The sequence below is a fragment of the Colletotrichum spaethianum genome, assembly GCF_022836535.1.
Source record: "Colletotrichum spaethianum MAFF 239500 DNA, contig44, whole genome shotgun sequence".
NCBI lineage: Eukaryota > Fungi > Ascomycota > Sordariomycetes > Glomerellales > Glomerellaceae > Colletotrichum > Colletotrichum spaethianum.
In genome coordinates, this window is record NW_026054814.1 from 214,576 (window position 1) to 286,664 (window position 72,089).

At 37.8% G+C, this 72,089-nt stretch overlaps 8 protein-coding genes and 1 non-coding gene across 9 annotated transcripts; 3 read left to right on the plus strand and 6 right to left on the minus strand.

The window, feature by feature from the left end:
* Positions 1–5,353: 5,353 nt before the first annotated feature.
* On the minus strand, positions 5,354–5,739 carry ColSpa_11262 (uncharacterized protein; the record flags this gene model as incomplete). The annotated part of the gene is made up of 2 exons (XM_049277474.1): positions 5,354–5,684; positions 5,729–5,739. The coding sequence occupies 2 exons, from the start codon at positions 5,737–5,739 to the stop codon at positions 5,354–5,356; spliced, it is 342 nt and encodes a 113-aa protein (XP_049133431.1).
* Positions 5,740–9,731: 3,992 nt separating this feature from the next.
* Positions 9,732–10,988, plus strand: ColSpa_11263 (uncharacterized protein; the record flags this gene model as incomplete). Its single annotated transcript, XM_049277475.1, has 1 exon — positions 9,732–10,988. The coding sequence occupies one exon, from the start codon at positions 9,732–9,734 to the stop codon at positions 10,986–10,988; it is 1,257 nt and encodes a 418-aa protein (XP_049133432.1).
* A 4,551-nt stretch (positions 10,989–15,539) lies between these two features.
* ColSpa_11264 (uncharacterized protein) lies at positions 15,540–16,012 on the minus strand (the record flags this gene model as incomplete). Its single annotated transcript, XM_049277476.1, has 2 exons — positions 15,540–15,737; positions 15,842–16,012. 2 exons carry the CDS (start codon positions 16,010–16,012, stop codon positions 15,540–15,542), a joined length of 369 nt encoding a protein of 122 aa, XP_049133433.1.
* A 133-nt stretch (positions 16,013–16,145) lies between these two features.
* ColSpa_11265 (carnitine monooxygenase oxygenase subunit) lies at positions 16,146–16,970 on the minus strand (the record flags this gene model as incomplete). Its single annotated transcript, XM_049277477.1, has 1 exon — positions 16,146–16,970. One exon carries the CDS (start codon positions 16,968–16,970, stop codon positions 16,146–16,148), a length of 825 nt encoding a protein of 274 aa, XP_049133434.1.
* A 1,749-nt stretch (positions 16,971–18,719) lies between these two features.
* On the plus strand, positions 18,720–19,883 carry ColSpa_11266 (L-pipecolate oxidase; the record flags this gene model as incomplete). Its single annotated transcript, XM_049277478.1, has 1 exon — positions 18,720–19,883. The coding sequence occupies one exon, from the start codon at positions 18,720–18,722 to the stop codon at positions 19,881–19,883; it is 1,164 nt and encodes a 387-aa protein (XP_049133435.1).
* Positions 19,884–22,658: 2,775 nt separating this feature from the next.
* ColSpa_rRNA_049 lies at positions 22,659–22,774 on the plus strand. The gene has a single exon (XR_007414280.1). It is a non-coding gene; the product is annotated as a 5S ribosomal RNA (ribosomal RNA).
* A 17,998-nt stretch (positions 22,775–40,772) lies between these two features.
* ColSpa_11267 (dehydrogenase azaJ) lies at positions 40,773–41,804 on the minus strand (the record flags this gene model as incomplete). The annotated part of the gene is made up of 1 exon (XM_049277479.1): positions 40,773–41,804. One exon carries the CDS (start codon positions 41,802–41,804, stop codon positions 40,773–40,775), a length of 1,032 nt encoding a protein of 343 aa, XP_049133436.1.
* A 3,320-nt stretch (positions 41,805–45,124) lies between these two features.
* Positions 45,125–46,384, minus strand: ColSpa_11268 (efflux pump fus6; the record flags this gene model as incomplete). Its single annotated transcript, XM_049277480.1, has 1 exon — positions 45,125–46,384. One exon carries the CDS (start codon positions 46,382–46,384, stop codon positions 45,125–45,127), a length of 1,260 nt encoding a protein of 419 aa, XP_049133437.1.
* A 23,988-nt stretch (positions 46,385–70,372) lies between these two features.
* On the minus strand, positions 70,373–71,427 carry ColSpa_11269 (cytochrome P450 monooygenase 1; the record flags this gene model as incomplete). Its single annotated transcript, XM_049277481.1, has 3 exons — positions 70,373–70,647; positions 70,713–71,386; positions 71,408–71,427. The coding sequence occupies 3 exons, from the start codon at positions 71,425–71,427 to the stop codon at positions 70,373–70,375; spliced, it is 969 nt and encodes a 322-aa protein (XP_049133438.1).
* Positions 71,428–72,089: the final 662 nt, after the last annotated feature.

Genomic DNA, 72,089 nt, shown 5'->3' on the forward strand with positions numbered 1-72,089 from the left:
ATACCCTTAACCTTATGGCTAAGTAGCTAAGGCTCTTAGAACATAAAACACTAACTATAGTACTAAAAGGTATATAAAATACTTCTTCCCTTAAAAAAAGGATCTAAATATATTAAGGTAATTTATTAATACTAATATATAAAGAAATTAATTTTTAGGCTAAAATTATTAGTAATTAGCTTATAGGCTTATTGTTATTAAAGCTAAGAACTATAAGCTTTATATAAAGATAAAGGTATTAAGTAAACGCTAAAAAACAAAAAAGACTAGACTATGTTTTAGAGGGTTACTTAATATTACTAAAATAAAAGCATTATAAGTGAAAAAGGTGATGTTAATGCTAAAAGTAAAAATAACATTTAAATAGAGGGTTATACAGAAAGTACTAAACTACGCGTATAATAATATAGTAATTACAGAAAGCCTAGACATAACGTATAAACCTATAAAGTAGTTTAGGATAATAATAATAAAAAGGATGAAGACTAGTTTTAATTAATTTTATATATTATAATTTAATTAACTTATATAAATGGTAAAAAGGTAAAGGAAGGTAGCCTACTCGCTATGTTAGCCTAGTAATTATACAAGTACATTATATAAAAATATTTTATATATAATTATTTTTTTTTATTAATTTTAGTTAAAAGTAATAGGTTAATAGCTATATAATTAATAGTGGCTTATAATATAGATCCCTTATTAGAGTTGTTTTTTTAACTGTCTTTTTAGTTTAAATCCTTCTTCTTTTTTCAGAAATCTCCTCCTCTAATTCAAAGTCTTTATTTAACTTTTGTTAATTAGGACGTATGAGGTGTTGTGCTATTTTCTTTCCTTTAGACGTTCTTGTATCTTGGCCGATTCTTCTGGGCTCATAACTGTGATGAACCGTGGGTTCTGCTTGTGAGAGTATAAAGTAGTTGTTCCTTTTAGAATCTAGCTATGAAGCGGAAAACATGTAGAAATACTCGTTCAGAGAGGTCTGTGCATTGGGAAGCCACACCTGTGGGTCTTCCCGCTTAGTACCAGCCACACGAAGCTGTCCTAGCTTCACGACATCAAATTATGTTCCCTAGTTGCTGGTATAGATGTACTGGCTGTGTAAACAGTGTGAGTCAGAGTGTTCTACGATTCTACGGGCATGGCTGCTGCCGATAATATGACCAGAGCTACCTTCTTCCGCCAAGGTGCCGTCAGCAGCTAAGGCGATGATATGATCAGTGGTTGAGGACCACGCCAAGCTAAGAATGGCAGTAATAGTTACAGAATTCTTAATCATGTGAAGGTAAGAATTAAATTCTTTTGAAATTCATAAAGATTAAATGGTTTCAATTAGCATAAACAATGATCTGAGTATGTATTAGCTGTATATCATTGTAGAGGCAGAACACGCTAATAAAGTCTACCTTGCCTAATGAGATCAAGAACGGTTACTACGATAATTAGACTAGACACCTTATTATTCTACACACTTTACTGGTTTCTAGTATTATGTTTAGCTTAATGTGTGAAACTACAGATGTCTTGCTCAGGATGCTCTAGTGACTCTCAAGTTTGTAGCTACCGTATCTACGGGATGTTTCATAGTTAAGTGATCAAGCGGTTTTCGAGTAAGACGCATCTCTGCGCTTGCCGCTGAAGTCTGTCGATCATACATACGTTGTTGCATACGGGTTAACCTGCTGGCAGGAAGAAGTGGACGGAGTGTTGGTATGCAAGCGCAAATGACGGCGCAGCATAGTTCTACTTCAGACCATACGAGTGCTGGGATGACATCCCACGTCACGTCTGCTGTGAAGACACGCGTAATTGTTGAAATCCTGACAACGGAGATGCCGGTTGTTCTGCTTAGTGTTAGTCTTCCAATCCAATATTTCATGGTGGCAGAGACTCACAGAAATCCCACTCCGAAAGTAGCTATCAGTGCACACTTTTGCACCTTCTCCATCTTCAACTTGCTCAGCATTGGCATTGGCATCAAGAAGATGATGATATCCGTCGCCAAATGCACGGTGGCCGTTGCGAGCCACCATGCTTCCTGATTGTACCGCTCAAACTCAAACGTGTCGCCCCTCCAGGTTGGAGCACTGATTACAATAGAAGAAACCACGACTGCAATACCGAACATGCCAATGAAGCCGAGCATCACGTCACAGAACACGCAAAAGTGGGGAAGCGCAAAGACTCGGCGGTACTGTAAAAGGATCGCGATCTTAATCACGATGAAGGTTATGTGATATCCCAACGTAGCCGCGATCGTCATCTGTCGGTATAAGTCAGAAATCTCGAGGAGACATCTCCGGTCATTTAGCTTACTTACCCTACGACCGGATTGTTGCAGCCCAACCGGAACCGTCCAAATATGCATCCCAAGTCCAGTTGTAGTACCTGGATCCATGTAAGTCTTCTATCTCTTTGCAGTAAAAGAAAATTGAAGATGATTAAACACTTACAAACGCAAAAGATAACGCCGGTAACCATTGACAGGATCTGTTGTATGTTGGACTCAATCCGGATTACTCACTGGGGAACCGATAGATGTTGCTAACTTACGTACGAGACAACAATAAGGGCATCATCCAAACCCCACTTCTTTAAGACAATGACTCGTACGTAGATGCGAAGCACAACGAAAACGAGCGTGAGTCCTAAAAACCCTGCAGTTATCCCGATGAGAAGTGGCGCTCTAGTCACGTCTGTGTATGCCTTGGTTGTATCCCCTGACCATGTAAAGCTCTGGTTCTGCATCGCAACTGTCGATTTATCGACCTGCAGTTCGAGTATAAAGGTTTCCTCGGCGTTGGTGTTTTTATAGGATAGTCCAGGGTTCTGGCGAATTGTTACGCCGGTTACGAGGCTTAGATTTCGTGCGGGAGCATGAATATGGAGGGTGGAATACAAACCAGCATGTCCAACTAACCTGTAGAAATGACTTGCCGTAGGCAAAGGCATGGAATTCGACTTATATAACACACGCTCAGGAATGTTAAAGAAGCCCAGTGTTGGCGCTAGCATCGAACCACTACTACGTCCGGCCGCCAAGATTCACATTAGCGGAAAACATTGTTGTGCTAACCCGCATGCGGCAGCGCCATGAGGTCCGCCAGCCTCCACAATGCAGTTGACTTCAATGAAAAGCCTTAGTCCACAGCGTCATTCCAGACCATCGGGCAGACCTTCCGCTGGGGCTGAGAACGATTCAAAGATAAGACACTGCCCGAAAACTTGTACCGGGAACTAGCCGAACTTGAGGGGCAAAATGCTTTAGGATTTGGATTTTGGTACTCCGGATAGACTCGAAGGATAGCGCGTCTGCCTACTTACTCGAATTGAAGTCGGACGAGTCGAACGGTAGCTGACTAAAAACATCGGTGTTTTGTCTCGATTCGCACTTTAACGTTTTTCTCATCAAATGCCAAATGGTATCAGTACTTTTTCCTCCTCTTTTTACCACTCAAAACTAATAAACGTTTACCTCCCTGTCCAAAGAAAAGTCGCTTTTGCTTCAGAAAGAATGAATAATACTTCGGCCACAGTCTAAGTGACTACCATTCCCCACAGGGCTACACTATAGGAATGTGGCACTCTGTAGGATACCTATTTAAATGAATGTAAAAACTATGGTCTAGTCAAAGGCGGAAATTGATAGATCCCTATGTCACTAACGTATCTCATCATCCCTCCCCCCTAGCTACGAGAGCTTGCCATCCGTGTCGTCTTTTTGGGCCTAGTGAGTTTGCAGCGCCGCCAGTTGATTTGCTGGCGTATATTTTTCAAGCAGCTCGGGGTCCTTATAAAGCGACTCCTCCCTGAACATGCTCTCATATAAGAAACTAGCCGATTTCCTCCGCCGCCCGGCTCCAGCATTCCCCGCGGCGGTGGGACGCTCCGTATCTTTGAGATGAGCTCAAGCACCGGCGGGATGACTAAATGGATGTTGCCCCTCCTGGGTACCCTGATTGTTCCCGTCGGGGAAACGTTCACTGACCATTCTCCTGTCTTTCTAGCAACCGCGAGGAGCAATTTCAGGGACTATCACTTCGTCAAATAACGTGTTCACGACATCGAGAAGCCACCGGCAGACGACCTCATCGGAATCCAGCATATATTCATTGCCAGTAACGCCCTATGCCTAATGTCAGCCTCAAGAGGTCGCTCGAGTAGACGGTCTTCCTCGCCATAACCCGTGGTGCGTACCAGAGCCGGCTGCCCGTCAATCCGAAGTCCTTGGCTCTGAACTTGAGTCCTTGACGACGGACCTGTCCACGCGCGGGGTCGACGTCACGGCAATGGTCAAAAGAATCCTCGGCCAAATTTGCCATTCCCACTGCCTTGCCGCCCCGTGCTTACCTGCACACGGTGGTGCTTGTGATGGGAGCCAGCGGTAGCCTGGATCCCCATCTTGCCGCGTACTTGTCCAGACAGCCGGCTCATACTGCAGTGGTGTATCTAAACCGACAGAGCAGCAGCAGGTTGACAAGAGAAAGGCATTTCAAAGCCTTCACTACCTGTGCCTGGAGCATTCCTTTAAGAGACGCCGAGCTTGCCAAAACCCAAGTCGTTGAGGCGGATACATCCAAACCGACCATGGGATAGCTTGCAGACTGGTACGAGAACCTTGTCTAGTCTGTCACGCACATTTTCCATAGTGTTTGGCCCCTGAGCGCAACACGTCCCCTCCGGAGCTTTGGGAATCGATTTCGGGGATTCCACAAACTCGTGGACTTAGAGGCGGAGGCATATGCTTCCTGGGGCGCCGGGTATAAGATCAGCCGACTGTTAATCTCCATTGCCGTCATCGGCCACTATCCGCTCTCGACGGGGCAAGCACACGCACCAGAGAAAAGCGCCGACATCAAGTCAGTGCATCTTCAGTAAATGCTAACGAAATTTTGTTCTAAAGCTATCGCAACATTACGTCAACAGTACTGTCTGAGCAAGAGCCAGCTAACAAGTATAAGGCTTATCTAACTAACCGGGTCACATGCAAATGTTGAATAATCCTTATCTTGTTCTAATGGTTACGTGATACCCCTTGTCCTACTTTTCTTGCCGTAGTCCTTTTTACAATACCCTCCTTTTCCTACACACAATTGTTCTATTACCCTTCAGAGGCATTGCTTAGAGCCTAGATGAGAAAGGTAAACACCTCAATATCCTTATTGAAGGCTAGACTTGCACACGACCTTCATAATATTACAGAATCATCCGGGGCTCTTATACCAGAGCTCGGAGCGTACTCTCTTAAGATTGCAAACGCTCGTTCGGCATCCTTTTGCTGATGCTGAGTTACTATACAGAGGGCAGTCCATGTCAATAAAGGGTCAACCTGGATATTTCACGTAACGTTGGGTTAGTCAAACTCACGATTGTCACTGCGTCCTGTCTCGACCAACCCGGGGCAGATCCCCATGAATAAAACCCCGTCCCTGGCGTATTGGCCGTGGAACTTACTGATAGCAACGTTCATTGCCCCTTTGCTGATAGAGTAGGGCGCACAGAAGTCGACGTGGTATTGGTTGATGAGGTCGATGTCGGCCAACATGGAGGTCATGGCGATGACCTTTTTGATGTTTACCTTAAGGACCAGCGGCATGTAGAGGTTGAACCAGTGGACGTTTGCGATGACGTTAACCTTGAAGCACCCCAAGAGGTCCTCTTCAAGGTCCTTATGAGAGTTTCCGCTGGAGGAAAAGATGTGTCAGTGTACGCCAAGCGGTGCACGTACGTCAAATTCATTCGTAGTGTGTGTGAATCTTGGAAGCAAACCTACATCTTCCCAACGGGCAAGAATGACGACGAAGTGGGGATGTACCCCGCGTTGGCAATAATATAGTCGAGCTTACCACCGGAGATGCTGGTACGACATCGACCGAATTCTACATATATATGGTGTCGGGTTAGCCTTCTGTATGTTGACGGTATCCAGGGTATTGAATTGCAAACCTTGATACTGTCATAGCTGCTCAACTCCACCTCCACGATGTGTATGTTCTGTCGGTCTCCAAGCTCTTTGGCAATCTTCTCCTCCACGAAAACTTTGTCGCGGACAGTACCAATGACGGTGTTTTTCGCGTCAGCGGAGGTATTCCTGAGAAACGCCCACTGTGTGAGTTACTGTCAGTGCCATCAATAACCGTCGGGAGCTTCGGGAGTAAATCATACGCCGATGCCTCGGTTGGCTCCAGTAATGAGGTAAGAAGGCATGAAGTAGGGCGGTGATTCTCCTAGTTGTCCTGATTGAGATATTTGGGCAAGAGTGAATAAATCTGATTGGTATCTAATGGTTAGTAGATCTAATAAAGACTAACATGATGGAACGAGATTCAAGTTTACAAGAGAAAACAGAATCGTCCATATATACATATTTTGACTATGATTAACACGCTTCTGATCGGTTGAATTTTCGGAACCGGCCAGTAATAACTAAGAAAAACTCTGTGATAATCTTGGACAGTGGGTAGTGGGTTAGAATTCTCGCAGATAGTTGCCATTTGGTTTGTTACTGGGTTTCATTCATCGTGTCGATCAAGCATGTTCTGGCGGTGTAACAGTGACTTCTAGGAATACCTACTCTGCCTCGCAGAAAAATGCTTGCAAATGGAGTGCAAGGACGCCAGCCCTTGCCTAGTGCCACGTGGTTGTGAATACTTGCATTAGCTCGTCTAATGTCTGCTTGGAATTCAAATCTGCTTAGAAATCAAATGCTGTCTATTTAGCAACTTTTGCGACGTCTAAGGTTGATCACATTCTCTTTCGCTACTTATGGATCTAACCCACTAGGAACATGAGCGATGGAGTTTTCTCAGCCCAGGCAGGATGTTGGTCTATCACTGAAGAGAAAATGCGGAACTTGGATAGGTGTGTTCCCAGCAGTGTGAGCTATTAGCCTACTCCTATTCCCTCAACATCCTCACTATTGGCCGCCATTTCCCTCGTGAGGAGTACTATGCTCAAGAAAACATTGCAGACCGCAAAGTGAGCTGTGACCGCCGATTACCGCGATGCTCGAGATGCATTCGATCAAAGCGAGTTTGCCAGGGTTACGGACTTCATTTCTCCTGGCCCAAGAAAACCGACAGAAAACGATTCATGATCAGTCAGGGCAAACCACTGGAAGATAATCAACGCGGAATCATACCCCCAAAGCACCTTCACATGATCAGCGTGACAAGCTGGGATATTGAGGTCTACCGGTACCTTGCATATGCACGATACAATGCTGTACCGACTTTGAGACGATCGCTGCCACGGTCGCTGTCTGAATTCACGGAAACAGAACAAGGCCCTTTTCAATTCTGTAGGTTTTATTTAACGATAATAAATCGCTTTTATTGCATGGGTACTTACAGATATACCAACCAGTCCAGAAACAGGTAGCGTTCAGGCAGTGGTTCTCTCACCTGCAAGCTGCGGGAAAGATAATTGAAGCGTAACACTGGAAAGTTCTAGTAACGTCAACGAGGGCCCAATCATGTTGGAGTGGCTTTATTATCACGAAGTCCTGGCACGGTCCAGCCTGCGTCACTGGCGACGGTCGAGCCCTGAAGTATAGAACCCCAATTATAGTTTCAGGGTGCCATACCGCCCAGGGGACAGAGTGAGATGGCATGCCGCGACCGGCATAATCCAGTACCAAAAACCTCCCGAGTATCAGCATTTCTTCGAACCAGTACGTCTCCTATCGGAGGTGGCTGCAGAGATCCTTCCGTCCAGACATCCTGCAACTCGGACGCAAGAATATAAGACAAAGATGGCACATCTTAAGAGGAAAGTTGTAGGTGTGGAAGTGCCATCAGCTTTGACGTCGGACGCTGCAGCAAAAGCCGATTTCTTTCGAACCTCAATTCTTGTGTATTTCATCCGCACAACAGGCCAACAACTGATTAGTCCTTCTGAATTGCGGATCTTGATTGAGAGAGGGTTACACCTTCTGGAACACATAAGTAACTGTGAGCGATCGCTACATCTACTTATCTTCGGCTGCGAAGCGCGGACGGACACCGAGAGGATCCGCATTTTAAACCTGGTCTCCGGCACCCAAATAACCTATCCCAGCCAAGAGGTTCAGTGCATCGAGGTGTTGCTACATGGGCTTTGAACGCAAGACGACCTTCATGTTGGAAATGGTATCGAGCCTGATTACATGGAAAAGTTGTCGACTATCTTTAGCGCCAGCGAGCTACTCCCACATTTTTCCTAAATACTAGTTGAAATTGCAACAATGTTCTGTCATCTCCTAGGCAAGGATCACTGCCTGATTTGTCATTGATATTAGATGTTAAAAATTTCGTTCAGACTGCGTATTAGAAAAACAGAATTTGTTAAGTAGATCAGCCTAGTTGCTGGATTTGAAACAGATCCTAAGTTATTATGTGGTCAATGTTAGGTTAGTTCTGCGGTTATATACTCTACATCGGTTGGGTTTAGCTGACAGATATCCAAGGTTAATACTTAATGATATCGGTAGGCTTATTGTTAGTAATTTGTTAAGTGTATCTCAGTAGATAGCAACTAGTTGTACATTTGGTTGCGTAGCTAGCTTGCACAGCTTTGTAGCAGGGGATAATCTATGAACCACTCATAAGAGAGTTAATCATAGACTTAATAATTAGTAAAGAATATAAAAGTATGTCAAGCCCAAGACCGAATTTTACCAGCCACCGGTGCAATCCAACATGCAGGCCATGCAAAATTATCAATTCTTTCCTGCGCACTCAGTTGAAGCCTTCAATCAGATAAGCCCACGTGATTTATATCCTTGCAACATATATACCCCGCATCCCTTATCAGCCCCTGATGAATTCACATCCATCTTTCTCCAATACAATATTTCTGCAATAGCTTCATTGCGTCTTCCCTGGTGAACTCATGGATACGACCCCAGGCTTTAGAGACGTTCAAGAATGGGACGATCTCATCATCGTTGTTGGGGGCTTCTCCAGCAGCTCAAGGCCGTTAAGCTCAAGCTGGAGAGTGACCGAGGCCGCCATCAGAGTCTCGGTCCGACTGTTTCCCGATCAACGGATAATCTTCCTGGAGGTCTTCACAAAGAGGATGTCCAGCTGGGACTTATCTTTGGATCCTTACACATTGTCTTTGAAAAAACAGCCAAGCTGAGAGCCTCATACCGGTTGTCACGGGAGACTGCAGGTGCCCCAGCGATAGGAGGATGGGAAACAAGCCGATCAAACCGTCAGCGCTCATCTGCGGGGGAAGCCTTGGATATGGAAGAATTTGTCCAAGTGATACCTACGCCTGTTAGCCCTGGCCAGTATGCGTCGCTCCCAACAAGCTCGCAACAGCCTACGCCTCCAAGTTCCAAGGACACGCACGACGAGACACCGGGGCCCAGGTCCAATCACTCCACTTCAGCTTCCTCAATATCTTGTGCGACCCATTTTCAAACTTCCTCGGCCTGTGCCAAGCAACCTTCCGAAGCTATCGGCGTCGGGAATGAAGCACAGAATGGTGCTGTTGTCCTAAGAACGGCGTTACCGTCGTCGACGAGATGTATTCAGAGCAGCCCGGGAGGAGGAGCAGGCACGAAAAGACATTGGCTTCCTGCTAGAGTTTCAAAATCGGCCAAAAAGGTCAAAAGCATGGGCGTAATCCCCACCGCCATGAACAACGTACCTCCAGAAGTAGGAAAGCTGATGGCCAAATTGATGAACTACGACAAACTTTGCAGATTCCCCCCGTGTACAACTACTGATCCACCGGTTCCCAAGATGTTCTTGCAGGTGGCTGCTATTCAAGGGGGTCCCGCTATCCGTCAATTTTGCTCCCTTATCTTCAGCAGGCGATCCCTGGACACGGAGACTGGCCTTCTGCACGGCAAGGACGTTGGCATTGAACGTGCCCTCAAACTTTTCAAGAGTCTTGGATCTCTCACGGGAAGGTCGAATTACAACACCTTCATCATCCGGCTTGTCCAGTATCACATTGCCGAAACCGTCGACGACAGCAAGATGGGTCGGATCCGTGCCGACCCAATTCAACTGAATGAGGTTATGGACAAGTTGGGATGGTCTCAAGCGGAACGACCAAGATTCCTCTACCAGCTTAAGCAAGGTCGGCTATGGCGATCTATCTGCGGTCGTTTTACCGGGCTCTTATCAGTCATACCGTTGAGGGCAGAGGAACCGTACTGCTTATCAGCAAAGGACTACCTCAGCATGAAAACCAATGAGATGGATAAATTCAGACAACTGATAGACACACCATTTGTAGAGCGCATCTGTCACGCCTGCAACGTATTCCAAGACATGGTCATGGGGATTAGGTGCGATGGGGACTTCAAGTGGGAGAAGGAGCAGCCCGAACTCCGTAACTGGAGCAGCACTCTGGATGAGAATAGCCTGATGTCCCTCCTACAGCCAGTCTCCAATTGTGAGGAGAACATCTACGAGCCAATCCACCACTCGGACTGGCCAAAGCCTGCAGGATGGCTGGCTGATTGGCCATGGCCTGCGCATCCTCTCGCCGTGCCGCCGGCAGACCGGCAGTGCGACCTCTGCACCGAGATACACTGCGCATGCATCCACGAAAGATTGCAAGCCAAGAGACTCCGCATCAAGCTTTACGCAAGGCAAGGCCTCGGTTTACAGGCAACAGAAGCGCAAGAAGGCAACGTATCCTACCGGAAGGGCGACGTCATCGGGCAGCTTTGCGGCGAACTTGTCCCTGCCGGGACATATCCGACCAACAGCAGCTTCGTGATAGAAGTAGCTCGTCCCGATATCAGCGATGAAACTGTCGTCTGCCAGATATACATGGGAAATGTTGGTAACTGCTTCCGGCTATTAAACCATTCCTGTCGCGCGTCTGCGCGGCTCCGGGTCATCCGGGTTTCGGGCCATTGGGTGTCAGCTGTTGAGGCTTTGAGGAGCATTCGCCATGGAGAGCAGATCACGGTCAACTTTGGAAAACGGTTTTTGAGGAATCAGGGGTTGCGGTGCGTATGCGATGCTTGCGAATCTGTGTAGGGGGAGCAAGGAGGAACATGGTGTAACTTTGAGTTGGGGGCAAGGCACGGGCCACACTGGTTGAGCTGCTATTGTGGTCCGTGCATCTTTTTTTTTTTTGGATGTGTTAGATTTCCCAGCAACAGGTCGGTGCAGTATGTGTACTTGAAGGCTTGTTCGGCCCATAGGAAAGCAGCAATGCTCTCAGGCAACTCGAGCGATAGATATAGGGGTTTAATTGTATTTACACCCTCTCTTTTGCCTCGTGTTATGGAATGCGCCAGTGTTCAACGCGGGTCTTGATTGTTCTGCTAGCCGCACTACATACACATGTCCTCCTCTGGCTGTTGCGGCTTTCAGTGTTTTAGCCTGGAGAGGCGGCAGATACCACGCCAAACCCACCTCCAGAAGGTCATTGGTGCGGGTGCTTCGCTGTCTGCGTTGGCGGGCAGCGGTACCGCCTCAGTAAGGTAGAAGCTAAGATCAGCTCCCACGTAAGGTATGGTGTTCATGCTCCTCCGTGCATCTGTCATGGCGACCCCCAGCGGGTCGAGGTCCGGCCGTTCGATCCACGAAAAACCCTTTTTCCAATACGCAAACCGGTTGCCGTTGAAAGACCATGCGTAGTCGTGGAAGCGGTCCTCCGCCAATACCTGGATATACTGGAGGGAGCTACCTGGCCACAGCGCCGAGACGCGGCCAGTGGTATTTGATTTGACTTGATAAGCCCCGTGGCGTTAGATGTGTGGTTCTAATAGGATGGAGGGGTGGGTTGTGCGTACACCAGCTGCGACAGGTGCCAGACCACACCATGTCCTTCATGTATTCTAAGGTGTGCTGGGAGAAGTCATCCTGTGCAGCCTGCGTTACGTCGAATGATTTGACGTTCTGGCGACAAAACTCGCCGAGAAGGCGGACGAAGTAATCGCTCGTTGCCTCGAGAACACCTACAGGCCGTCCCTTGTGTCAGCTCCACGTTACTCTGTGCACAGTGTCGGGACCAGTATGGAAGCTGCAGCCGAGATAAATCAACTTACCCATCAAACCACCGTTCGAGATGGGTGTATTAGGCCCTAGAAACGTCAGGTAGTTTGGGAACCCCGCTACGCCAATTCCCATATAGGAGACAGGGTCAGTCTTCCACAGGTCCCTCAAGTCTACCCCCGCTCGGCCGATGATGGGGAATCTTGGTCGAAAGCTTGTGTCAAAGCCGGTCGCAGAGATGAGAATATCAGCAGGATGTATCTCGTCTTGGGGCTTTTCCGACGATGCCAGGACAACCCCGCCTTTGCTGATGCGAGTGATGGGATCAAAGACGGGGCGAACGTTGGACTTCTGAAGCGCGACAAGGTACGGCGCCGACGGATTAATACGACGACATCCCGCTTCAAACGGCGGGATAAGCTGCGCCTGAAGACTTGGATCAGGGACGAGGCTCGTCATATGACGGTGATACTGTGCACGCATGTCCTTCTGCTCCAGGCTGTCCTTGAAGAACGCTGCAAACATGTTGTTGAACTCAGTCTCCATATCTTTGCGCGTCGCCAGCGAGTATTTGGCATCCTCCCGGAACCTGCGCCTCTCCGCGTCTGTATAAGACGGGTTGTCAATGCTCCCCGGCGGCAGCCCAACTGGTGGGCAGATCCACGACGGCGTCCGGATGTATATGTCGATGGAGCTGCATAGGGGCTGAATGGCTGGAAGCAGCTGAACGGCGCTTGCACCAGCACCAATAATGGCGACCCGTTTGCCGACCAGGTCGATCCTGTCATCCCACGCAGCGGTGTGAATGACCGGTCCGCCAAAATCCGACAGACCTGGAATATCGGGCATTTTGAAGTTGTTCAAAATGCCGCTTGCATTCACGAGAATCTCGCTCTCATATTCTGCCGTGGCATCAATACCTTCGATTTTGACAGACCAGGCGCCTTTCTCTTCTTGCCAGTGTGCCTCTGCTACCTTGGAGTTGTAGCTGATGTATTGTTCCAGGCCAAACTGGCGACAGACAGTCTTGAGGTAGCGCTGGATTTCCGATGACGAAGCAAAGCTGGGCGTATTAGTTTTTTCTCACCCCGCGGCAACAAGAAGCACGGGTTGGGGGGGTGAAGGGATTTCTCTTACAACTGGGACCAGTCAGGGTTAGGCGCAAAGGAGAACTGATAAACATGGCTAGAAACGTCGCAGGCGCAGCCTGGGACCAGATCAATTCGTACCGATTCTTAATGACGCTGCTGTAGATTGCTAGGCAGGAGAACCCACCAGGATATCTATTTTCAAACCAAGTCCCTCCCAGATCTGGTGACTTTTCGTATATATGGAAATCTATGTCGTCCTTCAGGTAGGTCTGAAGCTTGTACGCTGCATCGATTCAGCATGTCTCGACTGCATGTGAGCACCGTGCTCACCCATAAGTATACCAGACACGCTTTGACACATATAATGGTTAGCTGGCAAGGACAGATGGGATGCTATGAAAGGTTTTGGGTGAAGGAGGGTGTGGGTGTCCACCTACCCGGCTCCAATGATGATGCATCGCACGCGACGTCCAGAGGGGGTTTTGCTCTTTTGAGCTTGAAATGAATCAGACATTGATTGTCCTTTTTTTAGCCAGTGCTTTATCTCAATAATAGGGAGTTGGTAAACTTTCTGGGCCGGCAATCAACCTAGCTCCAGCAACGCAATTACTTATGTGCCGACCTGAATCGAGCGTCTGGCCCTACCCCGTCAGCGCAGCTTACCAGTCTTCAACGATGAAGCATGTTTTCTGAATTTGTGAAAACGGGGGCTAGCCCGATAGCCAGACAAACGAGGCGTAACCTAAAGTTTGGCTCCAGTCCCTTATCTCCCATGTCCAGTGTGCGGGGAGATAACGATATCATGCTTCGCATGGATGTCGCCAACAGGGGGCTGTCTATCAACCGTCGCCGATTGGCTGTGTGGATAGGAGACGTGGTGAAGGAAATCCGAAGCATGTTCATCAGGAAGAAGCCGACATAAATCCGCTATCAATTCTAGCCGCTCATGATTTTGTAACTGTTACAAGTTCCCCAGGTACTCCCTCAAGGTTGTAGTAAGAACACGGTTGCATGTGAATGTCAGAGATGAGATCATCAGATAAGAGACGGCGCCAAGCGGGCAATAGTCGTATGCAAGCTCAGCGATGATGCCCCAGCCATCGGCAAATAATAGGTCCAAAGCATACATTTTCGTCCAGGCTTCGGTCAGGATAGCGTGGGAAAAGAGTAACGACTTTCTTACCTGGGCGCGAGCAGTTCGTCCTCCGGGCTACCTGCCTCTTGTCACCAATCTCGCAACCTGTTTGTAAACCATATCAATAGTTTGATGATAGGTATTAAAATGTTCTACATAGATTTCCGCTTGGTTTGTTCGCTATTCATCCCAAAGGTCACCGTGACTCCCGGCCCAGCATACCCTCTATTCTGGGTGTTCTTGCCGCAAGCTGGCTAATAACCCCCGTTCCGAATCAGTGGTGATCACCTGCATAACTCTAGGTGGCTGTGTGCTAACAGGTAGGAACAAAAAGGTCAGTGAACAGGAATCACATTGCGTTTGATTTACCCACCTCTTACAAAACCTGGCGACTTAATACCATTGTCAACTTATGAGTCATCTTCGGGCATGTTAAGACTGGTTGATTACCGAAATCAGGATTCTTGGTCTTCGGTACACAATGGTGATGGGCGCAGTTGTGACCATGACGTTCTTTTCTGGCTACACCGCTGTGAGCACGGCGCAGCACGACGTTGCTTTGAGTCGTATGATTTATAAGTGTCCCCCCCGCAATTCACACTCGTCATACGCCATGAAATGTCCAAGGTCTTTAACACTACTTTTCGCAGCTATTTGCATCAATGTCTATCACGGGACTCTTTAAGCGTACACCGCTGATGTCTTCCCATCGGCTCATCGCACCACAGGTAATGGTATCGATGTCGCTGGCAACTGTGCCATGTGGCTGTTAACAGCAGTCATTGCCGTTGTTGTGGATCGAAAACAGTGACACCCTTGTACATATGTGCCGCTCTGTTTTTTCACCTCGCTGTTTTCTATGCTCTCCTTCCGTTTGAGTAGTACGGCTGGCGTGCCTTGTGGGGGATGGATAAATCAGGTCTTGGATCACCGCTCGATAGTGCCATGGTGGCAACGTATTTTATCGTCAGACTAGTCCATCAAAAGTCATGGTTACGAATTGACTTGGGCACTCCACAGCCTTGATCAAATGCATTGTCCAAAGCTAATGATTTGAAGGTCGTCAATCCGACAGAAATAGCGACAGAAGCAACGCGCGTTTGATAACATCTGTAGCCTTCGGAAATGTTCATGATAAGTAAACAAGTTCTTCTTTGGCAGATATATGAGCATGCTGAACACTGAGGTCGGGCCTCTATACCTATGACATTGCCACAACTGTAGGCTGCGCAGCGCTTCTTGACGGCAGGTCAGGCTACTGAATTATTACACCTCACAGGAACGAGATCATATTCGGACGTCATATCTGAGATCTATAGTCGTTAAAGCATCCATTTGATCTATGAACGGACTGTGCTATAGCTACCACGCCAACTGGCTCAACTCCGAAGGGCCCTGGCAAGCGCCCGTCACCAGACCAGCACAAAACAGTTCTTCCTCCAGCAGTTTGCCCGTCTCCATTGCTTTGGCTGGCTTGGGTGACGCGGGCCAGATTTCCTTACCGCCATTTTCCTTCTCCTCTTGCGCGCGGTGCCTCATTACATGCTCGCGCACCGTGTCCTGAAAAAACAGCGGCCCCTAACGTGCAGACTGAGTCAGACGAGTCTCATATACGTGGAGGGCCAGAGGGGATCACAACGCGCTCTTCTGGCTTTTCGACGTACCTTTTCCTTCTCGGGATGCAGCTGTCCATTGATAAAAATATTGTTATTCAGGTTTTTCTGCGCACCATTGCATAAGTCCTTGTCCTCCTGGAGAACCTGCTTGTAAAACTGGTTGATTCTGTTGAAGTCCTCATCGTCTGCGCTGTTGTGTCGGTACACCTCGTATTCCATGTTTGTTTTCGAGGCAGAAACAGGGATGCAGCGCTGAATGTAGAAGAAATGAGGTCTGTGATGCAAAGATATCTGTTAGCATCAGGCCCGCATACAACCCTTTTTTCTCAGTGTTCATTTAGAAGAGGTGTAATTACGTTACTGTGATGGATGAGTTAGGAAAGAGGTAGGTGCTTATAACGGCCATGGTCCTGTCCTCTTCATCCTTGTTCGTATTGAAGTGTCGGATTTGCCCCCCGACTGTTTCAACATAATATTGGGAGAGATCTGCCACAGCATTGACCCCAGGATGACCTGTAGGGCAGTGATAGCACTCATTGTAGTTGTCGGCGAGTGTTTTCCAGTTATAATCACCATCCATCGTCCAGGTGTGGTCAAAATGATAGTCCCGCATGAGGTTGAAGACAGCATACCGTGGTTGAGCATCAATGGCAAGATCAGCGTGCCACGGGATACTTGGCTTTTCACTCGCTTCAAGATTCACCCAGATAAAGCCTAGATTGTCGACGTGTGTGTGGATGGGGAGCAGGCCGTTTTGAGACTTATCGAAGGTCGGGACGGTATCAAAACGTGGTGCCTTAGCCAGGCTGCCCTTGAGGCTGTACGACCAGCCGTGATACTTGCAGGAAAAAATCCTAGCGGTACCACTGTCCTGTTCAATGATGGGGTAGGCTCGATGGCGACAAATGTTGTGAAAGGCATTGAATTCTCCATCACGGTCCTTGACGACGAAGAAGGGAAAGCCAGCAAGATTAAAAGAGACGTAGTCACCGGCCTTTGTAAATCGTAGATTGTGTGTGAGGAGTAGCCATTGGCGGGAAAAAATAGCGCGGCGCTCAAGTTCGTACATGGCCTCGGAGCGATACCATGAGGCCGGCAGGGCGCGTCGCTGTTCTTCTGAGGACGAGAATTCCGGCCCGGACGGCGACGCTGAGGTAAGACCCAAAAGTTTCAACATGACCGAAGAGCAGCAGCGATATAAGTCAAATGAGAGGGCGGTAGTCAAATTTGTTTGAGTTTCATGCTGATCTCGTAATAAGAAAGCGAGACAAGTACAAATAAATACGGATACCAACACCTCCCTCAGTCAACCCTGTCAACAAGACAGAGATTACACACGGGCTTAGATGGGCTGGACAGCTACATGGCCGAGACGAACTCACTACTTGGATCCTTCCTGGCGATTTTCCTTCCCCCGCGAGTCAACGCAAGATCAAACCTATCGCGTGGCTGGCATGGTTTTGCGGAAACGTACTATTCCCTATCGGGCCACTAGGCCAAAACGACAACGGTACGCAGAGCGGTAAATGGAGATAACAACTATTTATGGAGTATCTTTGAAGCCCGATAGTATGATCTGTTACCCAGCAGCAGACCTCCTCCCGATAAGCGATTTGATGGCGGTGCGCTACGCAGTACGAAGCCCGATACTGGTCCAGATCTCCACCAGCGGGCCCCCGACCCCGCTGATAGGATCCTGGTCCGGAACTGGCACAGTACTCACTTCCTGGGCCAGCTCGCAATTATCACTCAGCAGCTTCTTTCCGTACTCATTGCGCCATTTGGGTGCGCCTTCAGGATAAACCCCAATATACCGGTACCTCTCTCCCTTGCGCACCCCTTCAACCATGTCACGCTCCTGAGCAACCGAAGCGTGGGCTACGCCCGCGGGGACAACGACGACGTCCCCTGCACGGACAAGACACCTGACCCCAGTCCCAGCCGTGTCGCCTCCACCTTCACCAAAGACGAGCTCGGAGTCGCCCTGAAAGATGCCTATCAGACATATCAGGATGAATTAGCATCCTTGGACCTAGATAGGGACCCAAGCTTACCGTAACATTCGTGGGTGTTGGGATGAAAGTGTTTTGTTGTGATGGTTCCCCACGTACCCTAGCACGATGTCAATTGAGATTGCCAATGTGTGCGTTCTTTTGCAATTATTTTTGAGTCACCTTCTTTACCCATCCGTATCGCTGGAGATACTCGGATGTCGTCTCTTCATTGTATGGCCCCGGCAGTACATCTCGATAGACCAGCACAGGTAGAGCATTGTTGGGACAGTGAGCCGTCGGTCGAACGATGTATTGTTCAGGCTGCGGAAGTGTGGCAAGCGATGAATGCGGCATAACGGATGCACAATGAAGCTGGACAGCGGATAAGAAATATTTTGTGAATGGGTATAGATAGATAGCCACCTGGATGCAGATTGAGTTTGTTGCGCGTGTATTAATAGGCTCAGCAAGCGAAGACCGAGGTAATGACCCCTCATCGTCCACCACCTTGCTTCGTTGCCTTATCAGTAATGAACGCGCTATCTGCACATGGACCACTCTGTATCAACACTTGCCTATTAGATATGTTGCTTGATCCAGTTTGAGGAGGGGGGTGACTGGTGAAATGTGTTCGGATAAGTTTGCTTGCCAAGACTAATGAAGCCATGTGATGCACCCCTATCAGTGGCACTCAGAAAACGCAGCAAGTCCTTGCATCATGCGGTGATTGCTAGCTTGCAATTCTCAACAATTTTGGTCCAGTAAAGTTTCCCAAGTTACGCCCGCCTTATTCCGGCTTCCGTTGTGCTTTTGTACTCCGTAGTTCTCGGTATCAAGCCTTCGCATCAGCATTACTTTTGGATAGCCACTTTGCTCCCACGACTGCGCTATCCTCCCCAGTTGAACCCTTGAATCTTTATACCGCCAATACCATGGCTAATACCTATCCCCGCCACTCAAAGGCAAACGAACCCATCATCATCGTCGGAGCCGGCGTCTTTGGACTCGGTTTAGCTCACGAGCTGGCTCACGTCCGTGGCTACACCAACATCACCGTGCTTGACCGTTACCTACCTCCTGTCCCTGACGGTAGCAGCGTTGACGTCTCGCGCATTATTAGAACTGAATATGCGGATCCGTTGTACGCCAGGCTTGCCGAAGAGGCACTGAACGGTTGGCGTCACGAGTACGCATCTTACTACCACGAATGCGGCTTTGTCTTGCTTACAGGCAGGGACGACACCCCATACACCGCCAAGGTAAGAAAGGAACGACATGGAAAACACGCAGAGAGAAAGTCTCTGGCGCAGGACTTTGACGCCGAGGAGGCTGATAGGGCCATAAAGCACCTGTACCCGGCGGTACAGGCAGACATAAAGGGTCTAGCAGCCATTCACAACCCCGAAGGCGGCTGGGCCGATGCAGGCGCGGCTATCCAAGCGCTGGCGCGAGCAGCAAGCCAAGCTGGCGTGTCATTCTTTGCGGGAAAGATGGGAACTGTTGTGGGATTGAAGTATGACTCTACTGGAAAGCGAGTTATCGGTGTGAAGCTGTCGTCGGGACGGAAAATGCCAGCCGTCCACGTTGTACTCGCAACAGGAGCGTGGACAAACACCCTGGTTTCCGGTGTCAATCGCGCCATAACTGCATCCAGCCAGCCCATCGGCTTTGTCCAACTAACCCCGGATGAGGCGGCCACTCTGGCATCAACTCCCGTCATGATGAACATGACGACGGGTGTCTTTTGCTTCCCTCCGACCCCGGGCACCCATTTGCTCAAGCTAGCCCGCCACGGATTTGGATACGCAACACGCGTTTCGGCCTCCATTGCTTCAGACGGCGCCGGAACCGTCAAGCAGCGGACTGTGTCATCACCCAACCCAGAGCGAGATAACTCTCTGTCTGGATTTCTACCCCTTGATGCCGACGAGGCACTCCGTGATGGTCTGCGCCAGTTCTTTCCGGCATTTGCTAATCGGCCGTGGCTCCGACGACGCCTCTGCTGGTACACAGAGACACCAACAAGCGACTTCGTCGTGAGCCACCATCCCCATGTCGATGGGCTATTCTTTGCCACGGGTGGCTCGGGCCAGTAAGTGGAAGCGAACAGTATTTTTGGAGCACACAAGAGATAACTTTGCTTTAGTGCGTTTAAGTTTCTTCCTATTCTCGGAAAGTATGTCGCCGACTGCTTTGAAGGCACCGCTCCGGAAACTTTGCGCCAACAATGGCAGCTTCTGGTGTCAGACGATGAGGAAGAAATGACAATGCTGGGTGATGGCAGTCGGGCAGGACCTCCGCGGCGAGTTTTGACAAGAGAAGAGCAGGCAAAGCTATAAGAGTGTATGTGCAGATACAGGCTAGACCGTTCTCATTTATCCACACAAGATATTTAGATGTTCCGCGGTAGCTCCTTCTACTACTACCCGCCTCAGCCACTTTGTAGGCGGACTCGGGAAAAATGAAATTGGTCCGCTATGTGCCGAGTGCTTCGAGAGTCTCCCGCTGAGACCAGGTATGGAATGGGAAAAAGACTTGTACGAGTAGCCCGAATGGTGCATATCAAAGTAAGGACTGTGATTCTGGTCGTCCCATTCGTCTGTTGGTAGGATGTAATCAAACCCGCCATTTTCAGCCAAAATCGTTACTTTTCGAGTACCAGTATCCACCGCTAAGTGCTCATTTTGCGCAGGATACACCATTGACCATGTTATTCAAGAGGCATAATTATCTTTGGAATGCCTGCTATTTTAAACTTGTGGGGATAGCTGAGGCAAAATGTTTGATATCATGTAAAGTTGTCCAAAACGGTGCTCATCATTACAATGTGACTGTTGTGATCTCTAGATGTCACTTCTTTTTCCTCTATTGGCCATGACAAACAGATTTAAATACGAGGACAGCTTCTGATACTAACAGGTCAGAAGTGATTTCTTCTGTAACAGTTCTGGCATTATACGAAGTTGATGTTGCTGCAAAGGCGAAGTCAGATGATCTAAAGGAATCTACAATGCAGTTGGCTTATCCGAGGATATCAGAAAGCTGCTTTCGTAAGAATATGGCGCTAACAACAACATAAGCATTAAAGTTAATGATCTCTCATTAGCCAAATCGAGTCGTTTTAGGATCTGGAAGCTGGGAAAACCATGTAGTGGCTGGCGGCCGGCCGAGGGAACGGGATAGCTAGGATCAGGCACGTTGCCATCACGCTAGAGAACAGCACAAGCGGCCTTATCATGCGATGGTTAGGACCCTACACTGCGCGACTCGTCTAATATCCTGCTCTATTCGCTACCCAGAATGGAATTTCAATGTCTGTTAAAATCCATTAGGGACGTATGTGCTAGGAGTGGGCATGTCGTTCGGGCTAGTTGTGGGCTGGCGTGTTTATTCGTTATTTTCGGAATAGCTCGCGCGTTGCTGGAGGCACACGATAATAGGGGTTGACCGTCACTGTATTTGTTGCCGATAATGTTCTAAGTCCTAGATATCTGGCAGATCTGGCCCTTATATAGGCTGGATTCTGCTGACTAATGTGCAGGTGGCATTACCGCTTAAATGCGTACGAATGCGTGCGAATCTCTATTCCAACAGTTATCTTTAAATTTGTGTAACTCTTTTTGGTCTAATAAGTAGGGGTTCGCAAGTGCTGGCTTTCGAAGTTCAAATGGCTTTTTCTAACTAAGTGGGCGCGGCTGAGCGACGTAGAGTATTTCGCAAGAGCAAGCGGTTTGAGAAATTGAGGTGACAGAATGACCTGTCAGAGCAAAGGTCTCACGACCACACCTTAAACAGCTCTTCTTCCAAAGTAACCAAACTGTTAATTATACTAATAATACAGAAAGAATCGCATTGGATGGAGATAGTAGCAGTAAAAAGACTTGATTTCATTCATTATAGCCGATGAAGTAACACCCACCTAGTAAATCTTTTCCACATCTAGTAGATGTTTACCCTATGCAAGAAAATATAGTGATACATGAGATTGAGCGTGTTAAAATTGCCTGCTTTGTTTATTCCCTTTCTCTCTTACGTTAAGTTTGCCCTCGGTGTTAGTGTTAAAAATCCCCATGGGTATCTGTTGGGTACCCATATGGGTTATGGGTTGAAATGGGTTATGGGTGTGGCAGGCATGGATAGATGGATTTGGCAACTCCGCCATTGATGAGAACAAATACCTACCTTACAATCGATCAGCCGCCGCCGGTAGATATTTGCTTTTAGACAATACACATCACTTTGCTCAGAATCGAAGAATTGATTGATTTTTCTGACCCAGCTGCGCGGCTTACAATTTGATGCGTTTTTCTTGAGATTATGGGTATGGGTTTTTGGGTTATACCCAAATGGGGATTCCTGTTCGCTGGATATGGGTAGTATGGGTATCTATCACGTAATAAGCAGAAAACCCAGCAAATATTCTTAACCCATAAACCTATCCTTATCTTATCATCTGGGTATGGGGATTTTTTATACCCATTCCCAAAAAAAAGAATGCCCAAATACCCAAAACCCAAAAAACCCATTTCATGGGTTGACCGGTTGACCCAACCCATTTATCTGGGTCCTCATGGGGACCCATGGGTTGGGGATTTTTAACCCTACTCGGTGTTTCTGAGTTCATGGTCGTTACATGGATTGGCTAATGTTATGTTTAATCCGCTGGCTTTATCATTGTAAGTCAGGCAACTCCGCCCATCTTTCTCGAAATTAATTCAGGATCCGGTTAGCCTGGCCGGCCGGAAGTAAATAAGATTTTAAAATAAAGTGCCGTACTCTTCACACCAGGTGATCAAAGCCATCGCAAAGAAGCTGTCTCTTCTCCGTTCCGAGCAGACTACTCAGGTAGCTTCACACGTACTTTCCTTCACATACGACCATACCCACTGGAGAACTCGGGATCCCGTCCGCTCTCCCATAGACAAGCTAGTGAGGGCCGGATTAGTAGTTGGGTCGGTGACGACCAGCGAATACCTGGTGTTGTATGTATTTCTTTTACTCAAAGGCAGTCTACTCTTTGTTTGTTTTAGAATTTTGCGGTTTTGTAGTCTGACGGCAAGTGAACAAAAGACATTAAACGGTGTACAGCCATCTCCTCTCTTACGTTTCTAGTGGATTCTACTCTCATTACGTTCATCCTAGTAATTACTTGTATAGGGTTTCCGGTTTCTAACATACACAGTTGTGAAGGCAACACCAGCTTGGCATTCTACAACCCTAGTCGTAAGGATCCTAACGTCACCAGCACCGTCAACTTGTTGCATAGAGACTCTCAGCCTTATGTCACAAGCATGTCAGAACAACCAACTGCGTCACAGAATAAAAGCTTCGGAGAACCTTATCTCATTGTTCCCTGCTCTCCATTATATGTCACGCCGGCCAGCACCCAAACTGGCTAGGCTGTAAAAAAATTACTCTGTTATCTGCGTCTGGGAGCTGCTTGGACAACGAAAGCCACAAATGTTCACCTCCAAGCAAGATGCCGATCACGGATAACCCTTGTGTGCCCCGCAGCCCGTAAGAGGAAACGGAATAAGAGGGGCACCCCCACAACCGATCACCCCCACAACCAATCACCGCTTTTGGCCACACTTTTTCCCTCATCTAACACCAACCCTGATTTCTGCTGTAACGCGTCAATAATTAACAAAATTCTAATTAATATTTTGGAAAATACTAATTGATTTGCTATACCTAAATATGCGCCTAAGTACCTTTATTGCGCTAAGACAAACGTGTTGGATAGGAAGATTAGCTGAAAGGCTGCCTTAGATTAAGGGGTACTTTATATAACCCTTTATAGCTAACTAAAAAGTGTATATAATAAGAAGTAAGTAAAAGAAGAGTATTAGAGACTTAGTAGCTTTTAAAAAAGCTTTTTAGTTTCTTAAGCTCTTATATAAATTAAGTTCAGCTTTATTTTAAGCTATACCTAAGTTAAGATATTTATAACTTAGATTATTTAGTTTTAGTAAAGTAGTAATATATATTTATGTTAAAATAACAGCACCAGCTGGTTATACGACATATATAACTCAGGGACACACATCATAGCAGAGGGCATAGACTAGATATTTAGCTCTTAGTTATCTATTAAAGGGATCAAAAGTATATTTATACTAAACTGACTTAAGGACATATAAGATCATATATCTTATATATGAAAGCTAAGTCTTATAGTTAGGAAGATAATTACAGAAAATACATCTTTAGTTTACCTTAACTTTAACCCGAGTATAATCATATAAACAGGTTCTCTTAGAAAGAAAAAATCCATTTAACACTAATTAGTAGTTACTTAGTAATCTATATAATTACTTTATATAATTACAAATTAATAAAAATAAAAAGACAAGACTTAGGCTTTATAGCTAGGCTACTAAGTAGTCTTATACTTTATATAAAGCAAGAAATCCTTAGGGATACTTAAAAGGTTACACTAGAAAGTCTCTTGTACTAAAAAGCCTTAATCTTACTTATTATCGTTTACTAAGCTAAACTAAGTAAATAAGATAAAAATAACTTTTACTTTACTATTATATAAAACAGATTCCTATTATTACCTACTAAGCTAAACTAAACAAAAATCTTTATTATACTATATATAAAGTACAAAGTATATACTATAGCACTAAATAAACTAATTTTAATATTATATAATATAAAATAACTACTAAATATAACATAGCTTTCTAAGAGAATCCAAAAAATAATCGTTAAAGCTAATATAATAATATTAATAGATACCTACTAATATATAAAGAAACAAGTATAAAAAGCAAAGTCTTACTATATACATAGAAGAAGACTATGAATCCTAGATACTAAGGAAATCTAGTTAATATTATATAGGTACTATCTAAAGAAAAGATAACTATATATATTATATATATTAACATAGAAATACTTTATTTTAAGTATTTAAAAAAAAACCTAATAATATTATTATACAAAGATTTTAATAAATAATCTACTTTTTAATAAAAAAAGGTCTATTATATATTTAAAGCAAAGTTTATATAACTTATTAAGCTAAAAGGATTCTAATTACTACTAATAAGAAATATAAACTAATAGCTAGTTAAATTCATTAAAGAGATTAAGAGAAAGTTTAATAAGTAAAAAAAACAGCTTTCTACTTATACAACACTTATACCAAGTTATACAATTATAATAACTTAAATACTTATTTAAAACCTTGAATTAACTTTATCCTAAAATATAGCTAAACTAACAATAGAGCTAATTAAGCCCTTATACAATACATAGATAACTTAAATATTAATTATATAAGAATAGTTATAATCAGCTTTAAGAAACATACCTCCTAAAACAAGATTCATATAAAAGGTTAAGAGTTTTCTATAAATCCAAGGTTATATAATACCTTTACATTAAAAAGACAACATCTATAACCTATTACTAAAACAAATAGTCTAAAATAAATTATATAAGTTAACTATAATCTTAATCTTTTAGAAGAAATAGAGAAAGGACAGAAATTATATAAACAAGCTGTATAATATCTTGTATAACAAGGCAAAAGTCTTTATCAGTTTTTGTTAATACCTTAAGATCACTAAAGACTAATACCATATAGTATTTCCTAATATCTTAGCTAATTATATAGAAGAGTTTTATCTCTATTACATTAGACTAATAAGGAGATAAAATAAGATATATAATATATTAGAAATACACTTTAACACTAACATTAACTATACTCTCTATTAAACAAATTAAATAAGTCTATTCTTTATATAAGTTAAATAAGATAATCTAGACAAAAATCTAATAAATATATTAGAGATACTCTTAGACAAAATACTCCTTATATAGTAAACACTTGGCCTAGGTTTTTAAGGAAAAATTATGCTTTATATACAAGTCACCTAAGCGTATAAAGGTATATTAGAGCTAGAAACTGCTCTAAGTAATCTTAAAGTATATTATATATGTAAGTAATTCTTTTCTAGCCTAAGAGCATTACTATAAATTACTTTAAATAAAAAATCTATATTATATAATATTAACTTTATAAATAAAAGATACTTTAACAATAAAAGTTACCTATAACTATTATATAATAAACTATTAGATAATAAAGGATCTTCTTAACAACCTTAGAAAAGTTAACCTTTATTATAACCTAGGTTTAATTATATAATATTTAAAAAAAGATATTTTGTGTATAAAAAGAAGAGTTATTAATCTATAAATTATTTAAATAAAAAATATAATTATATAAAAGACTAATACCTTTAGGCATATAGTATACTTAAATAAGAACTATAAAGAGATTTTGCCTTATATTTTCTTAACTTTAAAGGAAAAAACCTAGTAGATAAATTATATAATAAAGAGAAAGAATTTATAGGAGATAAAGAGACATCAGCTTTCCTAATATCTTCTTTATTCTTTTATTATATAACAAAAAAAAAATATCTTTTTATTACTAAAGACATTAAAGGCCTATTAATTCTTATTATATAATCCTTATATCTTATTATACTAAAAAGAACTATAAGATACAGAAGTAACAAAGTTCTTTACTATAGAAAAACCTTAAGTCCTTATATATCTATAAGAAAACCCTTATATAATAATATCCTAGGGACTAGGATTAATAAACATATAATTTAAGGCAAATAACTTAATTATATTAGTTAGCACTATAGAAATAAAGAATCAGCTTAGAAAGGTTATATATTATATCCTTAATACTTTTACTCTATTCCTGTTTTCATTATATAATACAAACAAGTTAAGTATATATTTTAACAACATTAACAATATAATTATATAGCAAGATAAAAAACCTATCCTAGTTGTATAGAAATAAAGTCACCTATTCTTTAACCTTAGTTACATAAAGGCCAGCATGTTCTTTACAGAAGAACAACTCCAAAGGCTTCATAGACAATTTAGATATCCTTATACAGACCATCTTTATTACCTCTTAAAGAAAACTAAGCATTATAATATTAATATTAATATTCTAGAAAAAGTCTAGAAGTTTTACTATTATTATTAATTATATAACTTAATACTAAAGAGGTTTAAGTTTATACTTAAAAATAAAAACTACTTTAATTATAAGATAATTATAGATATTATATAACTAAGAGACAAAAACACCTTATACGTTATTAATATAGAGATAAGCTTTTAAAGAGTTACCTTCTTAAAGTCCTTATCTATATAAGATATATAGAATATATTTTGTAAGTACTAAATTAGTATATATATTGGTCTACCAGACTATATTATACATGACCTAAGTATAAACTTTATATTATTAGAATTTAAGAACTATATTAATATTATGGGCATATTGTGTAAAGAAATGCTAGTAGAAGCCTACTAGGCAGTAGGTAAGATAAAAAGAGCTTATGCTCCTCTAAGGCATATATATAATATCTTGTATACTAAGCTTAGGCATAACATAAATAAGGAAACCATCCTCTAGATAGCTATAAAGGCATTGAACAATATAGCTAGTCTATATAGCATTATACCTATACTACTTATCTTTAGTATATATCTAAGGATTAATAAGGACTTACCTTTATTACCTAAAATTACCTAAAGGGCAGAAGTAATCTAAAAGGCAATAAAAATGCTTTAAAGTATTTATATAAAAGTAGAGATTAATTATATAATTAACACCAGAAATAGCCTTAACTCTTAGAGTATACTATTACTACTGATCTAGAGTAAGGTTCTAGTATAAAGAAAAAACAAGAAATAGACTAAACTATATAAAGTCTAGGCTATAAAAGGCTATATAGTAATAGTTAAAATAGTTAATAGTCCTATATAGTTTTATATAACATATATTAAACTATACTATTAAGATATAGTATAATTAGATTTAGATATTATATAACTTATTCCTTAAAAATAGCTAAATAAAAGAAAAAGACTAAAGAAAGGCTAGAAAAGGGCTATATAATAATCACTATGTATTAATTAAGCATTTTTATTTTAGAAAGAAAAAGACTATAAGGAGTTAGTAGAAAAGTTATAGCTTAATAATATAATTATAACACTAGGTACTCTATATAAAAAGTTAAACTAAACAAAAATAAATAACCTTATTAACTAAGAAGTCTTTACCTTTATACTATATAATCCAAAAGAGTATAACTACCTCTATATCTATAAGACACAAATAATACAAAAGATTAAGAACTTATTATCTAAGCTATATAAGAAGTTAAGACTTATTATATAAAAGTATAAGGACTAAAAGAAAGAAGAACTTTTAACCTAGGCACCTACTATTTAACAAATAAACTAAAGGCTTATACTTACAATTAGACCTACCCTTATATAAGACTATAAATACAAAAGGGAACTTAGAGATATAACCTAGGCATATATATAATTAGATAATCGTCTAACTAGAACAATTATTATATAATTACTTAAAAAGTTAAAAGATAAATACCCTAAGAATATACTTCTTTATATCTTAAAACTACTATATAGCCTAGTAAAGTTAGGCCTATACTAGTATAAAACCTATTCTAAGCATTACAAAAAAGATCTAAAGATAATAAAGTTAATATATAATCTATACTTATTATATATAATAAAAAGACTAAATACTTTTAGGATTATAGTTATAGATAAACAATACACTTAGCTTTATTACACTTACCTTTTCTTAGAGAGAAAAAAAAGAGCTAAGAAGAAAAGAACTTTATGTAAAACTAAAGACTACCTTATCGCTTAATAGTGAAATTAACTTTAATAAGAAAAGGATTTAATTATATAATAACTATATTACTTTTACTTAAAAAGGCTAGGTAAAATACCTGAAACTTGTTGATCTTAATATATATAATATATATTAGTAGTATATTTCTTAAAGGGTAAAAGGAGTATACCTTATATCTATCTGTTAACCAAAGGCATTATATAACCTGTTAACTATAACCTAAACTAAAAAGCCTAATAAAAAGAATATTAAAGCTTTAAATATACAACTTTAGTAGTAAATTAATAACTCTACATAAGGTCTTACATATATCCCCTTTAATCTCTATTATACAAAAATATATATCTTTATAGATAAATTATTTATAAACAACTCAGATCTATTATCACAACTAGGATTTGTTATTATACTAGCTAAAGAAACAGCTTACATAATAACAAACTTCTAGATCAAAGGAAACATTATACACTGGAGTTTAACAAAATACAAGAGAGTTACACAAAGTATACTTACAAGCAAGTTGTACAGGATGACCACAGGATTTGATAGTAAGATATCCCTTAGTACAACACTTACCAAGATCCTTTATATATTATAACTCCTAAGGATTCTAGTTATTATCTATTTAGACTTATAATCTCTATATAAGTACCTTATATAACTAGGTATAATAGATAAAAAGAGGCTTATAATTAATATTATGAGTCTATATGAGTTATATAAAAAAAAAGAGATCTTAGAAGTAAGATAGATTAATAGGAAAGATAACTCTACTAATGCTTTCACTAAGAAATTACTAAACTTAGTACTTAGATAATTAATTATAATAAATATATTAAGAATTTAAATTAAGGTATATATTAAAAGATTAAAAGAAAATACTTAATAATTAATTTGTATAACTTTACTACTATATGTTATTAATTATCTAAAAATAAAGTATAACCTTAAAAAGGTATCTAATATACTTAACTATTACTAATACTAATCTTAATATTAGATTATACTTCTATTATATCTATAACTTTCCTAAATTACTATATTATATAATTTATCTAATTATTATATAAGATTTTAGGGAAAAGAAGTTGTGTAATTACTTTTTGTTAATAACTATAGGGCTAGTAGAAGTGCTAAGGAAATAACTACCCTTGCTAATATTTTTACTAAGCTTACTACTAAGTATATAAGGCTTATAAGCATTAGTGATGTTAGGAGCCTTGTAGTTACTAGGGCTACTATTATTATTATTATTATTATTGCCTAGGTTATTAGATAAATTAATATCTTGACTGTAGTAGGTGTAGTAAGCACTGTGCGACTGCTAGACGCACTCGGTATAGGCGTTACCCTAAAAGGTAAGAATGCGGGTATACTGGCGGAAGCGTAGGGAGTTAATAGTTACGCATTTATTGCTATAAGCAATAGCCGCATAACCACAAGACTAAACCAAGACCATAAGGAAGTAGCCTTAGCAATAAATAATGCTAGTAATAAACTACTAGACAGAAGTATTACTAGTAATATAGATCTTAATATTATGTAATAACATGTTAATAATAAGATACTCCTTATCTTATAGTTAAGGTTAATATATAAAGACAAGGTAAGAACAAAAGTAATATATATTAATAACTAAAGCTAATAAAAGAGTACAATTGTTAGTATTACTAGTCAAAAAACAAAGCTAATAACTACTAGATATATTAATATATATACTAATATTACTAAAGATTAAACTACTAGTAATAATAAAAGATATAATAAATTAATTATATAAGGTACTACTAATAAATTAGTAAAATGAAATATATAAAAAGAAATCTTATATATAAGTAGTTATTATTAGAGTTAATTAAGAGAAAAAGGAAAAATTGTTATTAATTAATTATATAAAAAAACAATATGTATAAAAGGTAAAGAAAAAAAGAAAAAAAAAAAAAGAAAAACAAATAAGAAAAGTTTTAAATACCTAAAGTTATTATATAAAAGAAGAAAGGTATATTAATAGTAGAAGTAAAAGTAAAGTTAATAAGAAAAAAAAGAACTTTACTAACATATAGCTTACCTGCTTAGCTAGACAAAAAGAGAATAGATAGTTACCTAGAGTTTTAATATTAGTGATTTATTAACTAAGAATTAAGAAGTAAAATTCTTATAATTCTTATATATAAATCTCTTTATAACTCTATAACTAAAAGTCCTATAAATATATAGTTATTTTTTCTAGATTCTTCTTGAAAAATAACCTATAAAAGTATATATTACTATATATAACTATACTAATACAAACTACTGCAAACTAATACAGTCTACTGTATATAAACGTATATACTTCTAAGCATTACATATGCTAGCGCTTATGCCTATCTACGGGCATATACGGGCATATATATACATATACAAGAAACATATAAGTACCTCTTAGCGCTTAAATATACGCTTAGATATACGCTTAGATATACGCTTAGATATACGCTTAGATACTATACGTGTCTAAGGGACTTTCTATATAACTAAGAGATATTCTCTCTACTTAGACAGTTTTAAACAACAACAAAGGATAACGATACCTTAACGGTTAATATATATATATACCTTTTCTGTCTATCTTATTCTTCTCTACTTTTCCTTGTGACTATTTATAAATAACCCCCTGTTATTCTTACTTATTATATAACGCAAGTAGCTTAACCCACAGGGTTATATAATAAGGTTATTAATGTCATAATCAGCGCAACCTGATTAGACACCATAGGGAGTCGTATAGTCATAAAAGAAAAAGTTATAAGTATTAAAATAATAGCACCAGCTGGTTGTACAACATGCATAACTTAGGGACACACATTATAGCAGAGGGCATAGACTGGATATTTGGCTCTTAGTTATTTATTAAGGGGATTAAAAGTATATTTATACTAAACTAACTTAGGGATATATAAGATCATATATCTTGTGTATGAAAGCCAAGTCTTGTAGTTAGGAAGATAATTACGGAAAATACATCTTTAGTTCACCTTAACTTTAACCTGAGTACAATTATACAAACAGGTTCTCTCAGGAAGAGAGAATCCATTCAACAATTTACTTAATAATAAAAAAGTAAAAGGTTTTTCAAAGTAAAATCTTATTTTAAAGATACTAAAAGTATAATTAATAACTAGATATAAAACGTATAATGTTTATTACTATTAATATAATTAAAGTATTCTTTAAGGTTTTAATTATTCTAGAAGTTTAAGCTATACTTTAGTACTTTAAAAAGAATATAAATAAAATAAGTTTAATAGAAAAAAGTAATAAAGATTATTTAATACTTAGAAAGTTTATATATTAGACTATTTATATTTAAAACCTTAAAGATAAGACCTAGATATTTATAAATAACTATTTTTTATTATTAATTATCTTTAAAAGCTAAATTATATAATACTAGTTAATAGTTTTTTAATAAGTTATTCTTATATATAACTTAAAGGTTTATATTATTAATTAATAGTTAAACCTTTAATAAAATTAAAGTAAAATAACTTATAGATATTTTTATTATTAAGACTTGAAAAAAGTAAAAAAAATTAAAATTAAAATAGCTTTTAATAATAAATAGCTATAAAAGTAATATTTAAAATAAGTTTATATAAATATATTTTAGTAGTAATAATTATTTTTATTACTTACTTTTTTTATTTATTATATATTACTTAACTTTTAAACATATTAATATTTTCACTTTTTAAGATATTATATAAGAAATTATTCAAGACTATAGTAGAAGAAACACTTAACTATAGAATTATCCTTAGCTAGTACTCTAAAACCTATATTATATTTAGCTCTAAAAAAAAGAACCTTAAACCCTTAAAGTAACTAAAATACTAGATTATTTACCCTAAAAATAATAACTAGTTAATCTAGTTTTATAAAATAATATATAAAAAGGGTTACCTATTTATACTACTTATACTAGGAGACTACCCTCTATTAAACTTTAACTATAAGAACTATAAAGACCTCTTTTAGGTAAAATATTTAGATAATAACTATAAGATATATAAGAAAAGTAAAAAGAAGTTCTATTTTTACTTTTAATAATATACTAAAGAACTTATTTAAGATATTTACCTATATAAACAACTCTTATTCTAGATATTATAATACTATAAAAAAAGAAATATTATAAACTTTACTTTAGACCTTAAATACTTTATGTTATACTATAATAATAACAAAAGATAGTAAAAATGTAAATATAATAAATACCTTATCTACTTTAAAGCTAAGGTAAAGGCTTAGTAAAAGGCATAGAAGAAAAGAACTTAATAGTTAAAAAACTAAAAACGCTTATGGTGAAAGGGCAACGTATAGCGACAACCCATAAGACCCTATGTGTAACTTACAACGCAGTACACTTTGACCTGGACATCAAGGTCCAAGGACAGCGGGTACACGTAATCATTAACAACAGCGCCTAAGGAAACTTTATCTCACCTAGACTGGTGAATAAACGACAGATACCATAGCAAAAGAAGGAACGCTTGTACGCGTTATAGACGGTCAAAGGAGAACAAGTCGAGTATAGTAGTAGACTCATTGTTTCAGAGACAATACACCTCTCTTTATAAGTTTATAGCTAAAAAGAAGAACTTTAATTTAACATTATAGAGATAAGAGATATTAACGTTATCCTAGGAATTATATAGTTATAAAAATATAACTTATAAATAAATTAAAGAACTAATTAACTCTAATAGTTAGATTTAGTTACTAAGTAGTATTATAAGAGCTAGGCCTTAAATAAATCTTTTAAAGTACCTTTTAATAATATACTATAATAGAAATAATAAATATAATATATTACTTATCTTTAAGAAATATAGCCTTTTAAGATAATAGCCTTAGTAGTATTAGATCAAGGATTAGATCTACTCTTAGCTATTCTAGAGAAGTACTAGAAGTATAAAAAACTATTTATATTAAAATTAGAAATAAACTTACTAGAATATAGACCTTATAATTATAAAATCCCTCTTATTAAAGGCTCTTATCTAAAGTTCTATCTAATATATAAACTAAATAAAACAAAACATAAAGTACTTAATAAATACTTTAATAAAAACCTTAAAAAGAAATATATTAAACCCTTTAAGTTATTTATAAAATACCTTATCTTATTTATACTAAAAAAAAATAGTAAACTATAACTATATATTAACTATTAATAGCTTAATAGTATTATAAAAAAGAATTATTACTTACTACTACTTATCTTAGAACTTTAAGATCTATTATATAAAGTAATATAGTTTATAGCCCTGGACCTTAAAGAAGCCTATAACCTGATTAGAATAAAGGTAAATAAGGAATAAAAGATAGCGTTCTGAACGCGTAAAGGACTCTTTAAGTACCTTATTATACCTTTTAGACTTACTAACATACCTACTACCTTTCAAATAATAATTAACTATATCTTTAACAAATTCATTAATATATTCATTATCGTCTACCTTAACAATATCCTTATCTTCTTACCTACCCTTAAGCTACACAAAGAACATATATATAAAGTTCTTTAGAAGCTCTAAGAAACTAAGCTATTAGTAGAAATAGAAAAATATAAATTCTATACCTAAAGAGTTAACTTCTTAAAATATATTATTACACTAAAACAAATTAAGATAAAAGCAAAAAAAATATAAGTAGTTAAGGACTAGCTTATACCTTAGAACATTAAAAACATCTAGTTATTCCTAGGATTTATTAATTTTTATTAATGATTCCTTAAAAATTACATAGAAAATGTATAGTGTATTTAAAACCTTACATAAAAAGATACCCTGTTTAAATAAACTAAGGAACATAATAACATATTTAAGAAAGTTAAGTAATAGGTTAGCTTAGAACCTGTTATTTAAATCCTTAACCTAGAAAAACCTTATAAGATTAAAATTAATACCTTTAACTTTACTATAAGTAGATAACTTAAATAATATAATAAAAAAAGAAAGTTATACCCTTATACCTTTTTCTTTAAAGCATTTTATAGACTAAAATTAAATTACTAAATATATAATAAAGAACTTATAATAATCATTAAAGCATTCTATAAATAAAGACTACAACTATCTAATACAAAACACAAAGTCCTTATATATATAGACTATAAGAACCTTATACATTTCACAACCTCTAAGAACTTAAATAAATAATAAGTCAAATAATTAGAATTCCTTTCAGAATATAACTTCCAGATCATCTACAAAAAAGGAACTAATAACAGTAAAGCTAATGCTCTTAACAGAAAAATAAATCATAAAGTCCTTATCCTAGAGGAAACATAAGTCATCCTTAAAACAAACAAAAATAAAGACCTTATTCTAGCATAGAAGCTACTTATAATTACTAAATAAGTTATAGTTAATATAACTAACAAAATGACATATAAAATAATCAAAGAGATTTATAGTACTTAAGTATATAGATATTAAAGAGTTACTAAGACCTAAAAATAAATTTAATAATATTATAACTAGTAAATAATAAGATAAGATATTATAGATATAATCTAAGATTATAAACTCTATAAAAAAAGTAAAAATAATCTATATAAGCCCTATAGACTTATTTAGCTATTACTAGTACTACTAATAGCATAATATTTAATCTCTTTAGACTTTATTATTAAACTACTAAAATTAAGAAAACTACTTATAAAGGTCTATTATAATAGCGTTTTAGTTATTATAGATTAACTCACTAAATATACTTACTTTATTCTATACCTAGAAGCAAGTACAGCAAAAGACCTTATATACACGTTTTTAAAATACATTATTAATAACTATAAACTACCTAATAAAATTATATTAAACAAAAACAAGCTATTTACTTTAAAGTTTTAGAAATCTCTAATTTTATAACTTAGTATAGACTATAAACTATCTACTTCTTTCTACTTATAGACTAATAGTTAAACTAAATAAATTAACTAGATACTTAAACAATACCTATAATACTATGTTAATTATAACTAAGACAACTAGGTACTACTACTATCTACAGCCTAGTTTACCTATAACAGTATAGTCAGAAAAAGCACTCTATACTCTTTATTCTACCTAAACTATAGATTTAAACCTATAGCATATAAAGAACTACGCAAAGGACTATAAGCCTTAAAGGCTATAGCCAAAATCAACAAGATACGCAAAATCCAGACAAGTATCTCTTAAGACTTGGAATTTATTAAAGAATAAATAAAGAAATATACTAACACTTTAAAGATTAAAGGACTATTTTTAAAGGAGAAAAATAGTGCTTACCTTGTATAATAAAACATTAAAACTAAGTAACTAAGTAATAAGTTAAACTATAAAAAACTTAAACCTTTTAAAATTCTAAAAAAAGTCTTACTAATTAACTATAAACTAAAACTACTTAACATAATAAAAATCTACCTAGTCTTTCATATTACACTTCTTAAACCAGTATTACACAAATTACACACTAAAGACTATATTATTATAGAACCTAACAAACTAGAATATAAAGTTAAACAAATTATTAACTATAAAAACAAAAATAGTTATAATAAATATCTTATTAAATAAAAAGGCTATAGATATAAAGATAACTTATAAAAACTAATTAAAAACCTTTAATACTCCTAGGTATTACTAAAAGAATACTAAAATCAAAGTTAGTTAGCTTTAGATCCTTAAACACTACCTCCTAGTTAATAACCCTAAAAACACTACTAGCCTATATCTCCTTAGCTACAACCAACTTAAAAAAGAACACAGCAGAATCCACAGATTCACTATCTAGGATTTCTTAACCCTTTTTAAATATTATTTACTTTACTTTATAAATATGCTTTAGCTTTATAAGTAACTTATCTATTTTAGCCTAAGCTTAACATAGTATATCTACTTTTTATTAAAGAATTAGTTCTTTTAACTCCTTTTTATACTTAAAATAATTAGATTTATTTAAAAAATAATTTACTATTATAAACAAATTAATACCTTTAAAAAAATAAAATAAAAAGAATACTTATATTTATAAATTATATTTACTAACATATTACAAAAATAACTATAATAAATATACTTAAAACATTTTAATTTATTAACTAATATCTTATAGTAATAATTAGCTAATTAATAATATAAATATAGTATAACTTTAAAGCTAAACTCTTTGATTTTAAGTATAAGCTTTAAGTAACATTATATAAAAAAGCCCTTAATATAAAAATCACTATATAACATTTTATTAGTATAAAAAAAGAATACTTAATATTATCTTAGCCTAAATAACAAAAAGCTTAACCTATTTATATAGTTTAAGGACTAAACCTTTAGAGAAAAGACCTAATATTATAACTTATTAAATATAATAGGACTAAAGGATATCCTTACAAGGTACCTAGTAATTATAAACAAGTTATATACTATAGACATAGGAAACCAAGGTATACTCCTTTAGCGTAAAAGAACTATAGTGTAAAGTTATATAGAGATAAAGAAGTAAACAACTAATTATATGTAAGCACAATTAATCATAACGTGAGCGCTTATGTGCCCTACTTTAAGTAATCACTTTATATAACACCTAGATTACTAGTAATTAGGTGTAAGCTAAAACCTTAGCAATAAGCACACAGGACTTATATATAGGATGGACTTAAATAGACTTAAGGATAGACTTCTATAGCTCTTCAGTAATCAACTTTGTGATTATCCCCTTAGATACTCTTAGTAACCTTCACTAGTGACCAACGTTACAAGTCCCTTGTTGAGTATACGACTAATCACCATATCCTCTGACGACCTGATCCTTTCAGCACGACTACAGCACTGTTCCCCAGCTTCGTTGCCTCAGCTTCTGCTAATAGACACTACCACGGAAAGCCGACCGTAACACGTGGCACAAGGTAGTACAGCCACAAAAGGTAGTTACAGGGTTGTAAAGTTCATGATACTGTTTCAGGGTGTAGGGCCTATTTAACAGGTAAAAGGCTCGAGATTAGCAGGCTAAGTGTTATGGTCAGATTGTAATAGCACAACTCCCCTAGCCAGATGGTTGTACGTCACAAGGGCATATAAGCAGTGTTGACAGCAGGGCTTGCACGCGTGCAAGCACTGACGGATCTTTTGGGTCCTTTGGGTCAATTGGTCATGGTCGCGGAGTCTAAAGGTCCTTGCCACAGAGCGTCACTGTCAACGCTCTGTTACAAAGTGTATTGCCTAAAAATATGGCCAAAAGCGGTGATCGGTTGTGGGGGGTGATCGGTTGTGGGGGTGCCCCTCTTAATCAGCTTGTTTGTACTAGACATAAGCCGGAACGTGACGGCTACGACTTGACGGAATATTAAGAGCCTGGTCAGATGCCTAGAAAATTGTTTAAATGCTGAGGCCCGCTATGAGCGAATCATCTTCTTCCGTCTATCTTCTAGGGTACCAATAAGAGGGGACAGATCTGATGTAATCATGCAAAAGGCAACAGGCTTAATCAACAGATATCCTCATGATTCCATTTCCTGGTGCTAACAAGTACATCGACCTTATCCCGATCCGCAGTCTACACTTGCTGGGCAGCCTGTGGTGCAGTCCTATTGAGTACATTAATATAACCACTGACAACTACAAGCAATTACAAGTAGTGTAACAGTCAGAATGAACGTCTAGACTACGCCGAGCTAAGAAGTAACGCGAGGCTTGCCTTGGCGGCGCAAATGCAGACTTCTTTGCCTAGAACTTTTCAGGTCATATTTGGGCACCATGCAATGTGGGAGGAGGCAGGAGACTCAATAGCAGAGCTAATGAAGAAGCTAAGTGTAATTGTGAAGAAATGGGAGAGACGCATCTTGTCGGTTATGAGAGGCAAGGCTAATTATGAGTTGTTAGGTGGTTTGTTTATGTTGTGGGTTAAGCGCGAAGCCAAGAGAGAGTCAATTGTGTTGAGTAGAGGAAATGGTGGGCTTTCCAAGACTTCTTATACTTGTCAAGAGTTGTCAACAAGAATAAGAAGCATAACTGCCAGAACTAGGGAAACTTGGTTATGAAGCTGGATTGACATGTAATCAATGCGAGATAACCCCTAGTAAATCATGTCCGTAGTCACAGAGCATCAGCTTCATCGAACCATTTCCATATCTTAACTATGAACCCCTTCTTAGTATTTTACGCCGTTGCAAAGACTGAGTATAATAAGTCATGTATATATGTATTGTCAGAATCCTTCATTGACTTTTTAACTTTCTTCCCTTGTTTTGTTTTGTGCTGGGGGTGAGCTTGACTAAGGGTAGCATCGTTATAATTAACCATCTCTCGCATGTGGCAATTCAACCAATTTCAACTCCCAGCTTGCTGCTATCTTAGGGTCTTCCCTTAACGCATGCATCACGCTAAGAGTCGTACTCAAATAAAAAAAGACTGAGATTGATAGTGGCGTAGTAGACGCACACGCGGTTGATGAATGTCAGAGGAATGGTACAATAAAGTGAAATGAAGTTGAAGAGGTGGCAGGAAGAAAAACATGGAAGGGCGGGGCAGCCTTGTCTTTCAGATGATAGAAGGCCAGTGCGCCACGGTGCCAGGTGCTTTAGGTATGAAGCAGGGCTATGGGTTTTGGTCCCATTGGAGCCCGGCTAGATGCCGATGGTGGACGTGTATTTCGATGATAATTATCGGGGCCAGATTAGGACCCACCTTTCCCTCCGCCTTCTCCAGGCTCCATCCGAACTTCTCGGGGGGAATTAGTCTAGGGATGCATGCAACCCTTGCCAATAGTTGGATGCCTATGCGCGGCATCATCCAGGTGAAGGAAGTGGCCTACCCCGGAGAACGTTATTGATAATGACTCTTGTCCGCCCATAGCACGCGCATTGCAGAAGGGAACTTATAGACGAAGAAGGATTTTCTTCATCAGCACAAGACTCAAGACACTGGCGTGAACCACCACCACCGCCGCCGCCGCCGCCGCCGCCGCCCCTACCCATGAGGCAAGACGACAGGCGTTGCGAGAAGAAATCAGGTCCAGACGCAGTGATAGCAAGTAGTCCGAGCACACACGAGCGGGTTTCCTGTGGCTCGTGGAGATTCTTGAGCGGAGGCTTGGTGGGCCGACCGGTTGGAATTGAACGATGAGACCAATGTATCGCCAACGAGAACCGACTGGCTGGTTGACGGGACGAATCCCTAAAGTCAAGTGGGACTATCTGTATATCCATATGACGTCTTGGGCAGAGCTGCCCTGCTGCTATCCATCCATTTGAGCACAAGCATGCTACTTTTAGCGTCGCACGGGCCAGAATACCCCTTGTTACTGGACAAGCTGAGCTATGTCCTTCCCTGTACCGGGATCAGTTGGCATTTGGCCCCTATGGCTGTTTAGGCGCTAAAAGTGGTACCGTTCGGACTTAATAGGATGGGGACCGCTATACCTAGCTACACTAAGACTATGTGGACCCGCGACAGGGCATCCGGGTTTAAGGCTTGGCTCCAGCCGCCGGAACGCGGGAACGGGTGGAGCAACCACACTGTCGAGATCGTCCTCGACGCTCCCTCGTCCTCATGTCACCCACGGGAGCTGGCGACAGCGACCTGCTACCACTGTCGCCGCGTGTGATCCAAATCACGCGCCCATCTTACATGTTGGAGATGGCCATGGGGTGGAGGGGACACGACACTGACTCCACGCGAGATGGGAGGCGAGCGACCGAGGGAAGGACACTTTTCAGTTACACAACACACAGTAGCGGGCTTAATTACTATCCCATCGACTGCGGGAAATTTTCAAGACCCCTAACTGCGGGGTAGAGCCAATTAGGCCATATGAAGTCATTGCATCTATCCAATACCCTGCTAGGCATCTCGGTACCTCTATCCCCTACGTATTTCGGCTGCGTCATATGTACCAGGGATGCCTCCAGTACATAAAGGCAGGCCACTTTCCAGTCACAACATCTCGATTGATAGCGGTCATGGACACCGTTCGGCGCTTTTTGTCTGGTGAGAAGAGGGAACAGTCTGTCTAGAAATATCAAGAGGGCCATCTACATCACATCCATAGGCTGAGCTTCACGCTTGCGATTATTCCTGACTTCAAAACTGACTAGAAATGCTGGTTGGGATATTTATCAATCAATTAAGACACAATTAGATTTATTTGACCAAGTAGATGCATACAAGACCGAGTCGTATTCTTATCTTGCATAGGAGAGTGCATGCCGGATGCTATGGAGTTGTGCCGTACATCAGTTCAAGGTGACCACTACTTTCTTTGCCGATACGCCCTCCCTGCAGACTTCAAAGGCCTTTTGCAAGCTCTCCAGCCCCTTGCCAACGAGGTACGGCTCGGGGGCGCAAGTGAAGGATCCGGCGGCCAGAGCCTTGCCGAGAAACCTCGAATATATCGCTGGGCCGACCTCGTTATCGCGCAAAGTGCCCCCAAAGACGACGTCTGTCTTGACACCCTCGGGCACGTCTGCAGGCTGCGCAGTAATGTTGGAGACGAATTTGACGCCCGTGCAGCGGGACAAGACCTCGCCAACGAGACCGACGGATCCAGGCACGATGGCCAACCCTCCGGCGGATTGCTTGTCAGTAAATGCACTGACAACCTGGTCAATCACGTCCTCGTCATGATAGTCAAACACCTGGGCAGCCCCCAGCTTTTTCAAAAGGTCAAAGTTCTTGGGCGATGCCACGGTGATGACCTCATAGCCGGAGGCGACGGCTAGCTGGATGGCACTGCATCCAAGGCTCGATGCGCCACCCCATATGAGGACGGTCTTGCCGGTGCTAGACCGAGCAGGGACGGCGGGGAGCTCGAGGGCCAGTTGGTCTTTTTGGTATAGGGCGCACGAGACGGTCGACACGGCCAGCGGGAGCACGGACGCCTGCTCGTATGAGATGCTGTCGGGGATGGGGGCGGCCATGAAGTCCGACACGATAGTGTAAAGCTGGAAACCCCCCTCGGAGGTCTTGTTGTTGGTCACGTTGATGGCGTGGGCGACAACGCGGTCACCTGGCTTGAACGCATCCACGCCAGGTCCCACCTCGGCGACCTCGCCAGCAATGTCATTTCCCAAGATTTGCGGATAAGTCAACCATGGGAACAGATCCGGCCCAAGAGTCTGCAGCGCTGGCTCGAGAGGGTTGATGGCCACGGCATAGTTCCGGATCAGGATCTCGGACGCGGCGGGGTGGGAGTAAGGGGCCTCCTTAACCTCCAATTTGGGAGCTTTGGCGGCCATCTGCCAGGCAGCGTAATTTTGGGAGGCCATGTGGAATTGAGGGATAATGGTTCTGGTTATGAGATGATAAGCGATGGCTTGGTGGAATGATACTGCAAGGTGGTGCAATAGACAATGGACCGGCCCAAGATTTATATCCTTCCAAGCTAAAGACAAATACGGAGATAGCGGCAATATTGGACGACACCCGGTGGCCAGCTGCCGCTATATCCGGTCTTCCATAGCCCCACTATCGTCAATGGAGCGCGAAAAGGGATAAGGGAAAAGAAGTCCGCTGTTGTATGCAGCGTCAAGCGTGCTACGTAATGACGGCTATTCAAGATGGCGCAAGTCGTTCCGTTGGTAGGGTGAGAAGTGTACCCCCACAACTCCAAAACCCATCGTCAGAACAGACATTTCGCACCAAAACTAACAAACTCCTTCCACCACACAACAACTAACGCCTATATCCTTTGTCGCAAATGTCACAGTCAGACAGTTTCCAGATGTAGGTACCTCCATACTTCCTCTGTTCTCTTCCTTGTTCTTTCCTCTCAGGATGTGTCGGATAGCGCTGACCAAGTTTCCCGCCTCTTGTCTGCAGTTCATCTGTCCCCATTGAATACGACGAGATTACAGCCAGTATCACTCCAAAATAGGAATTAATACAATATGCACTGCCTTACTCTTGACAACGCCATATTCTTCTGTGACTGTTACCTTGCCTCTTAGCTCTCCAATGCTTCTTAGGCGGTCATGAAATCTGCTTAAACCCTTGTGGCGCGCACGTTACTGGGGACAGGTTGTACTACGTTGAGGCTACGTTTATCCTGAATAAGAGATGTGACTAGTACCTGGCCATCAGTGGAGTCTTAGTGAACCGTGGGAGGGATGTAGTGTCTTAGTCTATCATCATTCTTAGTCTCAAGCAAGCTATCCCCGTGTAATTTACTAGCTGTGTCAGAGAGAATGGACTATGTTTCCAAACTGAAGACGGGATTATTCTCATCTCTACCTCCTCCTCATAGCCCATGTCTCCTTAATTGTGCCCTTAGCTTTAGTGTTTTTGCTATGCTGCCGTGGCGGTTATGAAACTTGGAGTCCCTGGCGCAGAGGATGTTGACGAGGTATGGAATCCTCCCTGTGGGGCCAAAATCTAGCATGTCAACGTCATGTTTGACTTCGTTGAGTTCTGAACGGTATGGCAAGAGGTATACTTGACGAGTAATTGATTTGGCAAATTTATCGCTTGCAGGCGGGCACAGTCGGGTGTTCTTGTGTCTCAACTGGGAGGAGTTGCCGTCACTTTGTCACACCTTCAATCAACTTTCCTGTGCGTTGATTGCATACAGGGTGAAGGTCCCTTCTCCTGGATAAGCATAATCATGGATGAAACCTACGTTTGATATAGTACTACAGTAAGCTGAATTAGTCTGTTGCGTTGTGGATCAATTGCATTGCACTCCGCATCAATCTAACTCTGCTTGAACCTTGTTGTTTGTGACCTCTTGTTTGATAGAAGTCGGCTAATTGCATGAGAATAGATGTATTCAACAGCTTGCTTTCCGATCAGTGTAAGTGGCGAATATAAATTAGCCATATCACAATCCTCCTCTATAAATACAAGCGATCTTCAACGCAAAATCCGGGGATGAATGGTTAGAGCTGCCGTTGTCTACCTCTCAATACCATTCTCAAAATTAGAGCTAGCTTTACTGAAGTTCTAGCCAGATACCCTTGTTGTATTCTATTTCTGCGTATCCTCCTCACACAATCTTCCACAACGAACAGCCCTAATATTCAGTGCATGATACGCAACCAATTGTCAGTCAGATTGGCACAAGCACGCCGGAACTTGCGTTTCCTCCCTTGTCTGGTTAAGTGTCTGTCGGTAGTGATTGGTGTAAGATGTGACGCTGGTAATCGCTGTCCTGCCCAGAAACCGTCCCGAGCTCTCCGAGGAACTTCAGCTAGGTTTTACAACATGTCGGAAAAACAGTACCTGAGCATGTAAATATAGGATGATGTGGAAACTAAGTCACAAATTCACTGGTAGGCGCTTGGGAGGCCGATCGCGCTTTAGGTTTGCTTCGCAGTAATTAACTTCCACTGATTATGACCCCATGAGACCTTCAATGTCAGTCATCATACACTAATATCAACCGCATACGTTGTCATCATCATCTTTTTGCTTTTTCCTTCTTGTCTTACTTTTTTTTTCCTTTTCTATTTTTTCCTTTCTTTCCAACATATACTTCGTACTGTTGGGTGCACATGTGATTGAAAAGGGGTTGTTTTCAGGGTCTCTGTCGTCAGTGCCTTTTGTCCTACGTTCTGGCTTGGCGGTAGATATTACGGGTTCAGAAGCAATACTGAGTAACCGTAGAGTGTATTTACTAGGAATATAGATTGCTGCTGCATGTTAGGTTTGGATTTCTGCACGATCAATATCTGGTTTTTTTTCGAAGTGAGACTGGATAAAGGAGCAATAAGTTCCAGACGAGTAACACGAGTCTCTCGTATAATACGGAGCTGCGTACTTGGAATACCAGGATTGATCTCGGGGGAAGGTGTGGCTTGTCTGCTGCTTGTGTAGTTAACGGATATGAGTCATGAGGTACTATAAGCTGGCCGTATGTCTGAATAAGTAATGAAAAAGGGTTCTCGGCAAACCTACCCTTCCTCTGCAATTTGACGACTTACTCGAATGGCCTGGAACATATGACAAGGTAGCAGAACCGGATATCAAGATTTAGAGTCCCAGACAGTTGTTGGAGCTCAAAGTCTTGTATCTTGTTAGGGCGTAACATGAGAATAGTTTCTAAAAGTATATTTTAAACACTAGCTCAGGACCTAGTTATTACCGTGTAATTGGAGATGAATTGAAAGGCAGGGTGCGTAATCCAAAAAGGCGAAGGTTCTACTGGTGGAACACAAGACGGTACCCTAATTTTGTTATTATCGAATAGAATCAAAGAGAATTTAAAGCATAGGAAAACTTAAAAAGACCCCCCAGCAGGGAATTTTATGACCCTCTAGCTTGGAACCTTATTTCGAGAGTAGATGCTATGTGAAGCTTTGTATATCTTAAGCCTGTTTTCGTAGAGCTATAGTGAGTTTACTGGGTATATATACTTGAAATCTGCCCTAACGCGTCTTACGCGTCGGCCCGCGCACTAGGCCAGGTTGCTATTCCACTTTCCTCTCTCATTATACACAAGTCTCATCAACCTCATTGACCTCCTCACTGGTTTGAAGTGCCTGTTATTCAACCTTCTAAACTTTTGAGACCACAGCACTTAGGATCCTGAAAGACTCCCTCGTCTATTTTCCTCCTTCTTTAGACTGTAGTCTGTCTCCAGCTTCGTCCCTTATGGCAGATTCCTCTCTACCATAGCCAAAATCATACTCAGAACCGCAAAAGCAGGTGCAACATACCACACCAATTTGAGCGCCTGGGTAAACACCTCAATCGTTGCGGAGCGTTCCGACTCCGACAGCGTAGAAAGAAAGGCCTGCGTGGCATGTCCATATGCGTGACCGCTGGAGAGAGCACTCCTGATGTTAGCGTCAGGTATCTGCTGTGAGAGAGTTTCGCAGCGGTTGTTGAAGATTGTGGCCGGGATCGTCATAGGCCAGATGTTGGCAAGCCCACGGAAAAATGAAAACGTAGAGGTTGCCGCGGCTTGGTCGCTCTCAGGCACTCCCGCCTGGAAGGCCGGAAGGAGAGTATTTATAACCATGTCCAGGCCGGCAGAGAAGGCAATTTCTGTCATGATCCAGGTAAGATTGGATGACCGCCGGTCGAGGCGGGCGAATAGGCCCAGGCCCAAAGCCATACCGGCGAAACCAAGAATATGGAGGAGCTTGTATTTGCCAAACTTACTGACAACTATGAATGCCACAATCGATGCCAGAACAGCCATAATAATCAAAGGTAGAATCTGAGCACCGGCGTGAAATGGGGTGGATTGTTTGACGGCTTGGAAATAGACTGGAAGAAAGAAATTAACCCAGTTATTGAGCAAGGCGCTTGAGAATGTGTTGAGAGCCACGATAGCTCCGGTGCGGTGGCCAAGAAGTCGCAGAGGCATCACAGGAGTCCCGTCGCAAAAGCCCTCCGTAGCTACAAAGATGACAAGTCCTAGAACATCTACCACCATGGACGCTATGATACGAGGGCTATTCCAGGGATAATTCGAGCCAGAATAGGTCAGAGCGTAAAGAATGGAGGCAGTAGAGCCTATGACGAGGAAGTTGCCAACATAGTCTATGCGTCGCATCTTTCCCCAGAATGTAGCGCCCTCTTCTTTAGTCTCAACCTTAAGAAACATAACTATAAAGAGAACGCTAAGCACACCAAATGGTATTTGTAACCAAAAGTTCCAGCGCCAGCTTTCGCTATTGGCTTGTGAAAGAGAGCCGCCAATCAGAGGACCGGATGATGCCCAGACGAGATACACCACGAGGGTGATGGCGATATATTTTCCACGGTCACGAAGGGGGACAAGGTCCGAGACTATGATGGAACTCATCACAGTAATGCCGCCGACGCCGGCGCCTTGAATTGTCCGCCCAAGAATCAGCTGTGAGGCATTCGTGGCAGCCCCAGAGATTGCACCCCCAGCCATGAAGATTAGAATAACCACGGTAGTAAGCCATCGACGGCGGAAGAGGTTTGCAAACTGTCCTAGGAGGGGTGATACGGCAGTACTAATTACAGTTTTTCAGGTCAGCACCCCACTGATAGAAACGCAGCGAAATCACAGTCTTATGATAGACGTGATGATGACTAACCTTGCTAGCGCGTATCCGTTGGTAACCCATGCATAGTCAGCACCAATGTTGAGCTTCTGCACAACCGTTGGTAGTGAGGTTGCCACGATGGTTATTTCCAACGCCAACATCAAGTTGCCCATGCACGGAGCAGCAATAACAGATCAGAAACGGAAACCTTTCTCGACACCTTTTGCGGCCTTTGACGCCTCTGACTGATCGTGACCATTACTAGCCTCGTCCCTCTTCTCATGCGTGTCATTTTGCTTGGTATGTGATGGCGTGCTGGAGTCGAACCCATGTGTAGAGTCTCGCGGCTCATTCACCGCAGCGTGGTCCGGCCGTAAGGAATGGCGACGTTGGCGGGGAAGCATTTTTTGCTAGAAATTTCCTCTTTTTTGAGCGGTTGATGTTACTGAGGCTCAGTATCACAAAGATTGCCGATTCGATCAGATAATTTGCCTGGCCAAACTGTCTGAGAGGCCCCAAGATGGCGGTTGAATAGTTATAAGGTCGAATGACAACTTGTATTGGTGACACCTTCCCTCGTAAAGCTGCTACTGGCCAACTGAAGGACTAATTCGTTATGTTCAAAGACAAGATGGTTTGGATATCACTCCGCCCTCAACCAAGTGCGATTCAACCTAGTTTACTAACATCATCCAATAGCGTAACCAAACCAGAGCAGCCAACTGCGCTCACAAAGTAAGGTTTTGTTGCGGCAACCGCTGTAACCGCGAGTCGGCCATCGCATGACCCAGCAGCTCTAAGAATAAAACCCTGTGTCATGATCGCCCTTTTTCTGAGCGATACTAAGTGCTTGGTGCGTTCTGCAGTGTGCTGTTGGCGTGTGTAGCATCGTTCAAGGGTCGACCCTTAGTCATTGTCAAACCTCAGACTGTAAGTTTGGCGTGGGGCGTTCTCCGCATATTGTTTTGGTAAAACAATGAGTGACGCGGCAATCAGTGGGAGACCCGCGCGTCTCACTTTAGCCATCAGTGGAGAAGACTGGCATTTCTAAGACAGCTGAATTCTACAGGGAATAGAGCTGATTGAAAACGTGGTCATGACTGGTTAACTCTATTAGCTCCAAAATTATTTCTTGAATTTGAATTGCAGTTGGGGTTTCTGATCCCTTGCCGCACCCGATGGAATACCCATGGCCCCTCTGGGAAGTGACTGGTCTAGGTTTGGCATTTCGGGCAAAGCTGTCTCATTGTCAAGCATCACCAAGCCTCGGCCAACTACAGAAAACTTCTGGTTAGTCTTACACCTGGTCCATGTTGTCGCAAAAGATTCGAGGAAGACAATTACGCAGCTTCAACTGATCCCAAGCTTTTAGCTCCTCCTCATCTGGCTCTCGAGTATATACTTCATCGGCCTCTAGAATCGTGGTAGTCGAAACTAAGAGAGGCAGTGTAAGTAAGTATTAACTCAGAGAATAAGCCAAGATATGGAGTCATCAGAATTCGCATAGATCGACCAGCAAGCGGACTGCTTACTCTCCGGAGGAAACCACTTTGGTTTATTGAGGTAGTGTACGGTTTCTGGGTTTACACATGTAACGGAACCGGTAAGTAGAGCTATTCATCGTCATCAAAAGGAGCACGATGCAAAACGTATTGGACAAAGACAGCATGAACATTATGCGTCCTGAATGTGCTGAAGGTTCCTTTGAAGAGCCAACATCATAGAGAACATGCCCATTGATCAGCCTGGAGGTCTCATGGGTAGGAGATGATGCTGCTTCGCTGAACTCCAGGTCTTCCGATTCGCGCTTATGAGCCATCATGAATAGAAATAGAAGAAAGAGGGGGGAAGGACAGGTACCGGCTGGTTGAGTTCTCGTAGTTGAGTTCTCTTGGGTTCAGATGCTGTGAATGAATGTAGAGGGGGCGATTGTGCTTCGCTCTAATCTTTATGTTACTGGAACTGCTATCAATCAGCTTGGCGGCATTGTTTATTTCATAGCAGAAGGTTCACCTTGGAAAACAATCATTGCGGGTTTTCTGTTGATTATTTTGGTTACATGCATCTTAAGGTTTCGTATTTGAGAGTCAGTTACTTTTGACTAACTGCAACCCCAAGATCTATTGATCAAGGCTGGAAAAGATGTCGTGTATTGGAAAGTTTCATCTGTACTGACTCATGACCCGCAGAGCCGAAAGTACTCGCAGATGGTTCTTTAGCGTGTGTCCACTCGGGGGTGTGAAATGAGGGGACGACCCTGATAAACTAGTCAGGCCGCTTCAGCCCCTGTCGTACACTTGATGTGTTAGGAGCAATTTTTTTGCTCTTTGCTCTTTGCTCTTTCATGTTATGGAACTGTCCGAAGTTTGAATTGTGCACTCTACTTCACCTTTCTCCCATCAATGGTCTGTTCCACTGCGTGATTTCGCTGTCATTTTGATCCCTGAGAGACCACATCCGTGACACAACTACAGAAATGATAAACCAACAAGAACAACCAAAGTGGTCGTCTTTGCCACGAAAAGGTCAATTGCTTGTACTATGTTTGATACGCATTGCCGAACCTATCTCCAGATTCTGCGTCAACTCATATATATTTTATCAACTTCAATCTCTTGACCCGTCGTTGCCCAGTGATGAGGTCATTAAGCAAGCGTCTTATCTTCGGACAGCTTACACGTTAGCTCAATGCGCCTCATCTGTCATCTGGGGCCGCGTCGCGGACTCGCCGCGAGGTGGAAGAAAACTTGTTATGCTTGTGGGCTTGAGCTTTACATGTTCGTAAACATCATGAGCCTCTAGAAAGCGAAATGCTAATCACGATCTTCGTTTACCACTTGCAGTTATCACCATGTTGTTGCTGGGTTTCATATCCAGCTTCAAGCAGGCTCTATTTATTCATGCTGTTCAGGGTTTCTCAAATAGCAACACGGCCATTGTAAGGACACTAGTTTCCGAAGTGGTACCACAAAAGCGGTAGGTTTATCCTCTAAACAGTAAAGGAATCAGGTAATAACAATCTTGTGCTTGCAGGTTTCAAGCAAGAGCATTCGTGCTGCTGCCGATATGTACGAGCCTCGCAACAATCGTCGGCCCAATGATAGCAGGTTTAACCGTAGAAGCCAAACCCCCAGCACAAGGCAACAATGAGCCCCTGTTAAAGAGATATCCTTATGCGTTGCCAGCTTTGATGAACTCCATGGTTTTGATGTTTTCTCTGTTAGCGACGTTCTTCTTCCTTGAGGAGGTATGCCTATTCAAATCCTCATGTATACTTCGGATCCTGTGTAACTGACTGTCAAAGACCTCGAAACCTTTGCGTGGAAGATATGATCCTGGAATTGCCGTCTCTCGAGGATTCTTTTCATTAGTATGTGGCTCGTCTGGACGACAAACAACGCGTTACGAGGCCATCTCTCTCGACCCCGATGAACGGAAAGAGATGAACTCTGTGAATGGAAACGAAGACAACGATCAGGCAAGCCAGACAATGCTATTTGGCTCAGATTCTGATGACGATCAGGCTAAGGAGAAAACAACAACTGTATTGCCGATGAGTCGAATATTTACCAAACAGATGTTACTCGTCTTGTTTGCCACAGTCCTCCTAGATATCCAGATTGGCGTTACTAGCGACGCCATGTTCAACATGTTCAGTTTTCCTGTAGCAAGCGAGGAGGCGGCACGTAGTAGGGCACTTCCATTCCGATTTAGTGGTGGCGCTGGATTTGAGCCAAGTTCGCTCGCATGGACGACGAGTATATTCGGTAAGTTCTCCTATAACCATGTTCTCTCCCGTTTCATTAGTGTCGACACATGTGCTCACATTCAATTCTCTGCAGGCCTTATGGGGCTCCCTTTCCAGCTCTGGGTATACCCTCGGGTCACTCAGCGCCTTGGCGTATTGAAGACCTGGAGATACTTTATGTTCGCTTTTCCATTAATATGGTTCCTGTACCCATATACTGCCGTAATGCCTTCCAGCACACCTCCACCTTCGGGAAAGACTGGGGTTTTCATCTGGACATACGTTGTGTTCCTTGCTGTTGCTGCAGGGCTTTTTGTAGGATGTGTGGCCCCTTGCCAGCTCATACTTACAACACTGTCTTCGCCACATCCCTCCGCTCTGGGTAGAACCCAAAGTATTGCATTCTTTGTGTCTACAGGGGTCAGAGCTTTTAGCTCTGCGCTGTCTGGAACACTTTTGGCCTATGGCATGAAGCACAATCTGGCTGGCCTGCCTTTCTGGATCAGCACGCTGGTAGGTGTGATAGCAATAATCACCAGTCCAATTGTAAAAGAAGGGAACGGTCATGAGATTCAACTCCCTGGGGATGAATAGAAGCAACTTTACAGAGTATAGCTTGTTAAATGGAGCATCTTAGTACTAGACAACCACGTTGCAAGGTCATTTGTTTCAAAAAAATGTTCCTTAGCCAAGTTTCTACGTACTTGATAAACCATTGGATCATGGTGCGTGCAGCTTGAGAAAATATGCGCTTTTGTAGACTTGAACATGATATTTTGGGCGTCGCAGACCCTATCGCCCACGGCAACGCATGTGACGTCTGACCCGACAGCGACGACGGTGCCAGCGACATCCGCGCCAAGAGTGCTCAATGGAACCGCAAAGCTCCCTTTCATCTTCGCATCGCTGGGATTCAGGACGACAGCCTCTATGCGCACTACAATTTGGTTCGAGGAAAATCTCGGGCAAGGTGCGTCTGGCCGGATCATGGGCATATCCCTATCTTCCAAGACCACAGCCGTCTGTGTAGCTGGCGGGGTGAAGGAGCTTGCCATTGTCGCCGGGTAGGGTTGTGGATCATGTAAGAGGATATATCAAGTACTGACGGGCTTGCTGCCTGTGGTTTTCTGACGGTCGTTGTGCCATTTATTAACCTGACTTAGCTGGCGTTCGATGCTGCAGTGAGAAAAGATTCTCATCCCAAGCCAAGACGCCATGGCTCCCCGTATCAGGGATGGGGAAAGATAACGAAAATAGTGACCCCCAGCTTTCTGACTTATCTCGTCTGATCCATTATCGACTTCCTCGCGCGAAAAGCGGGCGGCCCATCGAGTCAAGTTTAAGTTTGTTTCCTGGCAAGGGATACGGGGTGCGGGAGCGTGCCTTACGGGGAGTAACTGGGATCAAGGGGTATTGTGTTTTCAGGGATCGATCCGAGGATATTTCTCCGGTCCGAGGAACTGGCTAAACGTGCTCTGCAACCCCAGTATCCCTGGATCCGTTAAGCTGCCCATCCTGGTCGAGCTGGATTCTGTCAAAGTGCCAGAGGTATATAACCAGCAACAAAGCACCGAGCAGCTTCCAACTCACCCAAGAGACTGGAAAGGCGGAGTCGACGAATATCTTGAACAGCATGGCATCAAAGCTACTAGTGTTACGCTTCTTGAAGGCGGCACTTCATGGTTTCTGTGGCGGCTGGACGGAATGATAACCACGGGTTACTCTCCTAACGCTACCACACTGGGTAAGCCTGCTGTGTTAAAATGCGCCGACAGCACGGCTAAAGCAGCATAATTGCGGTCGACCCGAATCGATTGCAGGTTGAAGTCAGAGCACTGCAATCACTGGCTGTTACCACAGGCTGCGGCCAAATGCCATCAGTCCGAGTTCCCTCTGTATTGCTAGAGACACACAACGGCATCGTTATGAGCTGGGCTGGTGACACAGACTTACGAACACTTCACAAGATAGACACCTCTACCGACATGTCAAACATTGGTGCGCGCCTGGGCGATTGGCTGGTCTGTCTGCACCTTGCTGGCATATCCTCGGGGCCAGGCGAATTAGACGTCGGGCACGAAATGCTGGAAAGGGCTTTTTCGGGCCCGGGAGGTTTGGAAGAGCAAGCCATCAGGTCCGTTCTTTCTGTTGAAGACGACATTGAACGTATGCTCAAAGTGTCACGCACCCCATTGTCAAGGCGCACAGTGACGCATTGGGATTTCAGGCTTTCCAACATCGTCCTGATTATACCGCACAATGAGGGTGCATCTGCGGCCTTAACAGTTGTCGACTGGGAGCTCTTTCATTATGACGATCCATCAAACGACCTTCGCATGTGGGTAGCTGAAACCATTATCTTGGGAGCCAAATACCGCGACCGAGGTCTACTCTCATAATTCCTGACAGCTTACAAGCGCCGAGCCGGTAATTCCATTCTTGATCAAGATTTCATTCGCAAAGTTGCCGTTGCAGTTAGAGTTTTTTTATTGTACTTTATAGGACAAGGTGCAGAGCTCTGGGATTTCAAGAACGAGGATTTCCAAGAATGGACGGCTAAAGCTATAGAGTATCTCAACGCTGGGCCAGACGATGATGTGGCATGGTTAAGGCAAAGTGCTCTGGGACCTCTGATGGACTAGCTAACTATTCCTTACTTGAGTGAGAATCAATCTAGATTACAGTATGTGTATGAACTGCAATGGCTGTTTATGATCATCTGCTTCGTCGATTTGCACAGATGCGCCACTAATTCATCGCAAGAGAGGCACTGGGTGTAGCCCACTAAGCTTTTCTGGTTCTACGGCGCACGCAAAAGACCGTTCCATCCGCGTCTAGTAATCAAATCTTCCTACAGAGGTCTTCTAGAGAAATCTCTTCCCTTCTTCTCAGCACCTCGACTTTTGCATCAGGTTTTATGTAGATGACACCCTCAAAATTGCCATCCGGCGGTCTCCCGCGACCTTTTGAGAACCGCAAGTCGTATCTCAGTATTAGAAGGCACAAAATATCTTGATCTCCGCGGCTGCGAAAAACCGCCCGGGTGTCAGGCGCCCAGAGGGGGGGGGGGGGCACCGGCGCGGCACTAGTGGGGCCGTCGGCGGGGTAGCTGGGGGCCGCACCGGCACATAGTCAAGGGATTATAAAGGGATTCTAGCTATGCAGCCAACACAGACTCCAACAACAAAGGTTAGCCACTAAGACTAACGTTAGAGAAAGGCAATAGCATAATGCCACTGAATTAGTGTTATAGCCAGGGGAACTAGGCTTGGTTAAGGGGGGGACCTAGGGGCATATAAGGAGCAGCTGTAGCGGACCTAGGGGAAAAGGCAGATTAGAATAACAGTTAACACTTACCTTTACCTATGCTTATTACTGACCTTGTTACTCTATATAACTCTAGCCTTTGACATGTTCTAATCTCTCCCTATCTATAAGTATACTAACCACTAAGGTAATAATAGTACCTTTTACCTAATCTTAATTGGCTATTTACCTATGTGAGAGCGCTGCCCCTAAGTAACTTACCCTTAATACTAGTAGTATTATGCTAAAGAAGTAATAGAGGGTAATTAACTTAGAAGGGTTAAGAAAAAAAGAACTAAGAAATCTCTTAAAAGCTAAGGTAATAGAGGTAAAAAAGAGGAAGTATATTAAGTAGATTATAGCTTTAAGAAATAAGGTACCTTTAAAGACTATTTATAGCTACTAAAAGGGATTTATTACTTTATAGCTAAAGCTTAAGTAATTATATACTAATATATTAATTAAGTAATTAGCTTTTATTTAATATAAAAAAAGTAATTAAGATAACTTCTAGGATTTTTTATTTAAATTAGAAAAATATTTTAATATTATAAAAAATAAATTTATAGTTAATAAGAATAAGGTATAGTTTATTAGTATATTACTAAAAAGTAACTTATTTTATAAGTAAAAAGACTATATTTCTTTTTATTATAATAAAAAGATTATAAATATAATATAAACTATAATAAAAGTATAGCTATAAAATAATATAGCTAATAATAATATATAAGCCTTTAGTATAATAGTAAAGCTAAATAAAATAAAATAAAAGCTAAATTAATTATATTAAAAGTTTATTAATTAATATAAAATAACTAAAATAAAATACTTTAATATTATACTAAAGAAATAATAAGTAGTATATATATTTAATTACTTTATACTAGATTTATAGAATTATATTTTAGTAAAAGGCTTTTTAAGTATAAAGTAAAAGTTAAATAATATTATAAAAAGAGTTAAGATATTTACTAAGAGTTAAGATATTTACTAAGAGTTATATAAAGAATATTCTTAATAGCTATATAAAAGAACTATAAGAATAAAGAAACTAATAAACTACTATTATACTATAGGTAACACTTATTAAAGTAATAACTAATAAGCTAAAAGAATAATACTTTATATTTATATTTATATTAATAATAAGTATACTTATATTAGTAGTAAATATACTTATACTAAAGCTTATAGTTAAAAGAAAAGAAAAAGGTAACTATTTACCTTATAATAAGGCTAATACGCTAATTACTTACTATAACTATAAAAAACTTAGCTATATTTCTTTAAACTATACTATAAAATAATATTATAAGTATAAGTAACTATAATATATAAGAAAATAGTGTTTACTAGTAGCTATTAAGGTTAATAGTATTTAAATACTTTAAGATAAAAAGCTATATTTTTGTTTTAAAGTAGACTTTTATATTTAAGTAAATAATATATAGTAAAAAGGTAAGGCATTAATTAACCTAAGAGCTAATAAAAATGTCTTACACTAAAGGATAATATATAAGGAGGTCCTATAAGTAGTACACTAAGGAGAACTAGTGTTATAAGAAATATAGAAGAGGAAGGCCCTTAACTATAAGATAAGGAAATTAATAACAAAAGTAAAAGATAACCTTAAAGTAGTAAAGTCTTAGTATTATATTTTTTAAGTTAATAATAAAAGCTACTATAATATAATTCTAGGGATCTTTTAAAAAAGAAAAGTAAAGCTAAACCTAGTATAGTTTATAATAAGATAAATATACCTATTAAGTAAAGGCTACTTATAACTAGTATAAAGAAAAAAGGCTATTTAAAGAACCTAAAAAGAAGTATAAGCTATTCTAATAGATAAGCTAATAATATATTACTTATAATATAAAGGAATTAGTAGCCTACTAGAGGTTCTATTAGAGGTCTACTTAAAGAATAATAATAATAAGCTAAGGGAGTTTACTTTACTAGAGGAATATAAAGAATAGGTTTACGTTTTTAATGTTAGCCTTGTAGTAAAACCTGTACTAGACAACAAGTAAGCACACCCTATTAACTTAGAACCAGGGACTAAGCCTTTGTTTAGGCCTATTTATTTACTAGTAACAAAAGAGTTAAAGGAACTAAAGAAGTATATTAATAAAGCCTTATAGAAAAGGTAAATTAGACCTTTAAAGAGCTTAGTAAAAGCATTAATCCTTTTTATATTAAAAAAGAAAAAAAGCTATACCTTTATATTAACTACTATAAACTAAATAAGATTATAGTTAAGAATTATATACTATTACTATTTATTAATAAAATACTAGACTAACTAATAAAAGTAAAGTAGTTTATAAAACTAGACCTAAAGGATATATATTACTAGGTAAAGATCTATATTAAAAATAAGTAAAAGATAGCCTTTTATACTTAGTATAGCTACTATAAGTATAAGGTTATACTATTTAGATTAATAAATACGCTAATAACCTTTTAAGCCTATAGTAATAATACCTTAGCTAGGCTAGTAGATATAATTTATATTATCTATTTAAATAATATCTTAATTTTTACTAAAAACAAAGAGAGCTATTAAAACGCTATAAAGATAATACTTTACTAGTTAGACGCTATAGATCTTTATGTAAACCTTAATAAGTATACTTTTTATATATAATCTATTAGCTTTCTTAGGTTTATAATTTTAAGTAAAAGAATTATAATAAAAGAGAACTACGTTTAAGCTATTAAAGAGTAGCTACTTTTTACTAATATAAAAGAGATATAAGTCTTTCTTAGATTTATAAGATTCTATTAATAGTTTATTAAGAATTACTTAAAAGTATATACTTTACTTATAAATAAACTAACTATAAAAGTAATAAAAAGGTAAATAATAACTAAGAATATAATAAAGGCCTTTTATAAGTTATAGGTTATATTTATATAGGCTTTTATTCTCTACTATTTTAACTTTATACTACTTATTTATATTAAAATAAATATATTAAACTTTATAATTAGTATAGTCTTTTACTAAAACTATAGGAAGGTATAGTATTTAGTAGTATTCTTATTAAGGAAGTTAAGGGAAGCTAAACTTAGGTATAAAGCACTAGAGGCAAAGCTATTAGTAATTTATAAAGTAGTACTATATTAAAAGTATTACCTTCTTTATACTTAGTATAAGATAATATTCTTAATAAACTACTTAAAGTACTATTACCTAGTAACTAAGCTATAACTTAACTTTTACTAAGTAAAACTACTATAAAACTTATCCTTTTTTAACTTTAAAATTAACTATTAACTAAAAAAAAAAAAACATAGCTAATAAGCTCTTAAAAAGACTAGATTACTAGCCTATAAGTATAAAAGAGAAAGAAGTAAATAACGTGTTCTTAAATAACTTCTTTAGCTAGTTTATAAGTAAGGTAGTAATATTATAACGTAGTAGGCTACTAAGCACCTAAAGGGTAACCCTAGAACAACTTACTAAGAGCCTTAAAAAAAAAGTAAAAGAAGCCTAAGCAGTAAATAAAGAGATTTAATTATAAGGATAAAAGTAATTAAGGAATAACTAGGCCTAATGTTACCTTTCTAGTAAGGCAAGTCCTTTAGAGGAGCGGTCAGATTTATCGTGTAGTCTGACAGACCTTATGGTTAATGTAGTGAACCTGCTTTACTAAAGATAGGATCTAGAAGATAAAGGTGAAAGAAGTTGATTCCCTTAATGACCCTGTGGGAGGTCTACCTTATATAGTGGTAGACCTCCTGTGTTTATTAGTAAAGGTAATATATACCCTCTTTACCTTAAGATATTACTGTGTTAATAATATTTTATAAGGTTATTGTTTATATAGTCTAGCTAAAATGTCGCTATCCTTGCCTTTTTTTTTGCTAATTTTATTAGTAAATCTATTTTTATTTTTTATTTATTATTATAGCCCTAATACCATAAATTCCAATAAAGATTATAAGTCCTAGACCCTGCTTAGTATTAATCCTCTTATATAATCTACTATATCTCTTATTTCTTTTACTATTCTTTATAAATCTATATCTCTTAGTAGCCTATTTATTCCCTTACTTTTGTTAGTATACGCTTTCTTAGTAGGAGTAATAGTTATAGCACTAAAAGTATTACGTTTTTTAGTGGCCTTAGCGTAAAGGTTAGTGGTCTTCTAGGCTTTAGTAATGCTCTTAGTATTAAAGGCGTAAGGTTTAACGTTAAGCGGGTAAGGGTTATTATTATTATAACTACTAGTTATATTTCTACTTAACTTATTACTTCTAGTAGTAGCCTTATTATAGGAGTTAATAAGGTTAATAGTGTAGCTATTTTGATTCTTTTAAATTAAAAGCTAGTCTATTATTATATTAGTTTTATAGTTAATAGCGTTAAGCTTATTAAATATTACGTTAAACTCCTTGAATTTTATAGTAAGCTTAGTAGGAATTAAGACTTTATAATAAACTTTAGTAATAAGTTTATTATATAACTAGTTAATTATATTATTCTAAGTAATATTATTATTTTTTTTAGCCTTAATCTTAATATAAAGTTAATTAATAGCCTTATTATAAGTTATAGTAAGGTTTTTAAATTTAGCTTTAACCTTATTTTATTAAGTAATAACCCCTTTTTTTTATTAGAGAAGTATCTTAATAGTAAGCGTATTATTAATAGCCTTACTAATGAATCTAGTGTCCTTGATTTATGTTAAGCTTAACTTTTATAGTTTAGTAAAATATTTACTAATAGACTTAATAAGATATTTGTTCTTATGTAATATATGTACTACTAGAACCTATATATAAGATAGTAGCTTTACTAATTAACCTAATATACTAGTTATTTTAGTATCCTAGGCTCTTTAATAGGCTTCCTTAATACTATAAATAATGCTATTTATAATAAATAAGGTATTACTATTCTTTTACTTAGATTTTTTTTTAAAGAACTTATTAAAAATAATAAGTACTTTTTTATAAAGCTTATTATTAAAGGTAATAGCTATTTCTTTATTAAAAGTAAAGATAATATCCTTAAGGGAATAATAGTAATTACTAGCCTTACTATAGTAGTTACTTTTGTTAGCTTTATTATAGGCAAGAGTAAAAGTATTAACTATTTAAATAGACTTATTATTACTATTCTCTTTATTAAAGTTACTATTTTTATTATCATTAAAGCTATTATTCTTATTACTTAAGGAGACTATATTATTAGCTTTATTATTATCTTTATTGCTAAAGCTAATAAAGCTCTCCTTTAAGCTAAAATAAGTATTAGTACCTTTAAAAAGTTTATTTATATTGTAACTTTCACTAGTATCTATAATATTACCTTTTTTATTAGCAGTAAAGTCACTAAAAATTAAGATACTAGTTAAGTTATTGTTTTTGTTAAGTGCTAGCTAAGTAGCCTTATTACTAAGAATATTAGTAATAGGCGTAAAAGGAAAAGGCTTAATAATAATGTTATTATTGTTTTTAGCTTAAGTAGTTATTATTAGGTTTAATAGTAAATATATTAGAAAAAAAAATAAGTTTATTATTATTAAAGTAAAAATATTAAAATAAAAAAATAAAGAAAAAGTTACTACTAAAGCTATTATATAAGGTAATAGTACTATTAATAGATCTAATAAGGATAATAATTATTTAAAAAATAAAAAAAATAAAAAGAAAATTTATAAGGCTAAAAAGAAAAGAAAAGGTAAGGTTAAGGTAAGTAATATTCTGTTAGCTAATATAGGTGTTAGTAGTTTATATCTATACCTATTATGTCTTCTTTTCTTTCTTTATTCTTTTAATAAGATAAATATATTTAAAGATTTCTTTTTTTGTTATATAAGAGGTCTATTAGTATTTATTAGTCTTATAAAGCTTACTATTATCTCTAAATATCTTAGGGTAACTTATAAATTATTTATTTAAGGATAATTACTTTAATCTAGGATTTTATAGGTATATTAGTAATAATTTCCCTATTAAGCTTTAAGATATTTCTTTTATTATATTTAGCTATTTAGTTAATTAAATAAGCTAATTTAAACTTATTTACAAGTTCTTAGGCTATTCTAATTAGTTCTAGGTATAAGACTTAGCTATTATTCTTAGTAGTAAAGCCTTTCTATCTAACAAGGAATTTAATATAAAGTTAGTTATATAGCTAATAAATATATTATATAATAATCCTGTCTAGTTCTTAAATATCGTTTCTATTTATACTATTAACTACTATTAGCTATAGCTAAATACTTCTTTATTAGAAAGGATCTTTTCTCTAAGCTGGTTTCTAGAGTTATACTACTAAGACTACTAGGTAAACCTGCTATATAGCTAAGAAATTAAGTTTAGTAGCTAAGATACCTTTTATTTTAATTATTTTAAAGAGACTAGCTTACTCTATTAACTATTTCTGCTTAAAATACCTAAGTAAATAGTATTTTTTTTCTAGGTAAAAGTAAATTATATCCTTTTATTAAAAATTAACTAGATTATGCTTTTTGTTATATTTATTTTTTATTATTACTTCTATAATATTAATTAACTTAATAGCTTTTTCTTAGTATAGATAGTAAAGGACTTTAATATTAGCCTAAGTACCCTTATTTTTTATGTTAGTAACTAGTGTAATTACTGATCTTAGCCTAAATCCTATTATTACTTTGTTAAGTAAGTATTCTATAAAGGGTACTAGAGTGTTATTAAGGTTAAATTATAGAGCTAAAAGTATTTTTATTTAAGGTATATTTAGTGTTATAGTAATATAAAATTAGATTATAATTTTTATTATTTAGTTTTTATTATTATTTATACTATTAGTTTATATATAATATAATATAAAAAAGAGGAGTTTAACGTTTAGAGTAATAAATATATTTTATTAGATAATAAAAGTAAATTTTAGATCTTAATTAGATATAATTTGTTATAGTAATCCCTAGTTTATAAGGAAAAATATCTAAGCTAATACTACTATTTAATCTATTACTATATATATTATATACTTTATAATTAGTAATATTTATTTACTAAATAAATAAGAGACTATATATAATATATTTAGCCTAAGTTAATTTAGTATTAATTAGAGGGTACTTATTAATAGTATATTAGGTATATTAATAATAAAGTTAATAGTAATAGTATAAAAAGGGGTTATATAGACTAAAATAAGCTATAATTTCTTTAGCGTTTTTCTTTTTAATTTCTAGTATTCTTAATAAGTAGAATAGTATTTAATATAGCTAGAAACTTTTACTTGTTTTTGTTTAATAAAGAGACCTTTAAGCTTATAGGTTATCTTATTCTTGTTAAAGTAATGTTTATTATTGTAGATAAGTTGTAGTACTTCTTACTTATAGCTAATTAAGATATAAAGTTACTGTTATCCTATTGTTTTTATATAATAAAGAAGACTATAGTTAATAGCTTATAGTAAGACCTTATCTCTGTATTAAGTTATATTAAGAGTAATATATTTCTTGTTTTTTTAGCTACTGTTTATTATTATAATAGAATCCTTTAGTATTTTTTGTTTTATTAGTATTCTTATCTAAGCTTACTTTTAAAATTGTTTATAATTCCTAGTATAGTGATTTTAGTCCCTTAGTTAATAATTATCTTATTACTTATATAATATACTACTACTATAATATCTACTAATTTGTTTTTTATACTAGTTTTAGCCTTAAAGTAATTACCCTTAAACGTAGATAATTATAATAATATGTTTAGTATAATGTTAAGTTTACCTAAGATATAAGTAATATAGAATTTAAATTATAATAAGTAAATTACTACTATTATAAGTTTTAGGTTAGTTTTGTTAAAGTTTATTGTTTTAAGTAAAGTATATGTTATTATATTTATTATTATTATATAGTCTATAAGGATATTAACTAGTAAGCTATTAAACTAGACTATTTTATAGAGCTTATAAATAGCCTAGACGACTATTATAACTTCTACTTTTATAGCCCTTTAAGCCTTCTTAGCTTTTAAGGTAGCTCTAGATAGGAAGAGGACAGGATAGATATACTTAATAGGGATGTTATAGCTAAGGATCTTAGTCTTGTCCTAGTTAATGTCTAGCTAGAAGATAAAAAGGCTAAAGGTATTTTAATAGGTATTGATCTTAAAAAAGAGGGCTTAGTGTAGGTTATAGTGGAATCTGAAAGCTTAGCAGTAAAGGTTATCTTAAAGTATATTAAATATAGTATGTTTAGTATTAATGCCTTTAAATATAGCTTTTTATACTTGTTTTTATTAAGTAGTTTAGTTAAGTGTAGCTTAAAGTTTTTTTTTTTAACCTTATTTTAGTAAAAAGAAGTTTTTTTTTGTTTTATAATAAGGTAAATATAATATTAAACTAAGGAATATTTTCTTTAAGCTAGCTTATTATACCTAAGTAGGTTTCTAAGGCTGTTATTAATAATAAGAACTTGATTTTCTTAAATGCTGTAATATAGTTGTTTATATAAGTAATTTTATTACTATTAATAATGTAACTAAGGAGTTTAATACTAAGGTATCCTATAAATGACTTTATTGTTAATAAGTAGAAGTAGTTTTTTTTAATAATTTTAAGAATAATCTTAAGATACTTAGTGTAGTTTTTATTATTGTTACTAAAGATAATAATATTATTAATATATACTTTTATAAACTTTTAATACTTATAGAATAGTTAGTCTATATATTTCTATGTAAACATAGACATATTTTTAAAGCCTATAAGGATAACATAGAACTTTTTAAGCCTTTTAAGAGAGATAATAACTATTCTGTCTTAGTAGGCTAAATAGATAAGTAGTTAATAGAAAAAACCTGTAGCGTTTAGGACTATGATTTTAGATTTACTTTATATAGTACTAATAATATTGTCTTAGTCTAGAAGAAGATATATATTAAGTATAGTAACCTTGTTAAGTAGCCTAAGGTCTATAACTAGTTATGTTTTAGGCTTGTTGTTTACTATGTAATTTATAATAAAAGTTAGGTAAGTAATTAGGGCTAGTTATCTTATCTAGCTTATCTTTCTAGCCTTATAAAGTTTATTATAATAGTCATTAAGGAAGGCCTTATTTGTGTACCCTAAGGGTATAGCTACACTAGCGTCTTCTGATTTTATTATCTTTTTACTAAGTTAACTTATATTTAGTTCTTGTCTTTTATTAGGATAATACTTTTGTTTTACTATATATTAAATTTATCTAGGATTTTAGTATATACTTTTATTTATTAAGGGCTATTTACTATAATAAAGACTTTTTAGCTAGACGTTTAATATAAGATATTTACTAGTTTTAATACTTTATAGTCAAGGATTATATATAGGTTAGGCCTCTCTGTTATTAGTTAGGCTCTTAAAGAATTACTTTTTGCTTATTTACCTGGTTTAAGGATACTTAGTAGGTTTCCTAACGGGTCTTGTAGTAGGTATATTGCCTTGGCCTATTTAACATAGTATATATTAGCTTATGCTTTTTTATTAGTAATAGTCTCTAAGTGTTCTTTTAGGTAAATAATAAGGGTACTAGAGTTATTGTTTTTTATAATAAGGCGTTTTAGTGTATCTTATAATAGTATAGCGTTTAGTATATTAGGTTTTATAGCATAAAAGTAGTATATATCTTTAGGATCTTATAGTTCTTTTATTTATAGTAATAGAAAGTTATTAAAGTTAACTATAAAAAAGACTTCTTAACTTAGTAATATAGTGACCTAGTATATAGCTTAGACTTAATGTTTAACTAGTATTAGTTGTTATATAATCTGGACTAGTACTATAAGGTTATATATAGATTAGAAGGTAACTTATAAAAGTATAAAGTTAATCTTGATTTTGTATTTAATATAGAATAATATATTTAATAATAGTCTTAAAGCTAAGTAGTTAATAACTTTAGCTTTTATATAGAAGTGTTTATCTATAGAATTATTAGCTATAGTGCTAGGGATATAGAAATCAAAGAAGACTTTTCTTTTAACTTAGACGCTTACCTTAACTCTGTTTAGTGTACACTAGTAATTATGATTCTACTTTATATTCTATGTAAATATAGTAATCTAGGCGTGGTTTATAAGGGTTATTATACTTTTTGTATTAAGGTATACTTCTATTGTTTATTTCTTTAGGTCTAATGTAATATTAAGCCTTATATATGTTACTATTATTAGGTTATTAAAGATATTTGGTTATAGGTTAGCCTTTATAATTAGATGATTTTAGGCTATGTAATAAATGTTTTTATTACTTTTAGCGTTTAGTAGTAAGGTAAGGCTTTTTCTAATACTAAGGGTATTACTAGTAAAGGAGTTATATATATTAGATTTATTAGTTTATTTTTTATAGTATATAATTTAATAAAGTTTATTACTAATTTTAAAAAGTTATTATTATTTTTTTTGTTTTTACTTTTGTCTTTAACCTAGTATCTTTAACTTATTAGGTTACTAGTAACCTTTTTAGTATTTAGGTTATTCTTATAGATTATACTCTTAACCTAGTAAGCATTAATGCCTATACCTATATCCTTAATATATAGTTTCTATAGCTGTTATGTCTAGTAAGGGTAGTAGGGAAGGGGTTGTTACTAGTCCTGGTTACTGAATTGTTGCTCTTAGCGTATAGGTTAGTATAGTAGCTGATCCTATATGCTTAGCAATAAGTATTTTTAGCGTTAAGGTTAGCTATAATTCTTTCTAAAGTCTTGTTGCCCTAGGTATTTTTGCTTTTTCTATAGCTTTACTTATTATCTTTATAGCTATATTTTATTGTTATATAGTTAATATTTAGCCTTATCTTTATAATATATACCCTTATTATTTCTTTTACTATTCTCTTTTTAATCTACTAGGCCTAGGTCTAAAAAGTAGATTATTAGCTTTGTTTTTTCTTTAAGTATATCTTAAAGTACTTACTGTTTTTCCTTAGCCTTAATAAAATATATATTAATTATATTGTTTTCTTGTAGCTTTAGATATAGTAGGCGTAAACATAGGTATAACGTTAATCTGAAATAAATAAGTAGTTAAAGGTTAATAATATCTTTTTATATTTTAGTGTAAATAAAGGCTATTATAGTAAAAGTCTTAATTAGTTTTTTGTTAAGGTTATCTTAGGCTATGTATAAGTATATGTTAAACTAATCTTTAGTAGTACTTAGATATAAACTAAAGACTTTCTTTAAGGCTATAAACTAGTTATTAAGACTAAGGGTAAGTATAATTTGCTTAATAGTAAAGAGTTATTTTTAATACTAAATAATAATAGTTTTTTATAGAAGTTTAAATAGCTTTTAGTATAAAGTGTTCTTTATAAATTCTATTATAGCTTTTATTATAATTAATTATATTTAGAGGTTTATATTATAGTAATAGACTTATTTTCTATTAAAGAATACTTTTTTTTAAGGAATTTATTATATAAAGTATTAAGTTAAAAGATTTTATACTTTATTAATCTTTATACTTAGGTAGTTATTTATAAGAATAATGTTATTATTACTATTAGGGTTAATATATTTAACTATATATTATAAAGAATATTAGTAAACTTACTAATAAGTTATATAAATATAATATCTAAGGTCTTGGTTTGTTAGACTATATAGGTTGACCTTGGCGTATTCTAGGGTTCCTTTGTTGTTGTTAGCAGGGAGCTACCTAGGTAAGTAAAGGTCTAGTGATCTTTTATCTTACCTATTAGTTCTTATGTAAAGTTAACGCTAATTAAGGGTATTAGATATAGTAAAGACCTTACTTTGTTCTTTAATAATCTTAATATACTTTTAGTTATTAGAAATAGTAATAAGGCTAAGTCTCTTAACTAAAAGGGGGTTTAGTACTGTTTTTGTAGTAAGTTATTTACCTTATGATCTATAGCTATAATAATAGTCCTAGGCTAGTTACTTAGGCTACTTTAGTCCTCTAAGATTAAAGACATATTATTAACTATGTTTTTGTCTCTAAGGAGCTTATTTTAGTGTATAAGCTAAATAATCTATTTTATTATTTATAGGTACTTCTTAATTTCTTTTTTAAGATTCTACTTAAAAAGGTATAATAGTAAAATATAAGTTTTATTATTAAAAAAGGGAATCTTATATTATTTATTGTTAAAGTTAATATACTAAAATACTATAAATAGTTAAGTATAGTTCTATTAAAAGTTATTTAAGAGACTATAAACTAATAGTTTGTTTAGCTTTTGTTTAATAAAGCACTATATATAGTAGATATTTTAGATATAAGCCTAGGTTAGTTATGCTTTATAGCGTAAAGTTAGTTTAAAAATTTTGTTTTTTAATTTACTTAGCTAAGTATTTGTTGTTACTATTATAGTAGTAATAGTATAGCTAGCTTAATTAATAAAAAGTATTTAGGTATATTTATAAGGTTTTAGATTTAATTATAGTACTTTAGTCTCTTAGGTCTTATTATTAGCTATACTTAATATTAGCTTTAATATAATAGTATATAGAGTAAGTTATTATATTATTACTTTTATTAAGCTAAGGTTTATTTCTTAGTTATTTATCTTAATAAGAGATAAGATTTATATAGTAAATTTGTTTCTTAATAAGAGCTAAGGAATAAAGTAGGAGGTTATGCTATTACTTGTTACCTCTCTGGTAAAGTAAGTCCTTTAGAGGAGTAGTTAGATCTATTATGTAGTCTGATAGACCTTATAGTTAATGTAGTGAACCTGCTTTACCAAAGATAAGATCTAGAAGATAGAGGTGAAAGAAGTTGATTCCCTTAATGACCCTGTAGGAGGTCTACCTTATATACTGGTAGACCTCCTGTGTCTATCGGTAAGGGTAACACCTAAGGAGAAAATAGTACTCTATACTATAAAAGTAAGCTTATTGTCCTAGAAAACTATATAGCTAAGCTATAGCTTCTCTACGCGTTTTATAACAAGCTAATAAGGGGATACTTAAAGGTAACCTAGACTATTAAAAGGATTAGCTAAATGTTTTTCTAGAAATTACTAAAGAAAAATATAAGAGAATACGTTAAGATATATATAATATATTAAAGGACTAAGCTAAGATACTACTTACCTTATAAGAAGCTAATACTTTTCTCTTTACTAAGCTAACTATAAGAACATATTTCTTTTAATTTTATTATAAAGCTACTTAAGTTAAAAGGATTCACTAAAAGCACTTATAATAATATCTTAATTATAGTAAATAAGCTTATTAAATATATAGTTTATATATTAATAAGAGAGACTATAATAGTAGATTAGCTAGTAACTCTCTTAGTTAAAAAGGTCTTTTTATAATTTAGTATTTTAGTAGTAATAGTATTAGATAAGGAGTTACTATTTATAAGCTACTTCTAGGTAATAGTATATTATTTACTTATAATTAAAAAGAAACTTAATATAGTATACTACTTATAGACTAATAGGTAAATAAAAAAACAAAACTAGAATATTAAGTACTTCTTATAAGCCTTCTATAACTTAGAGTAAGATAACTAGGCTAAGTAGTTACTAATAGCTAAATTTGTCTATAATAAGTTATAGTATAGTATTATTTATGTAGTACTAGTAAAGGTACTTATAGGATATCTTTTATAGAACCCTTATAACGCTAAGCTAGAAGGTTAAATCCTTATAGAAGTACTAATAGCTAAAGAAAGAATAAAGTAGCTATATAATAAAAAGGCTACTACTAAAGAAACACTAAAGTCCTTAATAAAAGCCTATAAGAAATAGTATAATACTAAAAGGATAAAAGTAGAATTCTAAGTAAAAAAAAAGGTCCTATTATTAGTAAGGTTTATTAAATAATAATGTTAAAATAACAGCACCAGCTGGTTGTACAACACGCACGACTCAGGGACATACATTATGGCAGAGGGCACAGACTAGATATTCAGCTCTTGGTTAACCATTGAGGGGATCAAAAGTATATTCATGCTGAACTGACTTAGGGACATACAAGATCATATATCTCGTGTACGAAAGCCAAGTCTTGTAGTTAGGAAGATAATCACGGAAAATATATCTTTGGTTCACCTTAACTTTAACCCGAGTATGATCGTACAAACGGGTTCTCTCAGGAAGAGAGAATCCATTCAACAAATAATAACTATTAAAGAAGCTATTTAATAAGTACTTAGGCCCCTTTATAGTTATATAGATAATTACTAAAAGAAAAGCTTATAAGCTAAATATAAGGAGAAAATATTATATTTATAACGTGTTCTTTTTATTACAGCTAGAGAAGTTCTATAGAACACTAGAGGAGCCCTAGGAGATACCTATTAAAGAAAAGGATATAAACGTCTATAAGGTTAACTAAATTATTACTTATAAGGGACTAAAATAAAACAAATAGTATCTAATAAAATAAAAAAGGTATAAAAAAAAAGAGAACTTATAAGAACTATAAAAGAATATAAGACTAGAGCTATAATAAGTCTATAAGTAAAAGGTTATTAACAAAGTACTAGTAAAAAAGTAATTTAAAAAACTAGGTAATATAATAGCTAGTATTTTATACTATTTTTTATAGTATTAAGGCTAAGAAATAAATATAGCTTAAAAGGCTAAGTATTTTAAGAACAAAAAAAAACAAAAACAAATAAATAAATAATAAAAAAGAGAAAAAGAGTAGTAAAAGGATAATAAGGCCTAGGTATTAGTCTTATTATCCTCTTTGTTCTTCTTAGTACTATAAGTATTAGTAGAGTTACTAGTATTAAACTTAAGCTTACTAATATACTAAGAAAATATTAAAAGATTAATAAAGTACTAAAAAAGTACTAAGAGTATATATAACTTAGCTATAAGTAATAGTTTACTTAAAGAAGAGAGTACCTTAGGCCTTTATAGCCTTAGTTTACTCTTAAAGAAAGGCGTTCTAGGCCTTAAGAGCTATAGTAAACACTTTAGTTAACTTAGCTAAGGACTTAGTAGTAGTAGTAAAGGCCTTAGTAATAATAACCTTATATTAATATAAAAGCTACTTCTTCTTTTTCTCTTTAGCTTAACGCTTAGTATTAAAAGCCTTAGTAGTAAAGGCCTTTTTTTAAAGAGCCTTTTTAGCTATAAGCTAAGCTTTCTTAATATTATTTTAGTAAAAGTTAATAATAGTAAAGTATTAGTAAGGTATTAAGGGATATTGTATTTTCTTTAAAGTAAAAGCAATAAAGATATTATTTTTTTTATAGAGTTCTTTAAAAATGTTTTTAAAGGTAATAATAGTAGTAGTAATAATATAAATAGCCTATTAATAGGTTAACTATAAGTTACTAGTTATAGAAAAGTAATAACTTATAAAAATATACTTTTTACCTTTAAAAGTAATATAATAACTATACTTATTACTAGCTATTATTAATATTAGACTAGAAACAAGGGACTAAGAGGGTACTAAGAGGGCACTAAGAGGTAAAACACTTACTAGTTATCTCAAGGTAGTAAAGAAACTTGTTTAATGCGTCTAGGAAACCTAGGTACTAGTTAGCTATCTAGCGTAGGCAGTAGTAATAAATAATAGCGTAGATAGTAGCGTTGTTGTTATTAAGGGGGTACTGTAAGACACTAGTAGTATCAGTAGTAGTAGTAGCGGCGAAGGGAGTAGCAGTAGTAGCGGTAAGAGTAGTAGTAGTAGTAGTAGGAGTAGTAGTAGTAGTAGTAGATATAACGGTAGCGGTAAGGGAGCTAGGGGCTAGTAGGGGTGTTATTAGAGTTAAGCGGTAACAGTAATGTTAGTAGTAGTAGTAATAGTATAATAAAAAAACAAAAAAATAATAATAAAATAAAAGTATTTATAAAAAAAAAAAGGAAAAAAAAGGAAAAATAAGAAAAAGAAAAAAAATATTAATAATAAAAGGCTATTAATTTAGCTAAATAAATAAATAAAAGTAAATTATAATAATAACTTTAGCTTATAAAGACTAGTTAGTTTAGTTAAAAGAAGAAAAGTAAAGGGGTACTAGTAAAAGACTAGTATTTTATTTAATAAATAAAACTTAATATTATAACTATTATAAAAGTAGTATAACTTAAAGCTTATAACCTAAAGAAATAAAGAAATAGCTTAAATATTAGCCTTATATCTTAAAAGGATAATAAAAGAGCTTAAAGCTATAAAAAGAAAAGGTATATAAAAAAAACAAAAAAAATTATATATTAAAAATAAATAAAAGGTCTTTACTATAAAGCAAATAATCCTTATATCTAGAGACTAAGAGATTAAAGGCTTATACCTTAAATCTAAGGTAATTAGACTTAACTATATGGTAGTATAAGAACTACTAGCTAGGTTAGGAAGTAGTAGATATAAGGGTAAGGCAAAAGGGAAGTAACTAGCTAGGGAGATAGTTATTGACCTAGTAGTCTGTTAAAGCCTGGAAGAGTTCCCAGACTCTTTTGAAATATGGGAGCTAATAGGTAGGGCAGCAGAGGAGCAGTAGGGACACCCTCAGAGGTCCTAGGGACAAGACTTTAAAGGGGGGGATCATGTTAGGCGCCTAGAGGGGAGGGGGGGGCACTAGCGCAGCACTAGTGGGGCTATCAGCAGGGTAACTGGGGGCCATACTAGCACATAGTCAAGGGATTATAAAGGGATTCTAGCTATATAGCTAACACAGACTCTAACAACAAAGGTTAGCTACTGAGACTAACGTTAGAGAAAGGCGATAGTATAACGCCGCTAAATTAGTGTTATAGCTAGGGGAACTGGGCTTAGTTAAGGGGGGGGACCTGGGGGCATATAAGGAGTAGCTGCGGCAGACCTAGGGGAAAAGGCAGATTGGAATAACAGTCAACACCCACCCCTACCTGTGCCCATCGCCGACCTCGTTACTCTGTACGACTCCAGCCTCTGACACCGGGACAGGCATGCTGGCCGTAGCCAAACGTCATGAGGGAAGGGTGTAGTTCCACGAATTGCCACTTGCTCTCCTGCCCCGGTTCGCTTCGCAGTTTCAAAAACCTGTCCGGTATAAATTTTTCTGGCATCGAAAACAGCTCAGGATCATTCGTCGTATTCGCTGCCACCGAGACCGTGGCACCGGCCTGGAGCACAGTCCCGTCTGACAATGCGAATGTATGTCGCACGTGGTGCTTCATCCAGTCTTCAGTCCCGCTGTTCGTTAGAACTTTTCCTTACCAGATGACGGGAAAAGAAGGAATTACTTACGCCAATTCAGGGCATGAACTCGTTGACTCTCTTTGAGAAAGCTATCCGTCAGCCTCAGCTGGTAGAACGTCGATTTCTGCCAGCCATTCTCCTTGACCACGGAGATAATCTCTTCCCTGAGCGCGGAGACCAACCATGGGTGCTCACACACGTCGATGACGGCTTGTGCCATGACCTCCCCGGCAGTATTGATGGATACCACGCTCAAAGCGAGTTGGACATGAGCAGGGTCGAACTTTTGCTTCCAACCAACCTCCAGGATCCAGGAAAGCGCATCCATGGTCTTGGGAGCCTTGTCTCCCTGACTTAGACTCTTCATCTCCTTGATGCGTTTCTGGGTTTCTGGGGTGATGATATTTCTGGCATCGATGACTTGCCGTCTGAGCGCTTTGCAACTAGGTAGGAACCACTGAAGCGGCCATCTTGACGTCTTCGGCAGCCGGTTGAGCTGGAGGACAGCTCTGTAGATTTGAAAGGTGTGGTCCTTGGCAATTTGCAGCCATCTGCTGTCGCGAGCGAAGTCACGGCCCAGGAATACTCTCGAGCTCATCCTGGCCGCGACCTCTTGGACATCTTTCTTGATGAGAGACACGCCACGTTGAGTCGTTGCCAAACACCTCTTGAAGCACTTCACTTGCCTCTTCTGCCATACACCCGGTGATGAAGCCCAGCCGCTTTGTTAGCTTTGTCCTGACTGTTCTTGGCAAGATGCCATCTCTGCCCTCGAATGAATCCTTGTGAGCCTCAAAACCTCGGTATGGGAGGCCAAAATTGTTGAAGAATTCTAGCTCAGGTCTTTCCTTTATCTCGTCGGCAACAGTCCTCCAGGAGAAATATTTGATGATGTCCTTTCTGACATCAAGGATTTTATGCGTGAGACGAAGCTGCATTCAGCAGTTCCTTATGGCGTTGTGCTGGAACAACTTGGCCTTGCTGGTCCCAACTCCCCTTCAGCCAAACAAATTGCGCACGAGCCACTAGTCCAGGCGGTCTTCGATTATAGAGAAGGCGAACGTGCCGACAGTGGTAAGCTTGGAGATGCTACTATTGTCAAGGTCATGGTGTCTCGTGAGAGCACATCTCATGACGTCGTTCTCGAAATCGCGGATGATCCATCGCGGGATCCTCTGCTTACGGCCAAGCTGCAAAGTTCGTTGTACGGTCCGCAAGATCCGGAAGTATTTTTGAAAGCATATGAAGGTGTTTTGAAAACGCTCTCTGCGAATACAGCGCTACGAACAAAGGATATCGCCTTGGATTTGTAGATGATTGAGAAATGAAACTTTTAGGTAGGCAAGGATACGATAACAATGCACTAGACGAGCTGAGTATAGTCAGTGTCATATATGACAACAAGGCTCAGCCTTCTTTGGAGCA